The sequence below is a fragment of the Mastigoproctus giganteus genome, chromosome 8, assembly GCF_048544385.1.
Source record: "Mastigoproctus giganteus isolate SK-2022 chromosome 8, ASM4854438v1, whole genome shotgun sequence".
Classification (NCBI taxonomy): Eukaryota; Metazoa; Arthropoda; class Arachnida; order Uropygi; family Thelyphonidae; genus Mastigoproctus; species Mastigoproctus giganteus.
The window spans coordinates 11,128,315-11,190,544 of NC_143582.1; the positions used below are offsets into that span (position 1 = coordinate 11,128,315).

The 62,230-nt window shown below is 37.7% G+C and overlaps 1 protein-coding gene across 3 annotated transcripts; it reads left to right on the top strand.

The window, feature by feature from the left end:
- Positions 1 to 33,167: 33,167 nt before the first annotated feature.
- On the top strand, positions 33,168 to 60,052 carry LOC150081247 (uncharacterized). Of its 3 annotated transcripts, none has more exons than XM_090379528.1 (45): positions 33,168 to 33,289; positions 34,477 to 34,608; positions 35,608 to 35,738; positions 35,913 to 36,039; positions 36,125 to 36,253; positions 37,558 to 37,653; positions 37,990 to 38,126; positions 38,230 to 38,434; positions 38,535 to 38,646; positions 38,904 to 39,058; positions 39,306 to 39,428; positions 39,725 to 39,897; positions 40,021 to 40,171; positions 40,402 to 40,536; positions 40,651 to 40,811; positions 40,952 to 41,044; positions 41,139 to 41,310; positions 41,399 to 41,500; positions 41,599 to 41,784; positions 41,865 to 42,036; positions 42,188 to 42,348; positions 43,319 to 43,435; positions 43,827 to 43,928; positions 44,050 to 44,148; positions 44,253 to 44,433; positions 44,637 to 44,770; positions 45,535 to 45,609; positions 45,737 to 45,946; positions 46,022 to 46,146; positions 46,301 to 46,439; positions 46,562 to 46,747; positions 47,243 to 47,358; positions 47,606 to 47,783; positions 47,907 to 48,073; positions 48,166 to 48,288; positions 52,952 to 53,042; positions 54,389 to 54,475; positions 54,709 to 54,894; positions 56,953 to 57,042; positions 57,128 to 57,287; positions 57,365 to 57,534; positions 58,663 to 58,830; positions 58,991 to 59,113; positions 59,429 to 59,576; positions 59,769 to 60,052. In XM_090379528.1, exons 2-45 carry the CDS (start codon positions 34,489 to 34,491, stop codon positions 59,918 to 59,920), a joined length of 6,168 nt encoding a protein of 2,055 aa, XP_090235654.1. In that variant the 5' UTR covers positions 33,168 to 33,289; positions 34,477 to 34,488; the 3' UTR covers positions 59,921 to 60,052. The 3 variants fall into 3 exon arrangements, with proteins under 3 accessions (XP_090235654.1, XP_090235655.1, XP_090235656.1); XM_090379529.1 differs by lacking the exon at positions 33,168 to 33,289 and adding an exon at positions 34,019 to 34,136; XM_090379530.1 differs by lacking the exon at positions 33,168 to 33,289 and adding an exon at positions 34,019 to 34,136 and having other exon boundaries at positions 34,480 to 34,608.
- The last annotated feature ends 2,178 nt before the right edge of the window (positions 60,053 to 62,230 follow it).

A 62,230-nucleotide genomic window follows, 5' to 3' on the forward strand; every position in this document is an offset into this window, starting at 1 on the left:
TAATTATAGGTGATATCGCCCCCTCATGGAAGACTGCTTTATAAACGAGATGTTAAAGTTAGTGGTAAGATCCTACACTGGATAGCAGCTCTCTAAAAGATAGGAGACAGGAAGTTGTCATAAATGGTCAGTCTTCAGGATTGATCAGTTTAAAAATTATGGTTCCTCAGGAGTCGGTTTTGGGTCCTATTGCTTTAAAAAGACTTTGATCGGTTTCATATATGGTTCGAAAAATGGTAAATAAACTTTAATGGTTCTGAAAGTATTTGGGGCACAGAAATCCTGGACTAATGTATAAGCTTGGGGGAGTGGAGCTAATGCTGGTTCAAGAAGGAGAAAGACGCGTTAAGATTCAACTTGCCTTGAAATTTCCTATGCAATGCAATGCAAACAGGCGGCTGGAAGGATACGTCGTGTCCTGCCGATGATCTATGATGGTGAGATCATTTGGAATATTATATTGGGTGCACGTTTAGCAGGAGCCAAGATTCAAGACTGGTTGCTGAAAATCATCCATTCTAAAGATTTTTAATGACTGGAAAGTAAGCGGTTCTTCCACATTTCAAAGTCATAAATGTGGAAAACAATACTTCAAGAGGGAAACAGTCATACTCTAAGAAGAACTGCACGGAAAAATAGGACATGCAATGCGCACCAAATAACATCTGAATTCAGTCAAGCCCAGAACTGCCATATTACAACTCGTACCATGAGCAGGGAGTTGAAGAAATTGAGTATTGGCAGTCGCCTGCCTATTCGGAAGCCAATTGTTTCAGAGAAAAACAGAAAAATCCAATTCCAGTGGTGCCAAAAACATCGTGATTGGACAGTAGAACAATGGAAGAAAGTCATGTGGTCAGACGAATCATAATACGCTTTGTTTTGCACTGCTGATAGTGTCGCAAGATCCTCAGGAAGCGAGAGACCCTGCTTGCCTTAAGGCAACCCAAGCATCTGGAGGTGGTATCGTGATATGACCAATGTTTTGTTTGCACGGACTGGATCCGCTGGAAAATCGAATGTCATCCAGGGAGTACTAGAATATTGTACCAGATCTACTCCATCCAGCAATGTTAAACTTTTATCCAGAAGGTGATGGCCACTTTATGACAATGCAACAGCGCATCCTGCCAGAATCGTGCAAGAGTGGTTTGGAGAACACGACACGGATTTCCACTATCTTCTCTGATCATCATATTCACCTGATCTCAATTCTATTGAGAATGTGTGGTTCATGCTGGAGAGAGAGCTATTCAGCAACAAAGTCCTCTTCCTTCAGCTGTGTCACAGCTGCTCGGTATTTTGCTGGTTACAATTAAACCAAAATGCACCAAAACACCTCATAGAATCCATGGCGCATTGCATATTTGAAACAAAGGGACTCGATTCGATACTGAATAAAGGTTCCTATTTTTGTGGCCAGTGTGTGTAGTTACCGGTCCCTTGAAACTCGTATTAATGCGAGGTCCGAATCATTAAATATTAATAGTTTTTGCGCAGATATGTTGCAATGATGGAAATGCATTTATTAATCATGTCAATAAAAATTTACTTGCTAAATCTGTCTATCCATCAATATTTCTCCATCTTTCTCTTTTGTGGGTGACATGGTTTTTTAACAACTGTACCGCGTCCATTCGCTTTCTTGTTTCCACTGCTGGGAACACACAAATATGCTGTCTTAAGAAATTCAACAGAGCAATAAACTAGCAACGGAGAAACCCATTAAAAAAGAGCAGACGCCTGTTACAGGCATCCAAACGATAAGATCGTAAAACTTGGGGAACACATCGGTTGGTACATCCACGGACGGCTGCCACCAGATCAATAAATCCAATGAAGGAACACGAATCTTAGAAAAAACTGCTTTGAATAAAATTTTAAAAAAATGATAAAAGGATGTTTCAATGAAAATAAAGTACCACCATCCTGGAATATTTCTCCAACTCGTATTCATCAAATTTATTGAGTTCAACTATTAAAATTGTCACTTCAGGCTAAATCCAGTTAGTTCTCTCTGGAGGAAATATTATTGTTAAGCGATTAGGAAAATTGATGTCTTTCTGATCTCAAGTGGATGGTCTCAAACGCCATTGAGAACAGACTGCTCTGCTCTCAATGGCGTTTTAAGGAGTGTGAATGATGTGACCAACTATGAGAGGATTCAAAAAAGATTTGTATTAGTTGTGATAGAAAGTTGAAACAAACACCATGGATTACACTTTTTCAACAGACTCACCAGACAAAATCTTACATTTCTACCACCGCTCAATACTCTGACTGTCCTTCAGACCACGACTTGACAGCAGAAATCATCTCATCATCAACAGCAAAGTATTTTCCACGAAGAAAGGACACCAGGACAGGAAAGAGGAAGAAATTCGACGAAGAAAGGACAGGAAAGAAGAAGAAATGCGAAGGTGGAAGGTCTGGGGAATAACCAGGATGCAGAAATATTTCAAACCCACATTCTTGGGCACACCTCACTGCAGCACACGAAGAATGCACAGGAGCATTCACCATGCTGGTCCCAAAAAACAGAGGGCAACATCTTGCCAGCACTTGTTTGCACTTTTCCTTTTTCCAAGTTTCTTCCATGGAGACTAACCGTGAAAGAACCGCTCTTGAACTTCCTCCTAGAACATCGAAGGTTAGAAGTCTGGAAATCCATCTGGTTGACTCTTCACTTATATGCAACTGTTGATGGATGACGTTCTCCATGTACGCTAGCCCTCGTGGGTAGCACAGTTGGTAAAATTGCAGTCCTTTCCACACCGGGTGGAAGACACTTGAGGTCGAGTCCCGTCGATGACGTGAGGAATTTTTATGGGCCTTTTTCACAACGTGGCTGAGTTAGTCGGTCTCAGGCGAGAGGAGCATAGTTTATCTTCCGGAAACTTGGGTTTTTCATCCATAAACAGAAAATCGACCACAGAACACGCAATTTACAAACAGTATATACAAAACAATATGGCCGTAGTTGCTAATACTCCTGAAACCCTATAACAACAAGAAGAAGAACCATGGACTGCAAATTAGATCTTTCAGGATTAATACCTGAATTTTTGCAACACCCTTTCGTCACAGCAGTTGCTGGATGTCCTGGTATTTCTTCATCATCCACTGAGGTCTTTCCACATTTGAATTGTTGATACCAGTGTACAACAATGTGGACAGTCTTCTAAACAGCGACCATTTCTTCGTGGATTGTTTTTTGGTGTTTTTCCTTGCAGAATGAGGGACCAAATCACTGATTTGTATTCACTTTATCCATTGTGAGATTTCAATCAGCGCTGAACAGAAAAAGAAAATGAATTGTCAGATGGAAACCAAAATTTGTGTGGTTACCATAGAAATTTGAATTTATGAAACAAAAAAAAAATTCATCTTTCTATCTTCTGGATGAATACAAATCTTTTTGAGCTCTCCTCGTATAAAGGAGAGGCGTCCGGATATTGATGATAGGGTAGTGTATCTTAAAATCTGCAGGCTACAACAGGACTGCAACCTTCTCATACTCCATGAGATCACGTCCCTTGCCCATGTCGATCACATGAACCGCATGCCACTAACGAGTAGTATTACATTTAACAGCTCTCGCTGAACACGTATGCCATAAAAATAAATTGTCTTAAATGACCTCATTGGACAAGATCATGAATACAAAATCATGCGGTCCATATGAACTAGATCAACATGGGCAAGGGACGTGATCTGACGGATTTCGAGAGGATTAGAAGCACTACGAAAACTTCAAATCTTGTGGGTTGTTCGCGGTGGGCTTTAGTTAAGGTGTTCTTCAATCAGGGGATGGAGATCTACAGGACGTAATCCTGGCCTTATAATTATTTTGTCTTAAATTTATAAACGGTGCCTATTTGGAAATTTATTTATTAGCTTACTGAGATTTTTTAAGAAAAATAATAAAAAATTGCGTAAAAGAGAACCTTGGGATGCTTTAATACAATTGAGCTTAATGAAACATGAGAGAAAGATGGAGAAAAAGCATTTTACTTTCTATCTCTGAAGGAAAACAAAATGCCAGCGGACAGAAGGCATTATCTTACATTGTTTACACACCATCTTCTGATCTCTGCATCTCCACCTGCCTCTTAGAGCACTCCTTAAAAAGATTAAAAGCTTTCTCTTTTGGATGCTCTACCTCTCCGTCCTCTAATTCGTCGCTCGTGCGCTGTCACTCCCCGACTTTTATCCGCCGCTAATTACTCGAAACATTTCTGTCCGGACTTAATTACGAGGCCGCACATTTTGCGACCTCCCCGTGACTTGACCTTGTCCATAACGAGACTCGATTTTCTTCTTTCCAACTTCTCGTACTTAGGGATGCTAATGCGGCATTATGTCGTTTGGTAATCGTAAGTTTTCTTTATTGATTCCGTCTCTGGAGAAATCATTGTGGGGGGGGGGGGTGCATTAAGTAGATAAGGCGCGTTTGTTCCTTTTACGATCATCGGAGAGGGCAAATTTTAATTCTTTGGCTATTCGGTGGAAATTGCGCTTTTGTTCGTGCACGCTACCCCCAGCGTTAAGGTGAGCGACGTCGTGATGGAGAGAAGACTCTTACGGAACTTATCTGTTTGATATTCCGACTCGGTTTCCTACCGGGCGTTTTAAATACGCCGATCTTTTTTCTTACTGTAAGCAGTGGTAACCATAGCAACAGAAGAGGGATGAGGCTGCTGCTCGGAGGAGGATGCGATTGTTCCGTTTGCGGACTGTTCTTGCGTGGGGGGGGGTGTTGAATGGCAAAACAGGTATTTACGTGTCTGTTGTTAGGGCAACATCCCCCACGTGATGCTTTTCGTTGATTGCAACCATGGCAACTGCGTTGTCTCGTGCTTAACCCGTCTGCTGGTTTTAGTTAATGTGTTTCGTTGGAAATCCGCTGGCAGTAGTTATAAAGTTCGGAAGCGGAGTTTGTATGTGGGGGGGGGGGGTTATAAGTAGACGGCGTTTGGTGTGTGAGCGTCGGATGTGACAGTTGGCCCGTGTTGCTCGGGGCTGCTGCACGCTCCTTAAGCGAGCGTTCTTGTTTCAGTGGCAGCCGATCGATGGTGTGCTGCACACGTCTGCATTCATTCGGGCACGTGGAAATGAAAAAAGAACTACATTCAATGAAACTCATGAATTATGATTTCTCTCTCTCTTTCTCTTCACTTTTGTTTCTTTTTATGCCTGTCTTACTCCTTTCTTTCTTCTTCCTCTTCTCTCTCTCTCTCTCTCTCTCTCTCTCTCTCTCTCTCTCTCTGTGTGCTCATTCCTTCCTTCTTTCATTCTTTTCCCTCTCTATATATATTTCTCATTTTCCTTCTCTCTTTCATTTACTTTTTGTTTCTTCCACTTTTTCCTTTTCTTTCTCTATCTTTCTGTGTTTGTACTCTCTTCCCCATTCTTTCTGTTCCCTTCTCTCTTTCCCTTTATTTTCGTTTCTTTTTCTTTTGATTTCCCTCCTCCCCCCCCTCTCTCTCTCTCTCTGTCTTCCTCTCTCTTTTCTTTTCTTTCTGTTTTTCTTTCATTTTCTTCCACATTTTCCTTTTATTTCTGTTTTCTCTTTTCCCTTTGATTTCTGCTTCTTTCCCTTTCTTTCTATTACTCTCTCTCTTTTTTCTTTATATGCGTCCTTCTCTATTTCCCTTTTTTTACTGCTTCCTTCTCTCTTTCCTTTCATTTCCTTTCTATTTCCCTCTCACTAGTCTCTTCTTTTTGTTTCCAACTCTCTTTCTTTTCGCTTCTAGGTTTCTTCTAGTCTTTTCTTGTGTCCTTCTCTCTCTCTCTCTCTCTCCTTTAATTTCCACTTCTCTCACTTTCCTTATCGTTTTATTTCCCTTTCTCTTTTCATTTTTTTTCTCTTTCTGTATGTTTCTTTTCCATTTTATTTGTTTCCTTCACTCTTTCCTTTTATTTACTTTTCTTTCTCTTTTCTCTCTATTTCCCTCCCGCTTGTCCCTGCTTTCTGTTTGTTTGTCTTTTCTTTTTCCTGCTAGATTTATTCCAGTCTGTCCCTATTTCCTTCTCTCTTTCCTTTAATTTCCATTTCTCTTTTTCCTTTTCGTTTTATTTCCCTCTCTCTTTCCTTTCCTTTCCCTTTCTGTCTGTTTCCGTCTCTCAATTTTCTTTGTTTCTTTCAGTATTTCCTTTTATTTCCGCCCCATCCTCTCTTTCTCTTTCTTTCTATGTTTCTTCTACTTCTTCCTTTTTTTTCGTTTCTCCTCTCTATCCTTTTATTTCTATTTCTTCCACCTTTTCCTTCTACGCTTCCTTTTCGTTTTATGATCAGTTTTCTTTCTCTTCCTTTGATTTCTTTTTCTGCTGATCATAATGCTTTTCGCGATTCTTCGTTTCTTAGTTTCTCTCCTTTTTTTTTTTCTGTGTCCTGTTTTTCATCTTATTCCGTTTTCACTCACTTTCTCTCTTCCTTCCCTTTTCTTTCTACATATTTCTCTCATTCTGTTTATTTTTCTTTCTTAGATTTTCTTTGCGTATCCCATACTCCTTTCTCAGTTTCTTCATCTCTCTCTCTCTTTACTTTTGTTTCACTGATTTCTTTTTATGCCTGTCTTACTCCTCTTTTTTCATCGATTTTCTCTCTGTGTGCTCATTCCTTCTTTCATTCTTTTCCCGCTCTATATATATTTCTTATTCGCTCTCTCTCTCTTTCTCTCTCTTGTTTCACTGGTTTCTTTTTATGCCTGTCTTACTCCTCCCTTTCTTTCTTTCTTCTTCTTCTTCCTCTTCTGTCTGTCTCTTTCTGTGCTCATTCCTTCCTTCTTTCATTATTTTCCCTCTCTATATATATTTCTCATTTTCCTTTTATATTTATTTCCTTCTCTCTTTCGCTTACTTTCTGTTTCTTCTACTCTTTCCTTTTCTTTGCTCTATCTTTCTGTGTTTTTACTCTCTTCACCTTTCTTTCTGTTTCCTTCTCTTTATCCTTTTTTTCCATTTCTTCCCCTTTTTCCTTTTCTTTCTACGTTTCCTTTTCACTATATGATCAGTTTTTTTTCTCATCCTTTCGTTTCTTTTTCTGCTGATCATAATGCTTTTCGCGATTCTCCGTTTCTTAGTTCCTCTCCTTTTTCTTTCTGTGTCCCGTTTTTCTTCTTATTCCTTTTTCACTCGTTTCTCTCTTCCCTTTTCTTTCTACATATTTCTCTCATTCCGTTTACTTTACTTTTCTCTCTTTGATTTCTTTTTGCCTATGTTTTACTCCTTTCTCAGTTTCTTCACATCTCTCTCTCTCTCTCTCTCTCTAATTCCTGTTGTTTTTTTTTTTAGTTTCTTTTACCATTTCTCTGGTTTATTTCTATGACTATAATTCTGTTTTCCATATTTCTATCGTTTTATTCTCTCTCTCTCTCATATCCAATTTCTTTCTTTCTCTAATGTTTCTTTTCTTTCTCTTTCACTCTTTCCACCATGACCGAAGATCATCATTCTTTCAAGGTTCATCGATTTTCTCTTCTATTTTATCGCACCACTCTCCTCCCTTCATTCACTCCCCTTATGGGACTTTTTATTGGCGCAACACCTTTCAGACGTCTGCTAAGCACGTCATCTGGTAAAAATGACTCCTCCGGTAACCGTTAAAAAAAAGACAGTAAGAGAAAAAGTTCATGTAAAACTCCCTCTCCAACAGAACCTTTCACGCGCGTCGAGATGAGTTCCGTGACAATGGGATTGTCGCTTATAAGGCGACCCAAGCAACCAATTCTTTTACGTCTTATTACTCAAGACGCTCTGTAGCAGACGAGGGGCACGCTTCTCTTCAATAACCCTCGCACTGCCTGAATGGGCTTAAAAGAATGTGAGGGGATGACAAAAGTAAGGAAGTTCACTTTCCTCACAGTAAAAAGAATCATTTATTTGTTTCTCTTATAATAGTCGACATAGTATTTCATTCTGCACCGCTGTACACGCACTGGCCAAAAAATTAGAAACCTTTTGCACCTGGCATCAAGAGATAATTAAACTCTTTGGTGTCAGATAAATTATACGCTCTGGGGCTTCAGGAAACCTTTTCGATTCTCAGAAAGGTGTTATTGTTGAAGGTCCAATGGACACCAGATGACTGAAGAATTCAATTTAAGCAAAGAGACCCATTTCCAACCGAACTATGAGGTGGTAGTTGAAGAATCTGAGATTTCGTAGTCGTGTGCCATTCAAAAGTCACTTCTTTCTCTAAAAAATCGAAAGATTCAATTGAAGTGGTGCAGGCAACTCTAAGACTCGGTTGTGGAACAGTGAAAAAAAGTATGTGGTCTGACCAGTCTCGATTTACACATTTTTTTCACCAATGGATGAAAGTGCTGCGTGAACCTCATGAAGCCATGCATCCAGACTGTCTAGTGTCCACCACTCGAGTGGCTGGAGGTGGTATATGGTATTGTGTATGTTCTGCTGGTACGCAGGACTGGATCCGCACCATTTGAAGGTCGCGTGTAAATGGAGACTGATTGAGGTATTGCCGTTTACTGTTAATTGCTGTACTGTTGAGACTGTTCAGGTTTTATAAAAAGTTGACTTTCTCATTGTGACCACAATTCCTGGTTTAGACGTCTACTTCTTGGATTGGACTTCTACTCATTTTGAATCTTCATGGTGGACAAAACAAGTGTCAAATGGATCCTTGGAGATTATCACAACCTTATGTTGGGACTTTAAAGTGTCAGATACCTTCATGGTACTTCAATGTTATATGGACATTACACTGAAACGAATTGACCCTCCACGAGGGAACCTGAGATAACTGTACATCAACATTGTTTAGTGGTAGGTTGAGTGGTTGCCGAAAATTCTTTCTGTTGTATCAGACCAACCTCATCCTGTAATGCTTCATATTTACTGGGATTATGATGGATTCTGTGAAGACGAAAACTGTATCGAGCATTCCCAAGACTTCCAGCATCTACCCTAGCCATCTAACTCTCCAGATCAGAATCCAATTGAGAATGTTGGATATGCTGGAAAAGGCAGTTTGGTTTTGCAGTTCTCTACCGACAATGATAAATCTGCAGACAAAAATCCTGATGGAAAATTATCATTTCTGGAGTTACAGTCCCTCAGACACTTTTTAAAATTCATACCATGACATGCACGCGCTCTAATTCGGACAAAAGCTGGTCGTGCTAGATATTCAATACAAGTTTTTAATTTTTTTTTTGGCAGGATATTCTCAATTGAATGCTTTTAGTTACCTCTCATGGATCCAATTAAGCATTCCATGGTCCTGGTACCAACTATGTCTGCCTAGCTTTCTTCAGTGTTATTTTATGCGCTTTAACAAATGTAATCACGTTGCGACCATTGCAGCTTAACGGCGTCCATATCACATCAACCTTCAGATGTTGAGGGAGATTACGAACCAATTAACAGAAATTGGAGTCTCACTATCAATGATCTGGTGGAATTCCCCATATGAAACTCCATTGCTATCTAGGAGAAAAACTGTAGCTGAGAGTGATCGTGGCAGGTTTTAACCGCCCTTGTTTTGCAAACAACTGTCAGGATGGCTAAAGCAACCTCAAACAATCGCCAAGCCTTTATCCCAAGTCTTCTTGATCTAACGCCAATACACCTCTGGATCGCCCTCGTGAGTGGCACAGTTGGTAGAATCGCCGTCCTCTCCACACTAGGTGGAAAAGACCTGAGTTTGAGTCCCGTCGATGATGTAAATAATTTTATGGGGTTTTTTTTCACAACATGGCTGAGTTAGTCGGTCTCAGACTAGGACAGTTTGGTTTTTTCTCCTGGAAACTCGGGTTTTTCGTCCAACGAACAGAAAATCGACTTCAGAACACAAGCATTTTACAATAATATACATGAAGCAACATGGCCTTAGTCGCCGATGCTCCTAAAACCCAACAACAATCAACCAACCATCCTCTGGATCAAACGGATCATACAAAACATCAAGATGACTGATATAACAGCCTACTCAGTATAATACATCTTGCTTAGCAAGCACATGCCCAATCCTCAAGGGCACTCTGCTTGCTGAGTACGATTCTCCTAGGGGCTAGGATTAACTACCAATCCTCTGGGGTAGGATAATTTGCAAATCCCTTGAGGTAGGATTAAACTGCAAACTCCTGGAGTATGATCCTCCAGAGTTCCCCCCTGAATACTAATACGGACAGCGCAATGGCACCCTTGCTGCCTTCCAAATGGCACTTCACTTCAGCCCTTCGTCCTGCATTGTTTGTTTTTTCCTGGATTGGATAGGCTCTCCATCCCAGGGGTTCCTCAATTACTTCACCTCTTCATCTTCTCCCTTTACTGGAGGATGCTTCTTTCTTCATCCTTACTCTTAACACAAAACAACACACTACACCCACTTCTGGCATTTACAAAGTTCTGTTTACTTCACAACAGAAATGATGGTTCAATTGTAGGAAACCACCGGTGGCGCCCCAACTCAAAACACTATGTCACTATGATATGGCAGCAGCCTGACTGAATTTCAAAACCGGTGGAAGAACGAGCGTGTTTAGTTCCTCTCTCCATCAAATCGAACACAGCCCTAGACAACACGAATGGATGGCTAGACACAGTCGGATTTCTAAAGAATTAAGCATGAAAGAAAAGCAAAAGTTGTCACGCGACTACCAAAATAAAAATAAATAAACAAAATGAGAGTCCATTATAACGGGGTTATTATGATCCTCCTAAAACTCCGCTTTAAATCAGGGCTTTGTCCATATTGTGCAACCTTGTTCACTGTTGCCATGGCAACAATGAGACAGACCATCTCTTCCGACTGAACAACAAGAAACAACTTCTATTCAAATATCCACTCATCGTTCTTAATTCAGGGATTCTTTTAAAAGAGATTTCTTTATTTTTGCTCCACAGCTGCTTATCTCCAGGCTGCAATCCTTGTTAGCGTCCCAAACCTTAATGGGATAATAAAATGTTTCTGATTCGGTTTAAAATAGTGCGTTCCTATTCTAATGCATCTGTCTCTTGACGCATTAAGGTGATTTAGTGCATTTAGAGAAACATCATTTGTTACGATGTCAAAAAAGGGTTAAATCTTAAGTGAGTATTACACGAGAGAAGACACAAAAGAAAAGTTGAATTCCAAGCGTTGTTAACATGAACAAACTAAAATGTTTTCACTTTTTTACTCCTTTGTGTTGTGTATCTTTCTGTCAAATTTGCATTTCTTGTGAACACAATAAGTACACTGCTCGACAAAATTAACAGAACACGTGGTGTAACTCGTGCAACTTGCGATGAAGTGAGACAAAATTTGGGATGGTTGGTGTACCATAGAAATCAAATGAGGAGACAGCAAGAACTTCGGACATTTCTAGGAGTTGTCTAAGAATTACCAAAAAGGTCATATTAGAAGTCCATACAAGATGCTCGAAAATATGGTCACATGACATCAGTATGGCATATGGTCCCCTCCAAGGGGCTAACAGCGATGAACCATGCTCGATATAATGGTGTCTGTAAGATTTTGTGGCAACAAATTCCATTCTTCCACCAGCGCAGACCTTAGCTGAACGAGGAGTTGGCTGTTGGCGTGCAATACGACACCCATGGGCGTCCAACAAATGTTTGGTGGGATTAATTCTGTTATCGTGCTGGCCATGGCAGTCGTTGGATACCTTCAGTTTCAAGGTATTCCTCCACCACTTGAACTCTATGTGCTGTGGCGTTGTTGAGCATGAAAATAAAATCTAGGCCAGCAGTACCCCTAAAGAGTTGCACATAGATTTCGAGGATTTGGTACCCGCTATCAATAACATGAAGAGAGGTGTACCCAATCATTATCCCCACGACACGAGAACACCGCCTCCAGCGTAAGTGTCCCTTTCCCAGATACTGGAGAAATGGTACCGCATTCTTTCGTAGCCGAGTGGTTAAGAGCGAGAGTGAGTAGCACACGCTCTTTGAATAGACCGGGATTCGAACCCATGATTGCTAAATACGGTTGAGTGTTAACCCGCACTGGACCAGCCTTGCAGGTTATGGTCCATTTCCCTCAACATGAATCGTTCAAGAGGCTTCCATCCTGCAGTGGATTTGTGATGGCTGCAATTTGCCTTTACCGCATTCCTCGTTGTCTCCAGATGAAATAAAGTATAGAACCTGTAGGCTAAAACGGGACTCATCAGAGAACATAACTGTACCCCATTTTTCAGGGCTCCAGTCACGTGTTCATGGCACCAGTTTCGACGAGTCCTGCGATCGTTTGGGGTTAATAGAATATAAACTACTGAATCCTTGCGTAGAGTCTACTTAAATTGAGCCTTCTTAACACAGTAGGGTTGAAAATGTTTCCAACTATGGCCGCAGCAACTTCAAAAGATAGTATATAATGTACACTGAATAGACAGAAATCGTGGGATACCTACCCAGTACCGAGTAGTCTCACCTTTCGCTCGGATCAGGTGAGTCACACGGCAAGGCATTGAGTCCACTAATTCACGAAAGCGTTCCACAGGTACTTCCATCCTATAACATCAAATATTCGCCTTCAGTGGCACTGTTCACAATAAAATATTTATGAAAAACATTGTGCTCTGTTAATTTTGTCGAGCAGTGTATCTCGGGATACAAAGCTATAGATACCTGGTGAAGTTTTTAAGGAATTTATTCTGTGAGCACTATAACAAAAATCTGTTAATAGTCTTCCAATCTTAAATCTGTTAATAGTCTTCCTTTAAGCAACGCGTTAAACCACATTAAGATGACGCACTTCAGAAACTGAGATCCACTGTGTGGATCTCAGTTTCTGAAGTGCGTCATCTTAATGTGGTAATTCGGTTTCTCTTGGTGCGGCATCTTTCTAATTTTGTAATATTAAACTCCCACGAGCTCTCATACGAAGTCATCTCTTTTCGGTAATGCAGTTTTCTTATGAGAGAAAGAAAAAATAAGTAATTCAATCTGCCATCAAAATATGACCTCTATTGGGAGTACTTGTAGCATCTTCTGCTTTGGAGAGGATGCGCTTTTTGCTATTTAATGTCCCAGAGTGGGTCGAGTTACACGATGAAGGTAGCTCTGACAGGAAAGATGTACAGGCGCGGATAGATAAAACAGACGATCCTCGTGTCCGTTATGCTTTAACTCAGTAACATTATCCACCTCAATTAAGAGCAGACTCTCATCAACAATGTTTTCTATTGCATGAACAAATGCGCATGCTCAGTAGTCTTCAATTTACAGTAAAAAAAACAGGCGAAGAGAAATTCGTGATCTTGTCGTCTGCTTTTTTATTTATCATCTAACGCTACCGTTATTAAAAATGAAATGCGCCATTGCGGCTTTTGCGTAGTCTTAATCTTACTAGGGTGAAGGTAGCGCCATCTGGTTATACATGGAAGAGTAGCAAAAGTTATTAATGAAATCAAAATAAATGGTTGTGGAGTTGCCATATTTGAAAGTTGAAAGTTCCGACCCTTGATTTGCACAAGCAAACCTCCGAGATTGATAGTAATCTGATCTGATACGCATGCGCAATTGAGTCCTGGCATAGTACACAATATTTGCGAAAGGCTGTATGGATACTTCTGGTCATGAAAACGATATAATACGAGTCGTGATTTTAAAAAGACTTATGGCTCCCTGGATATGAGCCCTCGTGGGTGGCAGTTGGTAGGATCACTGTCCTTCCCACACTGGGTGTAAAAGGCCTCAGTTCGAGTCCAGTTGATGACGTGAGGAATTTTTATGGGCCACTTTCACAACGTAGCTGAGTTAATCGGTCTCAGGCGAAGGTAGCATGGTTTTTTTCCCGAAAACTCGGATTTTTCATCCAGCAAACAAAAACTCAACCACAGAATACACTCAATTTACAGACAGTATAAATGGAGCAATATGGCCTTAGTCACCAATGCTCCTAAAAAAACCCACTACTACTACTACTGCTACTACTACAATCCCCTGGATACGAATCCCTTCAAGGAGGGAAGAATTTAGATGGGCTTTTCTCAGATCTTAGTGGAGTTAGTCGAAACCAAGGAAGATTCACAAGGCTTCTCAGTAAATTTAGGTTCTTCATCCAACAAAATAGGCAAACTGATCATAGTAAAAACGCAGTTTACAATGTTCCGACACCTCATGGCCTCACATTGGTGCCCTTATTGGATCCCTGCTAGAACACTTCATTGGATCCTTCCTAGAACACTTCATTGGATCCTTCCCAGAACACTTCATTGGATCCTTCCTGAAATACTTTATTGGGTCCTTACTGGAACACTTTATTGGATCCTTCCTGGAACACTTATGGAACTGGCACATTTTGGCCTCAGCTGCTTGTGCCCTTAAATACCAATACTTATGGAACACTTTATTGGATCCTTCCTGGAACACTTATTGGATCCTAGAAAACACTAACACACTGTGCGGAACAGGATCAGACCACTCTATTCAAAATTACCCATGTTTCCACATCAGAAGGATGTACGCATGCGCACAAACACTTTCCAGAGTAATAATCAGGAAATTGACTTACTTAAAAGGCGTTTAAAACCGGATATAACACTTTCGCATCTCCTAATCCTCCTATTTAGAAACTCTGCTGTTTATTTTCCTCCTAATACTCCTTACCACTGATGATGGCATTTTTTTATTTCCTCGAACCATTTTTTAAACACAAAAGGAAAAAAAAAGGCAGTCTCGCTTTTCTCGCTTTTCAAAACTGCTGCTAATAGTTCTGAAGCTGCCGGTAGGAGGAGCTACAGTTTAATTGTTTGCTCCTGGATAATGGGAGATGTTTAAGTTGCTCTCGACACACCATCTACACAAACATGATGTTGTTAGCGTCTTTATTCAGGATGCTGTACAAATCTTCAATTACTCCCTAAGGAAAAATGCGAAAATTTGTTTTAAAACAGAGAATGGAAACTCCTAAGCGTTTTAGTAAAAATAAAAATCCCGACTTAAGAGACCCTCTCATGATACGCTTATAGTCTTCTGTTAATTAAGAAGGGGAGGTTTTTTTTTTTTTCATTCGTTCACTTCAAGAACTACTTTTTCTTGTTTTCATTGAAGAAAAATCCACTAATTACTCAAATACTTTTAATAAAAAGGCCTGCAGAATTTTTTAACATTTCAGGTAATAACTTTAAAGGAGAAAAAGAAAAATCTATATTTTTTAATAAGGATCCAGTAATGGAAAAAAAGAAAAAATAACTCAAGTTTATTCTTCCAGTTCTAACTAGTAACCGCTCTGTATCACATAATACACGAGTAATAGTTTTACACCAGACAAACCGATCTTTAGACCACGCATTTCGCAAACACCTCATTGCTTCAGTTGCCTTTGCGTTAATACTCAAAAGTAATATAATCAAAACCATCTTTAATGATATCGGGATTTATAGAAATTTTTATAAGTCGCTAGGTGGCAATATATTCAGGAGGAATAATAAAACCTTTTAAATCCACCTACTTAAAGTTTGTTTTCCCGTGGCTCATGAAGACATTGAAAATGATGGATTGATAGTCTAATAATTGATCATTCCTGGAACACTTATAGAACACTTATTGAATCCTTCCTGGAACACTTATAGAACACTTACTGAATCCTTCCTGGAACACAATACATTGGATCATTCCTGGAACAAAACACGTATTGGATCCTTCCTGGAACGCTTAATTAACATTTATTGGATCCTTCCTGGAACACTTATTGGATCCTTCCTGGAACGCATAAATAACATTTATTGCATCCTTCTTGGAACACTTATTGGATCCTTCCTGGAGCATTTATTGGATCCTTCCTGGAACACTTACTGGATCCTTGGCGCCTCCGTAGCCAGGTGGGAAGGAGCAACAGTGCGTAGCACACGCTTCTTGATTAGACCGGGGTTCGAGCCCGTCACCACCAAATACGGAGGATGCGAAAAGGTCATGGAATGACCACCGCATATTCCCGGAGCAATATGGCCTTAGTTGCTAATACTCCTAAAAACCAAATAACAAGTACAAGTATTGGATCCTTCTAATAAGTGAATTTTACAAATCAATTTTTAGAGATCGCTAGGTGGCAATATATTCAGGTGGAATAGTAAAACCTTTTAAATCAACCAGAGGTTACTCAAAGTTCGTTTTTGCAAGGATCATGAAGACGTTCAAAATGACGGATTGATATTTTAATATTGGATCATTCCTGGAACACTTATGGAACTCTTATTGGATCCTTCCTGGAACACTTGTGGAGTTCTTACTGGATCCTTCCTGGAACACTTATAGAACTATTATTGGATACTTCCTGGAACACTTATGGAACTCTTATTGGATCCATGCCGACCGGGCTAGCCGGGTAGGTAAAGTGCCTGTCTAGCAACCCAAAGGTCGCGGGTTTGATTCCCGCCTCGGGCTGGATATCATGATGGCGCCGAACCAACCGGTTGGTTGGATATCCCGGCCACGATACACGAAGGAAGCAAGAAAAAACTGGTTCCTTCGTGTATTGATCACATCATACGAAATAAATAAATAAAATAAATTGGATCCATGATGGAACACTTATTGGATCCTTCCTGGAATGCTTAATTAAGTTATTGGATCCGTCCTAGAATACATTTGATCCTTTCAATAAGTGAATTTTCCAAATGAACGTTTAGAGGTCGCGAGGTGACAACATTTAATTTAAAACCATTTCAATCAACCAGAGGTTAGTCAAAATTCGTTTTTGCAACGATCATGAAGACATTCAAAATGACGGATTGATATTTTAATATTGGATCATTCCTGGAACACTTATGGAACTCTTATTGGATCCTTCCTGGAACACTTGTGGAGTTCTTACTGGATCCTTCCTGGAACACTTATAGAACTATTATTGGATACTTCCTGGAACATTTATGGAACTGTTATTGGATCCATGCCGACCGGGCTAGCCGGGTAGGTAAAGTGCCTGCCTGGCAACCCAAAGGTCGCGGGTTCGATTCCCGCCTCGGGCTGGATATCATGATGGCGCCGAACCAACCGGTTGGTTGGATATCCCGGCCACGGTACACGAAGGAAGCAAGAAAAAACTGGTTCCTTCGTGTATTGATCACATCATACGAAATAAATAAATAAAATAAATTGGATCCATGATGGAACACTTATTGGATCCTTCCTGGAATGCTTAATTAAGTTATTCGATCCGTCCTAGAATACATTTGATCCTTTCAATAAGGGAATTTTCCAAATGAACGTTTAGAGGTCGCGAGGTGACAACATTTAATTTAAAACCATTTAAATCAACCAGAGGTTAGTCAAAATTCGTTTTTGCAACGACCATGAAGACATTCAAAATGACGGATTGATATTTTAATATTGGATCATTCCTGGAACACTTATGGAACTCTTATTGGATCCTTCCTGGAACACTTGTGGAGTTCTTACTGGATCCTTCCTGGAACACTTATAGAACTATTATTGGATACTTCCTGGAACATTTATGGAACTGCTATTGGATCCATGCCGACCGGGCTAGCCGGGTAGGTAAAGTGCCTGCCTGGCAACCCAAAGGTCGCGGGTTCGATTCCCGCCTCGGGCTGGATATCATGATGGCGCCGAACCAACCGGTTGGTTGGATATCCCGGCCACGGTACACGAAGGAAGCAAGAAAAAACTGGTTCCTTCGTGTATTGATCACATCATACGAAATAAATAAATAAAATAAATTGGATCCATGATGGAACACTTATTGGATCCTTCCTGGAATGCTTAATTAAGTTATTGGATCCGTCCTAGAATACATTTGATCCTTTCAATAAGGGAATTTTCCAAATGAACGTTTAGAGGTCGCGAGGTGACAACATTTAATTTAAAACCATTTAAATCAACCAGAGGTTAGTCAAAATTCGTTTTTGCAACGATCATGAAGACATTCAAAATGACGGATTGATATTTTAATATTGGATCATTCCTGGAACACTTATGGAACTCTTATTGGATCCTTCCTAGAACACTTGTGGAGTTCTTACTGGATCCTTCCTGGAACACTTATAGAACTATTATTGGATACTTCCTGGAACATTTATGGAACTGCTATTGGATCCATGCCGACCGGGCTAGCCGGGTAGGTAAAGTGCCTGCCTGGCAACCCAAAGGTCGCGGGTTCGATTCCCGCCTCGGGCTGGATATCATGATGGCGCCGAACCAACCGGTTGGTTGGATATCCCGGCCACGGTACACGAAGGAAGCAAGAAAAAACTGGTTCCTTCGTGTATTGATCAACTCATACGAAATAAATAAATAAAATAAATTGGATCCATGATGGAACACTTATTGGATCCTTCCTGGAATGCTTAATTAAGTTATTGGATCCGTCCTAGAACACATTTGATCCTTTCAATAAGTGAATTTTCCAAATGAACGTTTAGAGGTCGCGAGGTGACAACATATTCAGGTGGAATAGTAAAACCATTTAAATCAACCAGAGGTTAGTCAAAGTTTGTGTTTGCGAGGCTCAAGAAGACATTGAAAATGATGAATTGATAGCTGGATCATTCCTGTAACACTTATTGGTTCCTTCCTGGAACACTTATTGGATCCTTACTGGACACTTAATGAACACTTATTTTTATTGTAACGAATGGGCCTGGTGTACTGGGGTCCATGGTTATGAAAAATATATACAGTGATAACCCAGTTTAATATAATACAATAAAATATACAATAGCAGAAGTTTTCAAGACTAACGAGTCTCTTTTTTTCAACTGATAATTTGAATCATAATTTCTGATAAATCAGATATACTTATTTTTATTTTTCGAGTCACCAGGTGGCGCGCCATTTGCCATGGGATAATGTTGAATATTATGAAAACTATCTCAGGAAATGTTTTTAAATTGTTCATTAATGAGGTTAGATATCATTTTCCATATATGAAGAAGAAATTATAATACAGTACTAGTTTTGGTCACTAGGTGGCACTATTTTGATAATACAGTACTGGTTTATGTTGCTTAGTGGCACTATTTTAAGTGTGATGAGGTTAGGGAACTTTTAAAAATACAATTCTTATTTTAAAGAAATTTTCAAGATGGAATTCCACGAATACTTATATTACGGTATTAACTTTTACTGCTCTTAGCTGTTTCACCAGATGGCGCTACGTTTATCTATAATAAAATTAATATCACATTATTTCTTCTTAACAGCTAGGTAGCGCCACATTCGTCTAGTGACCAATTCTGTATAAATTACTTTTTCTATTATTTTAAACGGTCACTAGGTAGCGCCATGTTCCTTTTTTGTTAATTTCCCATAATACAGCATCTGTTTTAACATTATTTTCTACAGCCACCAGATAGCGCCACGTGGATTAATGTGAGTTTCAAAAGTAATTGATTTCACATTTATTTTCTTTAGCTTTCTTAGATCAGGTGGCGCTGCAGTGATCTTAATGACTTTTTAGGGATAATTTTACAGACACAGTAAATAAAATTCGTTTATTAAGTACCGAATACCGTTGGTACTTTTGCTCTTATTGGTGCAATTATTACCATCAGTACCACGTGGTATTATATCTAGACAAAATTCAAGATTTTTAAAAGATGATAAATGAAACGACTGTCTTCCACAAGAGCTGTTTCTTTTTACCTGTTTTTCACTGGAGCTGTTTCTTTTCACCTGTTTCGTTGCTTTTATCGATACGTCTTCATTAGCGACAGCTGAAGATTCGTGTCGTTTATATGCACGTGCCGCCGCGTCTCCGGCCACCCACGACAAACAAAGAGCGGATCGCGCAAATATGATATGGAATGCGGCCGTAAAATGAAAAAAAGGAAGTGGATGAAGTCCGGAATGTGACGCAGAGGAGCGAAGAAATCGAAGGAGAGCGAAATTTATTTCGTTTCTTCCGAGAATGCTATGGGAAATCGAAAGAGAAAGACGGAAGGGGACACAACAGTTGCGTCTCACGTCGGGCGATAATAGCGATGTCATGTCTGGCTTCGGAAGTCACCGGTCTATGATTAAACGAACCAGACATGAGTAGTCAATACACTTTCTCCTCGTGTTTATTTGCTTCGCGTCGCTACGTGCCAATTACAAACTTCGAGCGAGTGGAAGGGGGTGGTTGTGTCCCGGGGAGGTGCGCGGGGTCCCACAGGGCCTCGTCATAAATTGCGGAATTTGGTTGAACACGCGAAAGAGACGTCGCTTTGATTCCACTCGAAAGGAACGCTTCGTTTTCTTTCTGTCTTTCTTCTGGGGCACACGAACTTCGAATTCCAAATTTTTTTTCGAGTGATAAAATCGATAATGTTTTCAGAGTACTTTACAACCTGTTACCACAATAATTCACTCTCTCTCTCTCTCTCTCTCTCTCTCTCTCTCTCTCTCTCTCTCTCTCTCGCTCTCTCTCTCTCTCTTTTCTCCATGTCGGTTTTTCTGTATTTCTTTCTCCTTCTCTCTTTTTTTATCACTCTATGAATCTAGCATCTGTACTTCTCTCTCTCTCTCTCTCTCGACTCTCTTTGCTTCACTTTCTTGTTTCCCTTTATTTATTTATTTCTCTCCCTTGTCTCTTTGTGTTTCTCTCTCTGTCTTTCTTTTTTCGCGGTGTCTGTTTTTCTGTCTTTCTCAATCTCGCTTTTTCATTCCTTTCTTTCTAGCATTCATTCTTTCTCTCTCTCTCTCTCTCTCTCTCTCTCTCTCTCTCTCTCTCTCTTAATTATTCTTATTCTTTCACTCTCTCATTTTCTCCTTTGTTTCCCTTTTTTTCCAATCTTTTATTGGCCATTGTCTTTCTCCCTCTTTCCTTCCCTTCTTCTTTTCCCCTTTCTTTCCGTTCTCTATCTTTCTCTTTCCTTTTCTTTTTTTTTCTCACGCTTTCCTTCCGTTCTCTATCTCTCTTTCTTCAGCACTGCTCTTTCTTGTTTCTCTTTCTTTCTTTTGCTCATTTCTCTGCCCATTTTCTTCTCTCTATTTCTTTCTTTTATAGTTACTTTCCTTGCACATTTCTATTTCTAGCTCTCTTTTATGTGTCATTCTTTTTGTCGTTTCTTTATTTTTTTCCCTGGCTCTTTTTTTCTGTCTTTCTCCATCTCCCTTTTCCATCTCTCTTTCTTTCGCATTCTTTCTCTCTCTCTCTCTCTCTCTCTCTCTTGTTTTTCTGTCTGTATTTCTCTTTATCTTTCTCATTTTCTTTCCTACGTTTTTAATTTTATTGCTGTCTCTCTCTCTGTCTTTCCTTCTTTTCTTTTTCTCTATTCTTTTCGTTCTCTTTCCTTCTGTCTTGTTTCTCTCCTTCTGTTCCTGCCTTTTGTAACGTCATATTCATCTTCCTTTCTCTTTATTTTCTTCCAAGTCATTTTCTCATTTCTACACTTCATCTATCCCTTTTCTAGTTCTTCTTTCCTTTTCCTTCTCACTTTCTTATCCTCTTTTTCCCTTATTCTTTCTCTCCTTCCCACTTTACTTTCTACTTTATTTTTATTACTCTCTCTCTCTCTCTCTCTCTCTCTCTCTCTCTCTCTCTCTCTCTCTCTCTCTCTCCTCCTCCTCCTCCTCCTCTTCTTATTTTCTGTTTCTCTCGTTCTGTTACTGCCTTTCTTCAACGCCCTGTTCATCTTTCTTTCTCTTTATGTTCTTCCACGTCATTTTATCATTTCTACACTTCATCTATCTCTTTTCCAGGTCTGCTTCTTCTTTTCTCTCTCTCTCTCTCTACCTTTCCCCATCTGTTTTTCTGTCTATATTTCTTTCTTCGCTTCTCGTTTTCTGCCTCTTGTCATTTCTCACTTTCTTACCCTCTTTCTCTATTCTTTCTTTCTTTTTTATTACTGTCTCTCTCTTTTTTCTTCCGTTCTCCTTTTCACTCTTTCTCTCTCTCTCTCTTGCTCTTGCGCCTTATCTCATTGTCCATCTTTTGCTTTCTTTCTTGTTCTATCTTTTCCTTCTCCTTTTATTCTTTTTGACATCTATCCCATTATTCCACTATCTTTCTCTGTCCACCTGCCTCCCTCCCCTCTCTCTCTCTCTCTCTCTCTCTCTCTCTCTCTCTCTCTCTCTCTCTCTACCTTTCATCTCTTTTTCTGTCTATATTTCTTTCTCCACTTCTGCTTCGTTTTCTGCCTGTCATTTCTCACTTTCTTACCCTATTTCTCTATTCTTTCTTTCTTTCTTTCTTTCTTTTTTATTACTGTCTCTCTCTTTTTTCTTCCATTCTCTTTTTACCTCTTTCTCTCTCTCTCTCTCTCTTGCTCCTTATCTCATTGTCCATCTTTCGCTTTCTTTCTTGTTCTATCTTTTCCTTCTCCTTTTATTCTTTTTGACATCTATTCCATTACTCCCCTATCTTTCTCTGTCCACCTGCCTCCCCCCCCCTCTCTCTCTCTCTCTCTCTCTCTCTCTCTTTTTTTCTTATATTTCTTTCTCCACTTCTCGTTTTCTGCCTCTTGTTATTTCTCACTTTCTTACCCTCTTTCTCTATTGTTTCTTTCTTTCTTTCTCACTTTCTTTCTCTTTTATTACTGTCTCTCTCTTTTTTCTTCCGTTCTCTTTTTCTCTCTCTCTCTCTGTCTTGCTCTTGCTCCTTATCTCATTGTCCACCTTTCGCTTTCTTTCTTGTTCTATCTTTTCCTTCTCCTTTTATTCTTTTTGACATCTACCCCATTACTCCCCTTTCTCTTCCCCCTCCCTCTCTCTCTCCACATTTCCACCTTTTGTTGCTCCTTGCTGACACCTCTGCGTGAGCACATGCAGTTGTATTTACGTCTTCGCTAAGAGCTTCGACGAACAATAAGAAAAATGAAAGGGCACACGTCTGAACAGGAAAAGAAACAGAGGAAAAGTCATCTTTATCAAGTAGGCAATTGCCAGGGTTCCCCATTGTCTCATCTACTTCGATCGTTCCTGCTCAATGTTCGTCATTACTCTTCTTTATCATTAAATCGTGCGAGCTTATTTTCTGTCTTTGCTGCAGAAGCATCTCACTGTCTCCATAAGTTTATCGGCAATAAATCTAAGAGAGCAGCAAACGCACACGCAGGAAAGGCTTGATTAGACATGGGTGAAGACTTATTCAGAGAGGTATTTATCTCCGAAGAAAAGCGCAAAGAATTCTCATCGTTTCTAAATACTACCGACATGACATATTCCTCCTGGTCTCCTACAAAACTCAATATTCGCTTCGGTCTCTAAATTTCATCCACCTTATTTATGTGATGGATAAAATTCAAAGATTTCAAAAGAAAACTTATGTTTAACTCTATTTTGAATACAAAAAACAAAATCAGTTCAAAATTTTTCTACGTCAGCCATACGAGTTGATGGATTCCTTTTTCGCAACCCATCTTGTTCGATATGGGATGGAGAATTATCGTGCTGGAACTTGGAGGGCCCACAGTGTGGGTAGCACATATTTCTCCAAGATGTCACTATGTGACCTGATGGCACCATAACCAGGAGACCATACACTGCGGTAAATGACATACCACAAGCATTTGCTACACCTGTATTCTACAGTCTGATCTGAAGACTTGTTCCTCCATAGGTTTTGTTTCCGCTGTTCCATAAGCCAAGAACGAAGGGCTTGGCATCATATACTAGATTGGATATTCTTCTTTCAGTCACATAGGAGCCACCAACAAATTCCTCCAATGCATCGAACATATGGTCTATGAACGGCATTGCAAAATATCATGCCCAGAAGTTAACTGATGCCATCCTTCCACCTAGTCGCAGGTCTTCCTCTGCACCTCTTCCCCTCAATTTTTCCTTCCATTATATTTTTCAACAGAAAGTTTTCCCTCCTTACTATGTGACCAAAAAGTTGAGTTTTCTTCTGTTGATGCTATGAATAAGAATTTTATGCTTGTCAGTTTTATTCAATACCCATTCATTTATTCTTCGATCAAGGTAAGAAATAAGAGATAAAGACGTTAGAGGAAAATTTTAACATACAGAGTTGTGCGCGTAGTGATGCGTGCATGGTCACGAGATTAAACATTCAACTACTAGTTTGCTGCTCATTGTTGTTGTACGGACGTGTGTGGATTTGCTGCCAGCGTTTATCCAGTTTCAATATAGTTGCCTCCAAGATAGGGTGTAGTCTCGTGCCCTTGCAGCGATTCATAGTTCTTGAATTGCACGAGATGTTAAGCGACTCTAGCCAGAGGCAGTGGCGAAAGTGTCGGGATTGGTCAATCTCTTCGTAATCGCGCTTGAGGTTAATGTCATGATGAGTCAACCAGAAGTGTTCCGCGATTGCGGATTGGTCAGTCTCATCAAGGCGAATTGACCTGTCGTGTTCTGCAAGGCGGTATTCCCGAGGGATTTTCGAGATCTGGCCCGATATGCCCGGATAGTAGGGAATGTAGGCGGTAGGCATATTATCATGGGTTGATGACGGTCTCGGGTGGATCGTGAGCTTTTGCGCTTGCAATAAGCACTTGTCTAATATGTGGGTTGGATAGCCACAATTGACCAGGTTCGTTCTCACTCTGGAAATTTCGGTGCGCCTAGCTTCATCTGAGCTGGAATGGCTCCAATCACGGGAGAATATTGTTGGTCATTGGTACAGTCCACGTCTGGTTTGAAATCCACACACTTAAAATTGTGTTCTGAGCTAATCGAGGGATTTATTGATCCCAGATTGGCATTCTTCTGGAACTCCATAAACGGGGAAAAAAATTCACAATAAAATGATATTTTTGGAACTTGGTGCATGGGTAGTTTTAAGACCCTGTCTTTTCTAACCGTTAAGTTAGAGCAAATTTTAATATTATGAGAAAAATAGCCCTTGTAATCCTATTTGGAGAGACTTGTCTTTTTCCAAATTAGGGTGCGACTAACTCGCCTCCCCCCTCTGCCCACACCATTGGTAATTGGTACAAATACGAGCCGACAGGCGCGATGTCATTAAGACGAAAATATAATTATCTTTCATCTTCCTGGACAAGAATGTACATCTCATTATATAGCACTCATGGCGTTAGAAGGGTGCATTATGGTCACTGTTTCAGGTTCACAGACAGTCTAATGAAGTGTACGTGGAGCACGTTTCATCGAAATCTTGAGGGAATTACATCCGAGCAGACACCGGTGACGCGATCCTGTTCATATTCAAACAGCTCTCGGATTCATCTGTTTACTTGGGCGTAAATTAAACCTCTGCTAAGTGCAACCAATCCCATGCTTCATTCGTAATATAATTAAGTAGCAAAGCCGTGTGGGAAACCTACTCACTGGCCTATTGAGTTACATGAAGGGTTTTAAGAGGTTATGCGTTAATGGAAATCTTTCTCTCGTAATTAAATATTATCTGGGCTATGGCGTGCATTTACCTATGCAGAATACTTAACTTTATTCGTAAAACTAACAGCCACGGGTTTTCTTTGCGGCTTAAATTACCCGCTAGAGGAGCAATTGTAATTAATTCTGTTAATTTTAATGAGAAAATTTCCTGGAGTATCTGGACCGTGTAGCTAATTGGAATAAAAGTTGGTAGTTAGATGGTAATAAAGGAAAATGTTTGAAATGAGATTTTAAATTCCAACCAGCTTTTATGACAGTATTTTTCTTTGATAATTTGATTTTATTTAATTTTTTAAATATAATTTCATTAATTTATTTCATTAGTTTAAAATTTGAGAAATTTTATGCTGCTGCCATCTATTACCCGTTTATTTTATAAACAATTACATAATTACGCCATCTATTAGCCATTTATTTTATAAACAATTACATAATTATGTAAACTTTATATGAGAAACTGCATTTTAAATTCATATCAAATTTATTCATGACATTATTTTTGTTTTTAAGTTTATCGACTTTTTTTAATTTCTAATTTTAATATTTTAATTTGATTTAATTTTAATTTGGTTTAAACATAATTTTTTCGTTTTCATGCCGATTATTTTTGGTAATTAAAAAAATTAGAAATTTTAACGCTGCTGCCATCTATTAGCCATTTGTTTTATAAACAATGACATAATTACGCCATCTATTAGTGATTAATTTTATAAACATTTACATAATTACGCCATCTATTAGCCATTTATTTTATAAACAATTACTTAAGGTCCCATCTATTAGCTATTTATTTTATAAACAATTATATAATTATGTAAACGTAATGTTAAATATGGCCTTTTAAATTAATATCAAATTTATTCATTACATGCTTTTTGATTTTAAAATTTTCAACATTTTTAAAATTTATTTTTTTTATTTGTTTTAATTTTAATTTGGTTTAAGTATAATTTTTTCGTTTTCATGCCGATTATTTTTGGAGAATTAAAAATATGAGAAATTTTAAAGCTATTGCCATCTATTAGCCATATTTTATTGTTCATATTTTATGAACAATTACATAATTACACCATCTATTAGCTATTTATTTTATAAACAATTACATAATTACCTAAAAACGTTATGTTAGAAACAGCATTTTAAACTAAAGTAAAATTTATTCCTGACATTCTTTTTGTTTTTAAATTTTTCGAGTTTTAATTTTATTTTTTTAATTTTATTTAATTTAAGTTTTAAATATAATTTTTTTCCTGTTCATGGCGATTATTTTTTGGCGAATTAAAAATGACAGATAATGTATCCTGGCGCCATCTAGTAGCCACTCTTATATAAAATTACATAAATACGTATAATATTATTCTGAAAATGTTAAAAATGAGATTTTAAATTCTTAGCAAATTTATTCTTATTAAGTTTTAATCACATTCTTTTTTCTTTTATATTTTTACATAATTTATTCAATATGACTTTTAAATATAATTTCGTCCTGTTCTCACCGATTCATTAAAAATATGAACAATATGTAAGCTGGCGCCATCTATTATTATTTTTTTTTATAAACAATTACTGTTCAGCTCAGTTGCCATAACAACTGAGCTGAACAGTAACATATGGAATGCTGGCTTTTTTATATTTTTACATATTTCTTTTACATTTATTATTATTATCAAATATTGTATTAATATTTCTTTCATTTAAATTTAATATTACTTTTAAATATAATTTCATTCCTGTTCATATTTTTGTTCATTAAAAATATGAAAGAAATGTAAGGTAGCGCCATCTATTAGCTGTTTTTTTTTAAACAATTACTGTTCAGCACGTTGCCATAACAACCGCATCTCATACGGGATGCTGAATTTTTTATATTTTTACATAATATTTCTTTTATATTTAATAATATTTATATTTCTTTGATATTTTTGCATAATTTTAATTCAATATAACTTTTTAATAATTTAATACCTCTTCATACCGATTTTGGTTCATTAAAAATATGAAATAAATGTAAGCTGGCGCCATCTATTATCTGTTTTTTCTAATCAGTTACTATTCAGCTCGGTTGCCATGACAACCGCATCTCATATAGGATGCTGACACACATAATTATAATCAATGGATAAAAATAACAGGTTAGGAAAAAATTGAGTGTATTTACTAATACTTCAAGTAAATTCTTGCCTGTCAGATCTTGTGGCACAATTCATTCCTCAGTGTCATCCTTGTGTGACATTTATTCCGTACCTTTTAAACTCTTCCGTTGTTGAAGCTGGCTGAACACAGAAAAGAAAGAAGAATTAATGTTAGGGTATCCGGAAGTTCTCTGAAGCAGACTATCAATTGAGATGACAAGAATACAAAAAGTGAAGGTATAAAAATTGTCTTTATTCTGAAGAAATTCAAAAAATAAAATATTATCTCGTAGCAAAAACCTGGCAGTTTGAAATAATGCAGAAGAACTGTAGCCAAAAGATGATACATTAACATTTAAAAACATTCAATAATCAGATATCCCTCCATTGGAACCAACTATAAAACATGCTCGAAGGCCTTCGAGTAAACAGTAATACGACTGTGAATGAAACATTGCCCGATCGATGGAGTTAACAGACTTCCAGCGAGGAATGATAATAGGGAGCCACATAAGCAATAGATCTATACGTAGCATTTCAACGATGCTGAAGATCGGTAGGTGTATGATTAGTGATGTGATTTACACTTGGAAGCGGACTGGTGGTGAAACCGTCACCAAAGGACCAGGAAAATCTCCGAAGTTGACGAAGAGTTCTGCAGAAAATCGGCTACTCGGAACGATTGCCGACGTTGTCGCAGCACATCGGGAAAGGTCTATATTTGTATTAGCAGGATAACACCCCATATCATACTGCTAGCGTTGTGAAGGACTGCTTTGAGGATATGAGCATAAAGGCTAGAAGTTTCTCTACATTATTACTTTTGTAAATAAAGGTTATTTTTAGATATGAAGGCATCCCGATATTAATGGTAGAGCAGTGTATATGTACAATATCTACATATATGTTAATAAAGGTAGATTATGTAGAGGTAGAAAATGCACTGAAGAAAACGAAGAATCAAAAAGCCCCAGATGGAAATGAAGTTACTGTACAGTTTTTAAAATTAGGAGGAAGAGCCAGGGCACAGAAACTGGCAAGACTCCTCACAAAATACATTAGAAAAGGCATGACCCCTAAGGAGTGGAATAGTGCAATTATAATTTTGCTGAACAAGGAAGGAGATAAATGAGAAATTGGAAATTATAGACCAATTAGTTTGTTGTCTCACACCTACAAGTTGTTCACAAGGGTCATTACTAACAGATTAGGAAGAATACTTGATGAGAATCAACCGAAAGAGCAAGCTGGCTTTAGGACAGGATTCTCAACTATGGATCACCTTCACGTAATGTCACAGCTAATGGAGAAAACAAATGAATATAAAACACCATTATGCCTGGCATTTGTGGATTAAGAAAAGGCATTTGACTCCATACAGCCTAAGCCAATGTTTCGGGCACTGCAAAGACAAGGCATAGATACCCCATATATTATGATTTTGAAGAAAATATATGAGAAGGCTACCTCCTTTATTAGACTAGACAAAGACTGTAGCAAATTTAAAATTGAGAAAGAAGTTCGACAAGGAGACACAATATCTCCGAAATTACTTATACTTATCTCCGAAGTTACTTATACTTATCTCTGAAGTTGTTTACTGCTGCCCTTGAGGAAGCTTTCAGAAGATTAGACTGGTCGCAGAAAGGAGTCAATGTGAATGAAGAATATCTAAACCATTTACGATTTGCAGATGACATTTGTGATCATAAACCACGATCCCGAAGAATTAGAGGAAAATCTTAATCAGTTATGCAGAGTTAGTAAGGATTTCGGACTAAAGATGAGTATGGCTAAAACAAAAGTAATGATGAACAAGTATGCCAAAGAAAGGGATATAATCATTGAAGGAGCAGTAATTGAAAAGGTGGATTCATATACTTATCCGGGACAAGTCATTAGCTCTAATAATGATAAATGGCTGGAAGACAAGAGCAGTGGAATAGCATTCAGGTAATATAGTCACATGCTGAGGGGCAATGTCACAATTTGCCAGAAACGTAAAATAATGAACCAATGTATACTCCCCACCATGATTTATAGAAGTAAAATTGGGCATTCACCCAAAGAATGGAAGAGAAGCTGAAAACTACACAGCGAAGAATGGATCGAATTATATTAGGAAGCAGACTGTTGGATAAGAAGAGAAACACATGGATTAGGCAGCAAACTGAAGTAAGAACATTCTTTATCAAAACTAAAGAACTATAGACAAATAACAGAATGGTATCCCCAAGAGGGCAACAACGGAGATGGACAGATTAAATTGACAGATGATGGTAAATAAATGGATGGCCATTGCACAAAATAGAAGGAAATGGAAAGTTGCTGGAGTGGCCTTCATCCTACAGTGGAGTGGCCTTCATCCTACAGATCTCATGGGTAGAACAGTTGGTAGGATCGCTGTCCCTCCCACACCGGGAGGTAGATACCTGAGTCGAGTCCCGTCGATGACGGGACTCGACTCAGGAGAATTTTTATGGGCCTTTCCACAATGTGGCTGAGTTAATCGGTCTCAGGTGAGGATATTATGGTTTTTTTTCTCACGGAAACTGGGGTTTTAATCCTACTACAACAACTGCGAAAATTTATTTCTGGTTTCATTGAACTCTTCTTATTAAAGAGAAAGAAGTCGCAGTGAGGAAAATTTGGAGAAGAAAGTTCATCAAAATGAGCGATCCAGCTTTTCCACATCATATGGAAATGGGTCGAATCCTGACTCCACAGATGTAACTTTTATGTGTTTTTTCAGACCGTGCTCGAATTAGTTTACCGTGGGTGATGTCTGTATTCTTTACATTCCAAAATATTAAAATTTTCATCCCGGAAAACTGACAAACCGACTATTGTCTCACTAGAGGACCCCTCGTCACATATATTAATATTTATAGAAAATAATAAAGTATGGTCGCAATCTTTGGAAATCAAAATTTTAAAATGTTTATAGAGAAGCAGCTTGCAAAAGATAGCCGGAAATACTCGCAATTTGATGACTTCTCCATTCCATCAACAGATGATGAAAAGCACAATTTCTGTTGCCATAGGAATCTCTGGAGACACTAAACCCATCTACTCAACAAAATGGAAAACCTTTCAGACAATACTCTCCCATCCTAGAGACAAAAATCGGCAGTGAAAGATAAATTCTCCATTTCTCAATCTCTCTGGTATTTCGAAAGCCTTTTAAGAGTTTGAAAGTTTTACTACAATATAGAGAAAGTATGCGCTTTCGCATCATACGCCACCAGCTCAATCTTTGAGAGAAGCATGTAAGAATAGAACGAATAGCGAGAAAGATTTTTATTTAAAAAGCTGCGATCACTCCAAAGAAGAGACATCAAATAAATACAATAGCAGAAATGTGACAGAACTCTTCCAACCGCGTGCATCTTTCATTTAATAGAAGCATGCGCATTGTTGACGCAACAGTAGGATTGTCTACGTCACAATACAAGTACAACAATGGAAATTCAAATATTAGCAGACGATAAGCAATAGGATCGCACAGATATAAAAATATAGCTGGTTCTTCTAACAGTCGATTTCTCAGCGTGGAATAATACATTGCCATGCCAAAATATTAGGAGACCTACCAAATAAAAATTATTCGTCTTTTAGACATAAATTCAACTAGATGTGCATACGATGTACTGGTAATTTTACTAGTACAGTAGGATACTTTTACTCGTGAACTTTATCCAAAATAATTAATAGTCTTTTGGCGCATCTTTGACTTTAATGGTTGCTTCCACCTTGACCCAACACGCCGTAGGTTCTTTCATTTGCCTACAACGAGAGACGCGTGGATAGAAAAAAAATGTATTATCTAACAAACTGATCGGATAGTGCATTAGAGAGAGAGAGAGAATGGAAGGGACGGTACAATGGGTTAGATCGCTGGGAGCGCCTTCGCCAAGGAGAAGCTGTTTTTCACGAGGGTAATAATTGATGGTCGCTAGATTCTCGAGATAGCAGACGTCGAAGACTTCTCAAAGGCTCTCTGCGTCTTCTAAGTAACTAAAAAATTCCACTACAGCAACTGGAACATTTTTGGGAATCATTACATGTATCAACAACTCAATTGTGACCAACTTTAAAAACATATGTCCATTATAGCGTCGTTTACTCCAATATTTTTTTGTAAACTGAAAGAAATAAGTATTTGTTGCTCCAAAGCAACAAATGCACCCGGAAATCAATGGAACTTTCATCCCACTTATAACCAATAACAGAGATCTTAGGGTTTCTTTTGACTCAAAAACAGCTTGAAACACCATGTAGCAGATATCAACAAAAAGGCCAGCAGAATCATGTGACTTGACATTCAACATCTTTTAAAAAGTGTAAAATTCCTTCTATTGGATCCATATGTACCTCATGGTGTGTGGGAAGCGGATATACAACTTCTGGTCTTAATGACTACTCTATCTTCATAAATAGACTACTTTTTGATAGGAATACAGTCAATTCCTTCTTCAACAACAGTCAATTCAGTTACTGATTGAGGAGGAGTTTATGTGGTCCGAAGCCAAAGTTCCAGTTCATTCCAAAAGGTGTTCAATGGGGTCAAGATCGGCCCTCTGGACAGGCCAGCGAAGCTTTTGTACTCCCATGTTTTCAACTGTGGACTTTTCAAAATAAGTCACTACAGACGCTTCGAGAAAAGCCTTCCCCATATTGCTTCCATAGCATAGGAAGAAGGGCAGTTTCCCAATGTGAATGTACTAACTTTCATTGTTTCAGCAACGATCAATGTTCAAAGCTCAAACCATACGAAACAACCTTAGATGGTGATAGCACCTCTGCCCTTTTGGGCAGCTCAGCTGGTAGAGGCGTCTACACACCGGGTGGAAGAGACCTCAGTTCGAGCTCTTCGATGACGTGAGGAATCTTTATGGGTCCTTTTCATAACATGGTTGAGTTAGTTGGTCTCAGGTGAGGGAAGCATGAATTTTTCTCCCGGAAACCCATGATTGAAGAAAATTAACTTCCAAGTTCACAGGATTTCCAAATACGATAATGATTGTATTCTTTTCAAAATGATTACTTATAAACTCCTCCAATTTTGATTCATTTGCATATTTTAGGTGCCCCTTTTTGTGTATGCACGCGCCCGGAAATACAAAATCTAACACTTGGTAATTCAGAATTAGAAATAGACATCGTCACTTTCACAATACACCAAAAGATTTACAAAATCTGCTGATAATGCACACGCGTTTCCCGGAATACCAACATTGTTGCATAGCAGCGCTATCTAGTATGTAAACTGAAAACTAAGCGCTGCTTAATAATGCATTTATATTCCCAATATCAATTGTTGTATAGCAGCGCTATCTGGTATAAGAACTGTAAACTAACTTATGTACCGGGGTGGGAAAAAAAAGATCATGAAAGAGATCATTGTAGACAAGCGCTTGGGGATACGTTCAGATTGCAAAAGATACGTTATCTTCTGGGCAAAATTCGTGCCGTCGACCTGCTTCTATCTCAACCCTTCCTGCGTTCTGTATTCCGGTTCTTATGTACCAAAAAATAAAAGTAGTACGGCATGCACGCATGACGTCATGCTGTTAAGTGCTATCAGAACATGTAAATTTCATAACGTGAAATGTACAGGCACTAGGCAATGCAGGAACTGTGGAAAAATAATCCGTTCGTCACAACCCATAATAGTCGGTTTGGTATTTTAAGGAAAGTAACACGAACGCGACATTATTTATCTTAAAAAATTTTAAATGCGTTCACCAGGCGTCGTCATCCGTGTCCTTGAGTTGGAAATCGCTCATTACAGTCGACACTGATACTTGACCCTGAGTTAGGGCACAATCTATGACCAAACGATGTGTTTTGCAGTCTGAACTTTACATCGACGCATTTTGGGGTCAATTTACGGAATAAAGTGGATTTGTGAGGTAAGATACGAACGTTGTGAAATCTAAATTATTTGCATTAACTGTCGGAAGCACGGAGAAAGTTCCCCGCTACGTCTGATAACTACGTTTTCGATAAAAAAAAAAAAAAAATTGAATATTTTTCATATTAGAAAAATTAAAAGCAGTTAGAATGTTTTTAACAATTACGCATGACGTAATATTCAATTTCTCGTTTATGTTGTGCATTTCAAAACTTTTTCTGGGACCAAACGAAGAGCGACCCAACAATTGCACGTGACGTAACAATTAAACTGGCTTTTACGTTATAATGTAATTTAAACACTTTTCTTTAAATCAGACGATAAATGGAGCAGTTGGACGTGACGTAACAATCGCTACGTAATATTCAACATCTCGTTTATGTTGTACATTTCAAAAATTTGCTCAGACCAAACGACGAGCGACCCAACACGTGACGTAACAATTAATCGCTTTTAGATTACAATGCAATTTAAACAATTTTCTTTCGAATCATACGATAAATGGAGCAGTTGCACGTGACGTAACAATCGAGTTCACGTGCGCGGAATTTGCATTATTATGTAACAATTTTTGATGTTAATTTCCTGGAAATTTTTTTTTTTTTTTTTTTTTTGTTTGTATTGAAATAATTTCCAATTATTTGACGGAAACGGTATCAGAGCAGCGTTCATATCAAAGTCTGAAGCAGAAGAAAGTATGCCGTAATCGGGGTGTTGTTGACAAATCGCTCTCGCTATCAGTTTCGCCTTTTCGTGAACAGCTGTTCGCAGTGGCCGAGCATTGATACAAGTTGCTACTGACACGAAATAGGACGAACATCCGGGGTATTGACCCTGAGTGACCTGTAAGAATCAGGGTTGTTTATTTCCTCTGATGAATTCAAGTAGGAACTGCATACAGTATTTAAATGTTATTTTGGATTTAAATCCAAATTTAAATATTAAATATTACTAAAATTAAAGGCTAAACTTCAGAACAGGGTGCATACTCCAGTATAAAGAAAAAAAAATAGGTTACGACACTAATTCGGGAATGATTCAAGTAATTAATGATAGTCTGGACTGTGCACCCTATTCTGTAGTTTTACCAAATTAAATTATTAAATATTTATTATAATATTATTTCATATTTTATTAATTAATTAAAGCTCTTGTGGTATTTATTTAAAGTAGTATTTATTTCAGAAGGTTCAAGCTATGTCATATTTTCATGGACCGGGATTACCCCCTGCCAGGGGTCTTTATAATCCAGAGTTTGAGCGAGAAGCATGCGGAGTGGGATTCATAGTTAATATAGATGGAATTCCTTCACATAAGGTAATCATTTGAAAATGATTATGTAAATTAAGCTGAATTTTGCCAATGCATTATATCTAAAAGAAAAGCAGATTAGAAATTTATATACACCGTCCCACCACAAGTTATGGGATACCTGTAGTTATGAACATAAACTTACTAATTCAAAGAAATTAATAGTATGTTGGCCCACAACTGGCCGTAATGTCTTGCACCGATTCTGCACTCTATTTAATGTGCAGTATCAGGGCATTACAGTTCAGTTATTTTGGCATCGGATTTAACAACAGAACAATACATCAACTACATCCCCCCCCCCAAGCTGGAGAGGTGTCTAATGACTTTTGGTCGGGCCTATATATATACACGCGCGAGCGCACACTACTTTGCCTATTATAGCATATACAAGGTGTGATCAAAAAGTTCGGGGACTGCACTGACATTTGGGAATTACTAAAGCTTACTGGCTATTCGGATGGATGATCTTCGAAGTGGAATCCTTTGAACATCCCTAAGAGCATTCCTGATAAGATTCTTTTGGAATTGCTAAGAGAATTCCTATGTTGTTCTGAATAATTTAGAGATTCTTGAATGTAAAGTCCCGAATGAGCAGGGGTGTTGTCATGATGCATGAGCCAATTCTCCGAAGTCTACTTTTCCAGCCGTTTTATCCCAACAACAACATCGCGAAGTTGCTATAGAATTGTTTTATAGTAGCCTTGGGAGGATTGGGCCTTTATATCCGGGTCAAAACTACACACCAACCATTTATCACCAATAATGATTGAAGAAACAGTGTGGATGAGCAGAAAGCACTGACGTTCGGCGAGGATTCGAATGCCTGCGATTGATTTATAGTTTTTTTGAAGTTGAAAGGCAGCCACAGCGAGGATCATCTTTGACAGACAAGCAGCCATCTTTAAAACCACTGAAGTCTACAAAGTCAGTCGCCGAACTTTCTGATCACACCTAGCGTGTATATCCATAGCACAATAAGGTTTTTTATTTAATTTTTCCCAGCTGATACGGGATGCAGAGACCATTTCCAAACGGATGGAGCATCGAGGGGCTTGTGCTTGTGATAACAATACGGGGGATGGTGCGGGGCTCTTGACAGCAATACCACATTCCTTCTACAGGAAAAGATTAAGGTAAGATATGCATAATTCTTTCTCATAAAAACATAATTGAACTCTGTGTTGAATCCAAGAGGATATTAGTTCTGAGATATTCCTCAAAGTCCCCCCCCCCCTGCAAATTCAACACTGATTTACTACTTAAGTACTGCGCATCGGCTATCTTTTATTCTTTCATTGTTTTAATAGAGAAGAACTGCAACTGGACCTGCCTCCCCCTGGAGAGTATGCAACTGGTATTGTGTTTGTGGAGAAGGACACCGCCCACATTGTAAAGCAGATCTTCCAGAAATTAGCCCAAACACTAAATCTAAAAGTAGGTCTGCACCTCTCTCTCTCTCTCTCTCTCATACTTTTTGTTATGTTTACTTAAAAATTCTGATCCTGGTTGGTGTATGCAGGTGTATTGCTGGAGAGATCTTAAGATAGATGATAGTACCCTTGGTCCTGTTGCCAAATCGACTGAGCCCTTTATGAGTCAGGTGTTCGTTGTTGGACAAGACTTGGACAAAGAGGGATTTCGTAGGCAGGTGAGATATAAGTAAAACGTTTAGTATAAGTAACAAGTTTACATAATGCGCTTTGTCTTCATCATTCGTCCGTCCGTCCACATGTAACAACTCGACTTCCAGGGGAGGAATTTTCGTGAAATTTTATATTTCGACCATTTAAAGAGGTTTGCTTAGCACTTCCAAATTTCATTAAAATCTGACGGTTAGAAATCCGGAAATGATGATTATTTATTTGTCTGTCTGTCCGTCCGTCCGCATGTAATAACTCGATTTTCTGTGTCGATGGATTTTGATGAAATTATATATTTGTTTGTTGCCATGTGCTAGTTAGAGGAATGAATGAGAAATGTGGGAAAGCGCACAAACAACAGAGGTAGGCTTTTGAGGAGTCGAATCGAAATTCAATATTTCTGTAATCGGCGATGAAAGCCTTGGGATTAATTGGCAACCCGTTATGGAAAAATTAGCCAATACCATAATGCATAGATAAGGTGTAACTGTAAGAGCGAATGATCATTATTCTTGGTTGGTGCATACGAATTGGCTGCTTTTTGATGGAATCGTGTTTTGTTATCAGTTTACTAAATATATAAATCATGATTCCTTGCCATTTACTAATTATGTTAAAAAATAAAGTGTTGGTTTATACTCCGGGACTACCACCTGTCAGAGAAGTTCATAAAATAGTAAGAATACAAGAATATTACCGTATTTAGTCACGAGGACTTGAACTATGGTCAATAAAAGTGCGTGTACTTCTGTACCTTCGCACTTGGCCAATTAACTAATCAGCAGAAACTTGAAATATGTTATCTTCAATTGTTATTAAAATCAACGAAGAAATAAGTAAAATACATTACAAAAATGTTGTCTGCATACTACAATCTAAATGAGTCAGGATTTATAAAATTCTGACTCCAGAACTTTTCAAACAGCAGTCCAGTTAATATGAACAGATAGACCAAATTCTAAGTAAATGAAAACTAAAATATGAAATATCTTATGTAGTGTGGGTATTAGGAGGAAAAAATAGGTTGCACATTCGAAATCAGCGTTAAAAATACACCATTTATCGAAAAAAAAATTTAATTGGGATAATGCAAGGACATCGTATTTAGCAGTCACATGAGTCCGAACCACGGAGAACTCAAACGTGGGTAATACTATACACTCACGTTTGACCACTCGGCTGTGGAGCGTAAAAATTTTCATTCTTGTTTAATGTAATTGGGGGATACACAACGACGTCCAGATCAGAGAGAGTTTTGATTTTAAATGTTTGTATTTTGATTTCTTCTAAAGTTCTTTTTCCTTATTATTAGGTGTTTGTTTTGAGAAAATACTCCACCCACCAGATCCCCAGGTATGGAGTGAGATACTACATCTGTAGCCTGTCTTCAGAAACCATCGTGTACAAGGTGAGTGTTGTATTTAAGAACAAAAATCATTGAAAAACTTAATTCTTAAAAATGTGGTAAAATCATTCTTTTTTTACCGCCTACGACAAAAGACATGCTTCGCAGTTTATTGGGAAATGGCATTTCGATAAATGTTTCAAACGAAAGCCTATTTGTTTATAAACGAATAGAAATAGAAGGAAATGAAAATTGGACATAGATGGATGCACAATCTTTGAATATATCTTGTAGACCCTGCAGGCCATTGATATGAGCCACACATGCATGGGTTAATGTTTCAGGAGCATCCGAAAGAGTTCACTTCTTTTTGATTCACCTGATGATTTTTCATTCTAGGGTCAACTAACCTCAACTCAAGTGTGGTCGTATTTCAAAGACCTTCAAGATCCAGAATACGAAACCTATCTTGCCCTGGTCCATGCGAGATTTTCAACTAATACGTTTCCTACATGGGAACGTGCCCATCCCCTTAGGTAAGATATAAATTTCAATTTAATTTAAATTGAATACCCTAAAACATCAAAAAAACTTTAAAATATAAAGAAGATGGATCCCAAATTGTACTTGCGTTGTTAGGACCTTGGCCCACAATGGAGAAATCAACACCCTACGTGGAAATGTGAATCTTATGAGGGCACGTGAAGGGGTAATGCGGAGTTCCCTATTTGGAGAGGACCTTAAGAAACTGTACCCTGTGGTAGAACCAAACATGTCGGACTCTGGAAGTTTGGACAACGTTCTGGAGTTCCTCGTCATGGCTGGTCAGCGCTCCCTACCGGAGGTAAGCAAGAATGCTTAAGTATTGTAAATTCCAAATTACTAGATTCAACTATAAGTAACCCATTGACTTTTTTCGAATTAAATTTAAAATTTTCGTACAGGCTGTTATGACAATGGTCCCGGAAGCGTGGCATAATGATAAACTCATGCATCGAGAGAAGAAACTTTTCTACCAATGGAGTGGCTGTGCGATGGAACCATGGGATGGTCCAGGTATACTTTTTATAGCTTTAATTTTCAATTTTAATGTAATTCAATTACGTTTCAGAGATGCTGGAAGCGTTGTGATTACCAGAAACATTCACAGGAGACGCGAATGCATCAGCTCTGGATATTCCCAGCAATTGCAACATCTTGTTAATTAAATGTATTAATTTCATATAAAATAAATAATATAAGATTAATTTTAATCTATTAATAAGTCATGCATTGATAAGCAAGTACATCTTTTTGTCTTTCTGTACCTCTAGCTCTTCTGACATTTACCGATGGAAGATATATCGGCGCCATATTGGATAGAAATGGTCTAAGACCTTCTAGGTTCTACCTAACCAGGGACAATTATATGATTATGGCTAGTGAAGTTGGAGTGTTGGATATAGAAAAGGAAAGAGTCTTATTAAAGGTAAAGAATATTCAATGGCATGACGTGTCGGGTGGTATTGCATAACCTTCTTCAATGTAGAGCTCTACATGTGATATCATAACTGAAATATACAAAATACTGAAAAATATATCTTCATTGATTGTTAATGTGAATTTTTTTTAATGCTGAAATAACTAACGCCCCCCACTTTTTTTTTTTAACCTCCAAAAGTTTCAATTATCAAAATTAATTCGTGTTTGTTTTTATTCTCACTTACACTTTTTAGGGCCGTCTTCGGCCGGGGAGAATGTTATTAGTGGATACTAAAGAAAAAATGTTTGCCAGAGATGAAGAAGTGAAAGTTCAAATTGCTCTACAGCGCCCTCTGGCTCAGTGGCTAAAAGAAATGGTAAATTCATATTCTAAAAAATAATTGAATTTGCAAGGACCAAAAGAGTTTTCTAGATGTACAGTAAATGAATATTTTTACTTCTAGATAAAATGTACTAAAATAAACTATTTTAATAATTTTAAAGTAAATATTTCTAAATATCTATAAAGATATTTAGAAATATTTACTTTAAAATTCATTTTTAAAAATTATTAAATTTAAAAAAATTAAATTAAAATATAAAGTACTAAATTATTAAAAGAATATTAAATTATTTTAAAATATTTATTTTTTATTTTATTTTAAAATTCTAGATAACCTTGGAACATCTCTACGATAATCATATTCAACTCAATGCCATTAACAACAATTCATCTCCTGAGGAACCCAAGCCTATCCAACCCACGATGGAAGATCGTAGACTTGGCTTGTTTGGATACACGACAGAGATTATAAATTTGTTGGTGCTGCCCATGGCCAATACAAAGTAAGCATCCATCCATTCTTTTCAAACGATAGATTAATGAAGATTAATTACTTCAGTAAATTGTGTCCATGGTAGGATTACGAAGATCATCTAATGGAACTGTAATATTTTTTTTTCTTACAGAAAGGAGGCGTTAGGGTCCATGGGCAATGATGCTCCCCTGGCATGTTTATCTCTCTACCAACCTTTAATTTATGATTACTTCAAGCAGCTCTTTGCCCAAGTCACCAATCCACCAATCGATCCTTTCAGAGAAAAGATTGTCATGTCCTTGGTAAGCGATTACTTCTCAAGGTGCTGAAATATTTTAAATTAGTCCTTCCATTTATTTATTTTTAAAATCAAAACATGCGATTATAGCTGACCTGCTGTATGCATACCACTCTCTGCTGTATACACTAATGGAGTAAATTATTAGGCACACCACCCAAGTATTATCTAAGTTTAATGATAATTACAATCAAATCATGTTATTTTTGTAACAGAAAACTCAATCCATTTCAGGCTTGTCCTATTGGTCCGGAAGCAAATATCCTTGAACCCAGTCCTCGCCAGTGTAGACGCCTGTGGTTACAACAGCCAATTCTTTCTCTATCTGACATTGAGGTCATAAAGTACACAACATACAAAGGATGGAAGGTAAATGCATTTATTGTGACCCCATCTGCTGCGAGATTTTCTCTTTCTTTTTGATGCCTCATTAGTGAACTGCAGAACAAGCTAGCTCAGTGGCAAACTTTGTTTCTGTTCCAGACGAAGGTGATCGATATGGTATACCCAATTAGTGCTGGCCCCAAAGGGTTAGTTATGGCTCTTGATCGAATTTGTGCCCAAGCATGCGAGGCAGCCAAAGCCGGCTATACTCTTGTGGTTTTATCGGATAGGAAAGCTGGATATGAAGTTGTCCCTGTCAGGTAAGATTTATTCCAGAAGATAGACCAATCCCAAGTTTAATTTCATAATAAGAATATCCAGTGGTAAAATATGGCTGTTTGAATTTCAAAATAGATGAAATTTAATTATGAATCGGTTATTTATTTGGATTTTCATTTAGTGCTTTGCTAGCCCTTGGAGCTGTCCATTACTATTTGCTCAATGAACGTCAGAGGATGAAAGTTGGACTCATTGTGGAGACAGGTGAGGCTAGGTAAGTTGAATAAGTTTTTATAGAGGACCTTTTATGTATCTTCTACATTGGTTCAATCTTGTGGTAACTTCCAATTAATTTTTCATTTTCACAGAGAGGTCCACCACATGTGCCTCCTCTTGGGATACGGTGCTGACGCCATCTGTCCTTATTTGATATTTGAAATAGTACAGAATCTTAGAGCAGAAGGCCTTCTCATTCCACCCCTCACTGATGAACAGATTTTTGAAAATTACGTAGAAGCCATGGGTACTGGAATATCCAAGGTAATTTTATTAAAAATTATTTAAAACTTGTAGGAGATTGAAGAGAATCTTTAGTGGACACACATTTACATTTTTTTCTTTTTTTCAGGTTATGGCAAAAATGGGAATTTCTACCCTTCATAGCTATAAAGGGGCCCAGATATTTGAAGCAGTGGGACTGAATCAAGAAGTCATTGACAAATCCTTTAAGGTAAGAAACTAGAAGAAATAATGGTTATATAAACAATATCAATTCTTCTTAATGGATTAATAACTGGTTGGCATAGCAATAGAATTCATCTATTTCAGAACACTCCTTCCCGACTTGGTGGTGCCACATTCCGGGTACTAGCCGAAGAGGCTTTGGAACGTTATCACCTTGCATATAGTGATCGAGAGTGCGATAATCTCGTTCTAAGAAATCCAGGATTGTACCACTGGAGATGTGGTGGAGAAAAGCACATCAATGATCCTCTTAGTGTTGCCAATTTGCAGGTAATATTTCAGTTTGAGGTTCTAGATGGAATAATTTTCATCTGTGGGAATTTAACAAAATACTGGATTTCTTTTCTTAGGAGGCTGCAAAACTCAACAGCCAGGAGGCATACAATCGATTTGTTGAAAGTTCCATGGAGAGTGTAAGGGCCTGTACTTTGAGAGGACAGCTAGAGTTGATCTATTCGGATAATCCGCTTGATCTGTCAGAAGTGGAAGAAGCTAAAGAGATTGTCAAGAGGTTTGTCACCGGTAAGGACCTTTTTAAGAATTACTTAATTTATTATTCAATAGTAATCAAGACAATGGTTGGTGTAATGATAGGTTAGTGTACATGGATTGGTGTAATGATTCAAAAAAATTAATTTCTAATATGATTTAATTTTATTCAATTTTTCTCCAGGTGCCATGAGTTTTGGAAGCATATCTATCGAAACCCACAAATCTCTGGCGATTGCTATGAACCAAGTAGGAGGAAAGTCGAATACTGGTGAAGGTGGAGAAGATGACGACAGATGGCTCAATCAGGATCCAAACAACAACACACGGTCAGCTATTAAACAGGTATTGTGCTTTCTCTTATATATTACATGAACATTTGAAAATACCATTCATGCGCAACAGTGTCAAAAGCTTTCCTGAAATCCAAATATATGATATCAAAATTATTTTTTGCCTCAGTTCCTTTGTAACCACATCATAATATCCTATCAAATTTGTTAGACAGGACTTTCCCTTAATTACTGGAAGTTTGTTCCAGTAATTAACCACCCGCTGGCTAAAGGCAAATTTTCTCTTTATACTCTGGGAATATTACTGTATTTTCATATATATACGAACATTACTGTATTTAGCAGTCACATGAATTCGAACTAAAGTAAAATCATCGTGTACTACTATACTATTGCGTTGACCACATTAGGGCTGTATTTCACCCGTATGTCTTCGCATGGAGTCCAGAAGGTGTTGCAGAATGTCCTGTGGTAGTACTACCGCACATTGTCAGATGGATGGTTACAGATTCGAATGCCTTTTTCAAGTAAGCCCCAAACATGCTCAACTGGGTTGAGGTCGACTAATTGGGGGAAGAGTTCATTGTCATGTTCCTGAATCTAGTAAGTAAAATCAACTTGCTGGGCCTTGTGGCATGGTGCGTTGTCTTGATACACTGTCATCATGATGGAGTGTACATGGTTAGCGACAACAGAAAGGTAGGCGTCCTCGTTTAGCCATTGGCGATCAGAAGACCCAGGGCATGCCACAAAAAATCCCCAAACCAAAGCAACATCGCCTCCAGCATGTCGAATAGCAACAGTGCATCCAGATGCCATGACCTCACGTTGCTTTTACCAAATGGGGATACGCCCATCACCATGATTGAGTTGGAAACGAAATTCATCAGGCCAAGTGACACATTTCCACATGTAGGTGAAAAAAAAGAAAAAAAACTTAATAAGCATCTTAAAATCTCAAATAATTTTAAAAAACTGAACTAAATGCATCTGAGAATTGACTGGGGAAAATATATTTCTAGGTGGCGTCTGGTCGCTTCGGTGTTACAATTAGCTATCTGGCCAACGCTGATGAACTTCAAATAAAGATGGCCCAAGGTGCAAAACCAGGAGAAGGAGGTGAATTACCAGGATATAAGGTATGCATTTTTATTCTGTACACAACAACTTTTTTGGGTAAGATTATTATATACGTATGGTGTCTGTCCGTCCGCATGTAAGAACTCTTCTCCAGTGGAAGAATTTTCATGGAATTTTATATTTGATTCTTTTAGGATTTGTCGAGACAATCCCAATTTTATTAAAAGCAGAGAAATAAAAATTCGGCAATTATTATTTTTTCTTCATACATGCTTGCTTTCTTTCTTTCTTCATACATGCTTTTTTGTTTGTTATCAGTTTACTAAATATATAAATCGCAGCAGAAACATGAAATACGCATTTATCTTTCAACTGTTGTTAGAACCAGTAGGCAAGAAGTAAAGTACATTACAAAAATGTTGACTGCATACTACGATCTATGATTTGTAGGTGACCAAAGACATCGCAAAAACGAGGCATTCTATACCTGGCGTTGGCTTGATCAGTCCACCTCCCCATCATGATATCTACTCTATAGAAGACCTGGCCGAGGTTAGTGAGGTTTCAAAGTCTTTAAGTAAACAAACAGATCGGTTATATTTGCAATTGAATTAAAAATTTATTTAAGAATCTGAACCATGCTTATTAATGCTCTTCCATTTATTTTTTGCAGTTAATATATGACTTGAAATGTGCCAACCCTAATGCCCGTATATCTGTGAAGCTGGTATCCGAAGTGGGTGTTGGAATCGTGGCGTCTGGAGTGGCCAAGGTAAGTCGATTAAGAAATTAATTCTCGTCAGTGGATGATTGCATGGCGAAGCGCCATCTAGTGATGAAGACAGTTGCTAACATTATTAAACTGATTTCTTTCAGGGGAAAGCAGAACACATCACCATCTCTGGACATGATGGAGGTACTGGAGCAAGTAGCTGGACTGGAATCAAAGGTGCAGGACTTCCATGGGAATTAGGAATTGCTGAAACCCATCAAACCCTTGTACAAAATGACCTGAGATCTAGAGTGGTACTTCAAGCAGACGGGCAGATCAGAACCGGTTAGTTACATAAAGATCATCTTCCCCCCCCCCCATCTTTTAAACCTTAATTTAGTGAACCTTAGAGACTCCTTCATTTATTAATTTAAAATACACATTAAAATAAATTTAATTAGTGGTCCACTACTTAGTGAACAGCCTTTTCATTTAATTATATATATATATATATATTTTTTTTTTTTTTTTTTTTTTTTTTCCATCAGGTTTCGATGTTACAGTGGCAGCTCTACTTGGTGCTGATGAATTTGGTTTCTCTACAGCTCCCCTGATCGTTCTTGGTTGCACCATGATGAGAAAATGTCACTTAAATACCTGTCCGGTTGGAATTGCTACTCAGGTACATAAGGCCCCTAAGAATCTCATCACTGTTACAAATAGACATGGCTCCTAAGTATCAGCGAACCGCATTGTTGGAGACAACATTAATTAAATTAGCACCAGGACATTAATTTCTCTACTCACCTGACAGGAGCAGAGGAATGAATGTCCCGACTTAAATTTCAAGAATAGTTTCTGCTACTTAGGTACATAAGGCCCCTAAGAATCTCATCACTGTTACAAATAGACATGGCTCCTAAGTATCAGCGAACCGCATTGTTGGAGACAACATTAATTAAATTAGCACCAGGACATTAATTTCTCTACTCACCTGACAGGAGCAGAGGAATGAATGTCCCGACTTAAATTTCAAGAATAGTTTCTGCTACTTTCCCCTTAGCTTAAGTATCCATTCCTCAGAGAACTATTTAGACTTCTTACCACTTCATTTACCATTAACAACCTGTACCTTGACTTAGAATATTCAACCAGCAGCAAGGCAAGTTTACTTTTGAGTCCTGCATCTCCGAAATTAGTGCACATGCCACTATGTGAAGGTATATTATGACGTCAGTAGACTCACGCGTCGACTTCATATTCCTAAGAAAATTGGCAACAGACAATAATCAGCAATCTAGCTATTGTCCCACTACTTAATGAACAGCCCTTTTTATAATAATTATTGATTATAGTAATTAAAATCAGCTTATTATTAATGCAGCTTTATTTATTTATCTATCGTACATGTATCACAATAATTCAAAGCTTTATTTTCGTACTTAGGATCCAGAACTCAGGAAGAAATTCGAAGGCAAGCCAGAGTATGTGGTGAACTACTTATTTTTATTGGCTGAAGAAGTACGTATAGGTTTTTATGTAAAGAGAGCTAATTATTTGCCAATATTCGAGGAAGAAATAAAATCCATTTAAACTTTTATATTTGTCTCTCTCTCTCTCTCTCTCTCTCTTTTTCTCTCTCTCCTAGGTTCGAATCCACATGGCTATGATGAGAATCGGGAAGTTTCAGGATCTGATAGGAAGAACCGACTTACTTCGGGTCTACAAAGAAGGAAGCAACATAAAAGCAGATCTTCTTGATTTCTCAAACATGTTAGTGAACGCTACGAGATTGAGGCCGAGTGCAAACATCTTAGGAGGAAGTGTTTCTCCTGATTTCGAACTCGAAAAAAGACTTGTAAGTAAAATAAATCTCTTGTTGGTACCATAATCTTCCAAATACCTCAACTAAATGCTATTTATTTCTTAACAGGACAATATCCTTTTGAAGGAAGCTGACGAGGTCTTAAAAAGTGGAAAAGGAGATATCACAATGAATATGACAATATCCAATCTGGATAGAGCATTTGGATCCACTCTAAGCTACCACATTGCTTTGTAAGTGTTGTTAAATATTTTGCTTGACTTAAACCGCTGAAAAACCTAAAAAATGTACCATTCTGTAGATGTCCCAACATATATTGTTGGGACATCTACCATTCAATACGGTATGGTGTCTCCATCGATTGAACGATTTTTGATTTTCTTTCAGGAAGTATGGTGATAACGGGTTGGAACCTGGTACTATTAAGATCAAACTGGAGGGGTCTGCTGGACAGAGTTTCTGTGCTTTTCTGGTTAAGGGGATAACAGTGGAACTACAGGGAGATGCCAATGACTATGTTGGAAAGGTAATCAATCAAAATGGTACCAATGTTTGCAAAGACCATCATCATTACATCTTTTACCCCAGTTAGAGGGAAGGCCACAGGACAATTTACGTATTAACATATTGTCCTGCTTTTTGTTACAGGGTCTTTCTGGAGGTGAAGTGATTGTCTGCCCGCCTCGTGACATGCCCAAAGATTTCCGGTCAGAACTGAATGTCATAGTAGGAAATGTATGCTTGTATGGGGCCACATCTGGAAAAGCCTTCTTCAGAGGTATAGCAGCGGAAAGATTCTGCGTAAGGAACTCAGGAGCAATTGCGATAACAGAAGTAAGAGACAGATTTTCGATTTATACTCTTATAAGACTACATAGGGTGGACGAGTTTACAAGCGGGAGAATACAAAAACATTACCATATTTAGTCAACTCAAACGCATAAACTTTAGGTTTGACCACTCAGCCATGTTAGGCTGGCTTTTTTTAGGCCTTGCTAATAAACTCATTAATAAACTTATCTATGGGGTAACTGTACCTGAATACTTCAAGTTAACCGCCAGGCATGATTTAGTTACAGCGATTGTCGGTGGAGGCGCTGCAACAGTGAAAATTAAAATGGCGACCTTTACAGGTGTAGAAAGAGCTCAGTGTGTTTATTGTTTGTAGAAACAAAGTATGAGAATTTTGGTAATTTTTTTTTAAATATTTAATGTAAATTAAATATTTAATAATTAAAATATTAAAGATATTTTGGTTAAAATTTAAAAAGTAATTGAAAAAATACAAATTGGTTTTTACTATAGTGATTGAAACTTTCTCTTCTTTAGGGAGTTGGCGACCATGGCTGTGAATACATGACTGGGGGTCGCGTTGTGATTCTGGGACTCACTGGTCGTAATTTTGCTGCTGGAATGTCCGGTGGAATCGCTTATGTGATGGACAGGTAGGTTGCTTTTTTCTTGGTATGTTAAAACAGGGCGTTTTCTTTGGCCAACCCATCAATTTACGAAATCTCTAAAGAGTATGTCAGTAGTAAAACAAACATTCGTGAGAATTAGCACTTCGTTTGTTGATATCCCTTGGAAATGTTCTCACTTTATTGAGTTACATAGCAAAGAAAACATCCTGTATTTGGACTGTGACTCCCATTTCCTGTTGATCAGAATAACTCAACTCATTTCGACTTCCAGAGATGGGACTTTTCACTCAAAATGTAATCCTGCTACGGTTGACTTACTACCAATGATACATCCAGAAGATTTGCTATTTGTGGAGAACTTAATGAGGGAATTCCATGAAAAAACGGGGTCCGCTGTAGCTCAGGAAATGTTGAGTAAGTGGCCAGAATCGTCTTCAATATTTATCAAGGTAAGCTCTTTTTCGGTTTCAAACAACAAAACAAGAAAAAAGTTGTCTGATGGTTTCTCAGCGACTCCAATTTAATAAGAATTCCTTGGAATGGATATCAGTGTCTTAATTTCTTTTTTCCAGGTATTTCCAAAAGAATATCAAAGGGCTCTTAAGCAAACAATGAAAGAAACAAAAGAAGTTACAGTTACGATAGAGAAGTCCAACATAACCAAAGCAAATGATATCCAAGACATTGAAGAGATTGTCCAAAAAAATCCTGAGAAGCATCAAATATTGGACAAGACAAGGTAAGATTTGTCTTTAAAAACAAGATCATGTTATGTGTCGAATGATCATAACGTTGTGATCTAAATATGTTCCATTCTCTGTTTTCTTCCAGGGGATTCATGAAGTACAAAAGAGAAAAGTCTCATTACCGATCAATAAGCCAGAGGATCACAGACTGGAATGAAATCTACAACCACCGGGGGCTCCGCAAATCGCTGCGAGTTCAAACAGCCAGGTAAGACAAAAGACTGTATTAGCGATACCACAACGAAGTTAACTTTCGAAGAAACTGTAAAAGAGGAAGACATTTATTGTAGCAAACATGGCTATAAAATGGTGGCTATCTCTGGTGCTTTTCTTTCTGAAGCACTAAAAGTAGACACACGAAACGTAATGGGGGCAATAAACTAGTCATAAAGCGAGATGTGATAGGAGTGTTTGCAGAAGTGGTTACTATAACAACCACGATCGCTCTCGCACTTTAATCTGGACGGAAATTAAGAAACCCTCGCTGTGCTGGTACCATAAAAGTTAAAGGTTCTTAATTTAAATTCTCTCTCTCTCTCTCTCTCTCTCTCTCTCTCTCTCTCTCTCTCTCTCTCTTGTATGCGTTATAGTTTATCCACAACGATGGAAATTTTCACATACCAGCGTATGCAGAAAAATGATCGTGGAAGGGAGAACGTAACATTCTCCTTAATGAACGTAAAATAAAACAATGTTCTCCTTAAATGAAAACCACTTCGTAGTTATAATTTTACGTTTCCTAATTGCTACGTTAAAAGCTAATCACTAATTAACTTATTTTAGGTAACCTAACCTTATTGGTATTTGGTTCTAAATTGAACTTGGTGGAAATGTAATGGTGCATGCATATCGCTACAATGCAAAGTGAACACCACGAAATTATGACCTGTTAAATACCCAACTTGATTGAGGTAACCTAGCCTTATTAGATAAGGTTAGGTTACCTAAAATAAGATAATTAGTGGTTAGCTTTTAATTAAGCATTTAGGAAGCGCAATGGGTTAAAGAAAAAATGCTTCAAGTTTGTCATGTAAAGTTTGGTTTGCGTTGGCTGTCAGTAAAGACGATTTAATGGACAACAGTGGTCATTCACGATCAGCATAAACCAATGAGAGACGAACATCACCCAGTGAAACTTTTCAAACTATCGACTTATCCTGTGGAAGTTACGGGAAAGTTCTCCTAATATTAAAAAAAAAAAGTCGTTAAGCTAAACTCTATCCCCTAAATCTCCATCCATAGCTTTAATTCCTATACTTTTAAAACTTATTCAATTCCTTTATGAATTTCAAAATCAGAAATGCAGCGGCTGTCCAGAATAAGCTTCCCAACTTTGTTGTTTAGATGGTTGTATCTTGTTTCCATCTGCGCAGTATTGGCAAGATTGCGGAGATTCGCGGCTTTTAATCACTGTCCTCGCTTCTTTTGAGAAAAAGGAGTGTGGGTTGGAATTTCATCAAGAGGAAATTTTATGGACTTTTTTCATACCGTGGCCGAGTTAGTCGGTCTCCTGCGAGGATAACTTTTTTTTTTCTCCCGGAAATTTGTAATTTATGGATACATATATGGGTGTGTGAGTGACTGACTTCAGTAACCCCAAATGAAAATGATGGTTTCAAAATATCTTCGTTACTGAGTCCTCCCCAGCACCTTAGTCAGCACAACTACACTGCAATCTATAACTTCTTTGGAGAAGTATTGGTTCTATTCCCGCAGCCGACTGCAGAAATTCCTAAAGTCCTCTTCAAACGGAGATATAGACGACCTTAGGCAAAAGCAGTAAGGTTCCCCGAGTTATTCCGGATTTTTCATCCCACACATGTAAATCGACCCGTGAACATGCACTTATACAGTACATGTTCACCAATACCATACCACACTCAACTATTCCTCGATTCCCTCCAAGAAAATAAATTAAAATATTGTGACTATATTATAATAACTATATTATAATAGATACTGTTCAAAAAAATAAGAACCTTTATTCAGTATCGAATTGGGTGCCACTGTTTCGAATAATAGCAAATGTCGCGACATGGATTCTCTAATTTAGTGCTTTTTTGTCTAATTATAACCATTCTTCCAGCAAAATAACGCGCAGCTGCTACACATCTGAAGGAAGTGGACTTTGTTGCCGAATAGCTCTCTCCAGCATGTCCCACAAATTTCAATAGGATTGAGATCAGATGAATGTGGGGGACAGGTAAGATGGACGAAATCCGTGTCATGTTCTCCGAACCATTCTTGCACGATGTGCTATTGCATTGTCATCTATAAAGTGACCGTCACCTCCAGGGTAAAAGTGTAACATTGCAGAAGATCTGATACAAAATTCAGGTACTCCCTGGATGACATTCGACCTTCCACCAGTATCAACAGACCCAGTTCGTGCCAACAAAATATTCCCCATACCATGATGCCACCTTCAGATGCTTGGGTTGTCTTAAGAAGGCAAGCAGGGTCCATGGCTTCGTGAGATTCTCGCTGCACTCCCTGCCTACCATCAGTGCAAAAAAAAAAAAAAAAAATGTGTATCGGATTCGTCTGACCACATGACTTTCTTACATTGTTCAACCACGACATTCTTGGCACCATAGCAAGCAGGTTTTCCTCTGAAACATGTTGGCTTCCGAATAGGCAGACGACTGCCGATACCCAATTTCTTCAATTCCTGTGCATGGAATTGAAGAAATTGGGCAGTTCTTGGCATGGTTGAATTCAGATTTTATTTGGTGCCCACTGGATATCCTATTTTTTCGTACAGTCCTCCTTAGAATACGACGTCTTCTCTCTTAAAGTACTGTTTTTCTGCCACATTTACGTCTTTGGGATGTGGAAGATTCACTTGCTTTCCAGTCATTAAAAACCTTTGAGATGGATGCCTTCGAGAAACCAGTTATCTTTCATTTCTTGAATTGTGACTCATGCTAAACGTGCACCCACGATGAGACCTTTTTCAAAGTCTGATGGATCACGCATTTTCCTCATTCTGGCTTCAGATTATTGCAGTCTTTGTTCTCAAAGCACGCAAAGGTTCATATTTTTTGCACAGCGTGTCTATTATATATATATAGAATATTATATTATAAAAATATCGGATTTTTTTTTGTAAATAAACTTAAATTATAACCTTTGATTTTTGTACAATAAAATGCAAATGGTAACCATGGTAACATGACTTTGATCGTGGCATCAGAAATATTAATAATTTTAATTACCATTTTTATATCCATGTCTTATTTTTTTCTAATTTCAGTTACTACTCTTATGTTTCAAAATAATACTTATAATAAATGAATAAATATATATTACTTTAATTACTTAATTTACTAAAGTTTACATTGATCAAAATAATGCAGATTTTTTTTTACTGCTAAATGATTAAGGTTTAATTATTCCCCAGAATACTGTTCATACCCCCTTTATAAAATGGGACCGTTCCTGAGACATTACTGAAATATCTAATTCAGATTTCTAACTCGTCATAACTTTAAAGAAATCCAGTGAGAACAAAATAAAATTAATTACTTAAATGGCCCTATAATTATTTAAATAATATTAAAATTTATTTATTTAAATATATTTTTCTTCATAACGTTATCATAGGCTGGGTAATATAAAGGTAATATAAAATAAGGGAAATATAAGGGTATTACATTAAGGGTAATATAAAATAAATAAATATATGAAATAAAATAGAAAAGAAACCGAGTTTTCTTGTTTTTAATTTTGTTCATAATTTTATGTGATATTAGGAAACGATTAGTAAATTTAAAAAAAATATGCTTGTTTTGACTCAGATCAACATCATTCGTTTACATACTTCAACAGAAGACCACAAATTACCTCCATGAATTTATAAACTTTTAAAAATAATAAATAACAATAAATAATGCGTACTTACGGTAAAATAAATTATAATTTTTACAAATTATACGCGTATATCGAATAATTGTTAACACTACAATTTTCGCCATCAGCAAGTTATCCCAATTGATAAAAAATTATTCCGCTAGGGGCGCATCATTTTTTATCTTTTAGTCAACAATTCAAATATATGAATATTATATTATATTATTAGTAAATAATAATAAATAAATGAATACTAAAATGTGTGTGTGTGTGTATGTATATATATATATATATCCGTGGGTACATTAATTTAATTTAGAAATCAGATTACATATTAGGCAGACGACATTTTTATTTCGACATATTTATTTTACCCCCATGAATTTATAAACTTTTATAAATAATAATAAATAATGCGTACTTATGGTAAAATAAATTATAATTTTTAAAAATTATACCAATATATCGAATAATTACTAACACTACAATTTGACAATCAGTGAGTGGACAATAATTGATAACAATATTATGCCGCTTGGGGGCGCATCATTTTTATCTTTTGTCAACAATTCAAATATACAAAAATAAATGAATATTATATTATGTTATAGTATATTATCAATAAATAAATAAATGATACCTAAAATCTGTATTTATATATATCCGTGGTTATTCAGTTTAACTTAGAAATAAGACTACATTGGATCGATATCCAGGCGAAGATTGAAGAACAAAATATTAATTATTATTAAGTATTATAACATTATTAAATTATAATTATTAAATGAACAAAATTAATATAAAAATAACTGAAAATGATATTATTAATAAATAATAATGAAGACATAAATGATACCTAAAATCTATATTTATATATATCCGTGGTTATTCAATTTAACTTAGAAATTTGCTACGCCAAGCTTTTTTTTTTTTTTTATGTGACGTTTGATATTCCAAACGGTGTTCATTGAACAGATAAACTGAACCATTGTGTTAAATTTTTTTTCTTCTTCTCGTAGGTGCATGGATTGTGGAGTTCCATTCTGCCAGTCTTCCCATGGCTGTCCCCTAGGAAACATTATCCCTAAATGGAACGATTTAGTTTTTCAGGTAGGTGGTGTGCAGAATATTATTTTGTCTTGCCTATAAAAGTAAAAAATAAATTCATCGGCTCAACAGTCATGTCCAAGAAACAGTTTTTTGATGCAATCATTTCACATAGGGCTTCCTTTCAGTGGTAACAACAATACTGGAGGGAGTGGTTTCCTGTCCACCAGAGTCCCTATCTTTTTCAACATTAGACAATAAAACATCTAGTAGTGAACCGACCCTTTCTGACTGTGACATCGAACAGTTCATTGGAAGCTTGGTTGAATAAAAAAACATCCTTCGAATTTTAAGACAGAGGAATGACTTCACTCATGGAGGGGTCAACAACTTTCTGAATGAGACGGATGACTGCGTCAAAAAAGGAGTATACTAACGCCTTCATTTATGCCGTTTCATGATTAACAACGTTTAAAAAATTTGTTTCCTTGCTTTTCAACAGCCCTAGTTAAAATATATACATTAACAAATTTTTACATCCAGCTATGTTCAATCAGCTGTTTTCGTAAACTTTAATTTTATGGTTTTCAGCTATCGCCACGAACGTTTTGCCTTATTCGCTCAGAATATTGGATATTGAAGTTTGTTGATGTAAAAGCTGATTTCGATTTTTCGATATCTATTTAAAACAAGGTTAAAATTGAATTAATGCGAAGGATAATATAAAAAAACAGATGCTACAAAATTACTGGACGTTACCCCTCACAATGAACCGATACTTTCTTCTTTCAGTAAATGAATTAAGGAAATTTCATATTTTCTAACAACTCTCACTGCCCAGGTTAGTAAATTAGAAATAAAATTCGATATCTTATTACAGAGTCTTCTGAAAAAGGGCCATACTAAGATGGAAGCATGGAGATGATCGCATCCAGGCACCAGCTCTCAGGAATGAAAAAAATAAATATGCGCAATACGACCTTTTAATACAATCGGGTTGTTACGAAATTAATATAGCATTACTGAATCTTTTCATGGATTGGAGAAGAATAGCATTCGCTTGTTGCATCGATGATTGAGTCTTGAAATGGCCATAAATACTGTCTATTGACTTGACAGTATCTTAGTGGATAAAATACTCACTGATCTAGCACAGCCATCGCAACCCTAGACATCCATGCCACTTGGTTGCATTGCACCAATGCTTATTTGAATTGCTTATTTCTATGTTCACACACCCTTAAAAGTGGCACCCGTCTAGATTTTTATTATTGTGATGAACAGAAATGGCACTCACAAGGAAAAAGGTTTCCGATCTCTGGTATATTGGATATTTAAATGTTTTAGTTGTAGTGCTCTGAAAAACTAAAAAATAATTCATTATTATTTGATTACATTTGCTTCTGTAGGATAATTGGAGGGAGGCTTTGGGTCAACTGCTACAAACCAATAATTTTCCAGAATTCACTGGAAGAGTATGTCCCGCTCCGTGTGAGGTAAGTCCCAAACTGTAAATTACTAATAATTTTTTTATTTTTTAAAGATAAAAATTTAAATATTTCTTATACTAAGGCTGTTTTGAACATTTTAATTTTGTGCTGCTCTGGAATCTGTGGTAATTGGTAAGTCAATTCCGATTGTATCAATTCATCTGTATGCAATGATTATTCTATATAAATGTAAACTTCAACCTCTTAAGGTTCAATGACCGAATGATTTCTTTGTGCAGGCAGCCTGTGTTCTAGGAATTAACGAACCTCCTGTAACGATTAAGAACATTGAGTGCGCCATCATTGACCATGCATTTGAGATGGGATGGATGACACCACAGCCACCGAAGAGTCGAACAGGAAAACTGATTGCTATTGTTGGCAGTGGACCAGCTGGATTGGCTGCTGCTGCTCAACTAAATAAGGTAAATATGTAACTTGAATTTGTTTCCATTTTCTAATAGGAGGTTTGATTAGATAATTCGGAGGCTGACTTTTTATCTTGAAATTGCAGTGTTCTGGCGAGATGCGACCTTTTGCAATATGTCTGGAGACTCCTATAGATGTAAAACATGAAATAGCCGTATACTGCAGTCACTCTGGATTATATTGCGTTCAACAGAAGGGGTTTTATGTATTTCATTGCATTTTTCAGAGATTCATAAAGTTTAAAGGGGCCGCTTATCCGTCAAAGATGATTCTAGCTCTGATTATCCAACTTCAGAAACCAATGATTCAGTCATTTGAATTCGTGATCTGATCGGTAGTAATCGACGTTTTTTCTACTGGATTTTACGTAAATGGTGCTTACCTATTTCAGGTATTAAACAGACCAATCCGGCTGATGCAAGCAAAACGTATAAAATTTCGGACCAATGTAGATATTGGAAAGGACAAGTAAGTGTCATTAGAATCGGGAAGTAGTTGGTGAAAATGATAGTTCTTCTGGAACATGTCAATCAATTTTTAAATCAAGATTTGGAAATGCGATACGTTTCAGCCAATTTGTCTTACGTGTTCATTAATGATCACAGAGAGTGGTGAGTTATAGTATATAACCACCTTCGTCTAAATACTTCTGCTGACCCACGATTTGTTTCGTCAATGATTACTGGGGACGAATCGCGGCCATATGGCCACGACTCGGAAACAAAGGCCGAACCCTCTCACTGGAAGACCCCGCCTTCTCCAAGTTCCAAAAAAAAACAACGTAATCTCGCTCAAATATGTGACGATCATGCTTATCATATTTTTTTGACTCACCAGACATTGTTTCATTATGAAATTGGCCTGCATAGACGATCAGTGAACCAGGAATACCACAAACCAGTTCTAAGGCGATTGAATGAAGCTGTTCGGAGAAAACAAAGTCAAAAAGGCACTCCCATTCAAGAATTTCTTACGAAACACTCTACCACTGTGGTCCATGTGTTCGGCCATCCGCAGTACTCACCGGATTTAGTTCTCGTTTTTTTTTTTTTTTTTTTTTTTTTCTTTTGCTTAAAGCCTTTCCCCTTCACGTCAAAGGTAACATATTTGCAATGAATGAGCAAGTTATTAAGAATGCGACACAGGAACTCTTAGAAATTGCTATCAGGAATGCTTTCCAGAGTTTCAGAAAGCATTGAGACCTTGTATACAATATCAAGGAGACTACTTCAAAGAACATCCATCCGAACAGCCGATTAGTTTCATCACTGCCCAAACAGTTCAGTCTCCAAACTTTTGAATCATCCCTAGTATACACTGGTGTCAGAAAACTAACTTACAACCATGTTCTATTAACATATTTTTATATTATAGTGTGTGATAAATCCGAATATAGGATTCGGATTTATTGAAAATAAAATATAAAATTGTAATTATGCCCAACTACCATTCAGTTCTAATCTACTGTGGTACAAGACGAATCCAATCACAGAGGCTTAACTGGGAGAGGGGCTTCGGCCGTAATCCTTGGTGTGTACATGTCCGATCCCATATTCTCCTTCTGCACTGCACGATGCAATATTAGATGTTCAAAAGACTCGAAGGCTGTCTGGCTGCACAGATTAGAGAAGACCGGATAGTTGACTTCTTGTAAATGTACTGGATGAGATGCTTTTCGAAGATGCCATGTCTCGAATTCATGGATAATAATGTTCTTTGATTCAGGGCTCAGCTGATCGATGAATTTCTTCAAAGTGAGGATATTTTGTATCAGCCAGAACTTCGGACCTAAATCGACATGAGTTATTCAGGGAGACAACTTGTAGATGGAGTGAGATTTATCACCAAAGACATTATTATCAACTTTGTAAACAGCATTAGTTTGTTGACATGTTTACTTGCTAGGAATGATCATACTCTCTATTTAGAATAAAGACTGGCAGTCAGTTTCACTTAAACGTGATCTTATGATTATGATTTGAAAATTAGAAGTATATTATCTTTTCGAACTCAATATAATTAACTTTCGGCTTTTTTTTTTTTATTCATTTTAGGCTGGTCATTTGGTGACTGTGTATGAGAGAAACGACAGAATTGGAGGATTGCTTCAGTATGGTATACCCAGTATGAAATTAAGTCCAGAAGTAAGTTTCCATATTTTATATCCACACGATCTGAATCCCGTCATATTCTATTGGATCTTCCCTAAATGATGCATTTCTATTTCAGGTACTAAATAGACGAATCCGGCTGATGGAAGCAGAAGGCGTAATATTTCGGACCAATGTGGATATTGGAAAGGATATATGTGTACGCGACCTACGTAATGATAATGATGCTGTTCTGTTGGCTGTTGGGTCTACTTGGCCAAGGGACTTGCCTATACCAGGTACTAGTACTTACCATTTAAAACTCTTTACATTATCGTTGAGAAGTTTAAACTTGAAAATATTTTCTCTTTCGCAGGAAGACATCTGAAAGGAGTTTATTTCGCTATGAGTTATCTGGAATCCTGCCAAAAGAAGCAATTGGGTAATGACGTCGATATTTCGGCTTTGGATGCGAGGAACAAAGATGTCATTGTTATTGGGGGAGGAGACACAGGAGTTGATTGCATCAGCACTGCCTTAAGACAAGTAAGTGTCATTAGAATCAAATTCATTTGTTTTGTTTTCTTGAAATTGTGTACTACGATTGTCTTATTCAGACAATCAATAAAAAACAATAACGTATCCTAATTTATATCTGGTTTCCATAGTAACGCTTTTTTGGTTAGCATAGTGGTTAGAATAACTACCTTCCATATCTTGCGGAAAAGGACTTGTGGTACGAGTCCCATTATGACGGAAGGTATTTTTATTGGTTGATCCTTGCCTTCCCCCCAAGCCCAATTTGGGTGTTTTTATCAAGTAAAGAGGGTAAACCAACAACAAAATACGTGCAATCTACAGCCACTGCATACAGAACCTCATGGCCTTACTTGTTTGAAGAAAAAATAAGCATCCTTTTAACTATCTTCCTCCATACTAACCAAGTATCTTCTGGCTTACCAACACTTAAACAGGGGCATAGAGAGTCGCCTCTGTCCGTGGAGAAAACGCTTCACTGGCCCAAATCGCCTTTCTCTGTAGGCGCTCCTGGACTTCAATTCCTGCCTTCTCCACAATGCCCAGTGGGGAACACCAGCCTGCCAACTTTTGACACTGCTGCTCTTAATCCAACCACAGTACTGTTTATCTTAATTTACAGCAATCAGAGAGTCTGTCCCGCGTTCAAGCCGCTTTGAGTTAGAACAAGATCTTGTAACAACTCCAAATTCTTCCCCATGCGCTTCTAATTTCAATTGTATTCCATTTCATTTGTGTAGACTTATATATTATGGGCAATAAAGTTAGATCTCAATTAAAATCATCATCAAATAGAGAGAACACAAGAACAGCACTGTGTTTAGCAGTCACGTTCTCTTGAAGAAAACCAAACGCGTGTATTAATGCACCTTCGCATTTGATTACTCCGTTAGAGACCAAACCCTTTCCAGTGCAAAATAAATTCTGCCTATAACTCCCGAAAACAAATTTTTAGAACAGAAGCATGGAGGGGGATGCTTCCATCCTCTTCTGTGCTAACCAAGTATCTTCTGACTTACCAGTCAAGAGTTGCCCCTGTTTAAGGGTTGGCAAGCCAGAAGATACTTGGTTAGCATTCAAAGTATAAATATGTATTCAATAATTTTATTGTCTCTTCTTTTTTACGTGTTATTACAGGGAGCACGAAAAATTGTAACATTTGAACTTCTACCAGAACCAAGTGAGTCTCGGTCACCTGCCAACCCATGGCCACAATGGCCAAGGACATTTAGGGTCGAATATGGGCACGAAGAAGTACGGCTTAAGTTTGCCAAAGATCCTCGACAGTTTTCCATACTGAGCAAGGTATTTAATTAAGCATCTTAGTTAATGATTAAAATTTTCTCTGCTTACAAGTGTCCAGTTTCTTACCCGCAGTATGTTCACATTTGGTTTTGGTTACTAACCTCGAACCAGGTTTAAATAACTGATATTTTTTCAATGGTTCTGAACAATTTTCTTTTAGGAATTCTTGGATGATGGACAGGGTCATGTATCTGGAATCCGAACATCAAGAATTAAATGGTTCAGAGATCCAACAGGACGGTGGAACATGAATGAAATTCCTGATACCACGCGCGACTTTAAGGTAAAAATTTTAGGTTTAGATTAATTTTTTTCTGATTTTTTTCCTTTCGCCTCTGAGACTTGTTTCATGCGTTATTCCTAAGCTATTCATATCTAATGTTGCTGAACATCAGGAGTGAATTCAGAACTGGAAAATTCAGTCCATAATGGAACATGGCATCATCAAAAAGGTCAATCTGCCACGCAAAGTAGTACAATATCAAGGAACTTTGTGGCTGTTTTATAATATTTATATTACTTACAAAAAAAAAGTACTCATTTCATATCAAAGGATATTTGCATATTCATTTAGTGACATTCTATGCTTGATTTCTAGGCTGACTTAGTGTTACTGGCCATGGGCTTCTTAGGACCTGAGCGATATCTACTGGAGGAACTTGATGTAGAACAAGATCCACGCTGCAACGTTTACACTGATCCTGGTAAATACAGAACCTCAGTCCCTCGGGTTTATGCAGCTGGAGGTGAGTTCTTCAGTTTTCACTGATGGCATCAGTTTATACCAATGACCTTCATTAATAGAATTAGATATACTGGTGGTTCTTTTCTAAGTTGCTATGGAGTTCAGAATAATAAAAACTGGATGATATCTGAATTTTTAATGTAAGTCACTGATTCTTAATTTGCATATTAATATTAACCGCTTTATTTTTCAGATTGCAGAAGGGGACAGTCTCTCGTAGTACATGCGATTGCTGAAGGTCGATTAGCTGCACGGGAAATCGATTCTGATCTTATGTCCTATTCGTCTTTAGCAGGACCCGGAGGAGTTATCCCATACACCCACGAACTAGCCAAGGGCAGCTGAAAATATAATGATTAATTATTCCAGAAATTGTAAAATATGTCAATGCTACGTTCAAAGATCAATGTACAAAGTTCACATCATGCGCTTGTAGTGTTATATTTTCTGATTTTACAATAAAAATAACACACGAAATGTTTCGAACTTTAAAAGATCACACAAGATATTTTAGATGGATGAAAATAGGTGGCAAAACACGGGAGGAATTTTTATGGGCCTTTTTCACGTGGCTGAGTTAGTCGGTCTTAGACGAAGGTAGCATGGTTTTTTTTCCCCCTGGAAATTCGGGTTTTTCGTCCAGCAAAAAAAATCGACCTCAGAACCCGAGCAATTTTACTACTACAAAGAAACCAACTGTTTTCCAGTTGGTTTCTTTGTAGTAGTTCCTTGCTGAAAATGTTTCTTCACCTACTGGATGAACAAAAAAAAAAAACACTACTGCAGTTACGAACATCAAGTTTACTTTTTGTGACATCAATACTGGTTGACAAGCAAGAAAATATTATAAAGATAAATATACAAAGACAGCTATGGTAAATGTATTAATGGAATGCAGTGTTTTTTTTTTTTAATATTTTTTATTTAAGAAAATATCTAATAGTTACAATAATTGCATTTTCACTAAATTATAGTTAAACTGGTCAATAGGGCAAAAATCAGAAATACTTACACTGCTCGACAAAATTAACAGAACAAAATGTTTTTCAAAAATATTTAATTGTGAAGTGTCTTCGGCGACTTGTGTTCACAATAAAATAGGAGTCCCTTTTAGTCTAAAAACAGATTCTAGACGTTTTATCATCTTGAGACGAGGAATCCGGTACCATCCCTCTGGAGGATATGCACAGACACAGCTCCTGGCTGGCGAACCTGTGGACTAGCACGTCGATTGCAAGGAAAACAGACAAATGTGATCAGGAAGAAATGCCAGCTCAAGGCACGAACTGAGCAAGGGACTGGACAGTAACTAGAACCAGCAAATTCCACCAGAACTGGCGAAAGATCAGCAGCCCCGACAACCCTCTGTGACAAAGGCGCAAAGAATACGGAAAATACAGTGGGTTTTTTTCCCTCACTCCTGAAAGAACCGGAGGGGAGCTTGATAGATATCAAGCTCCCCTCCTTGCCTGGTGGGGGCATGGGCCTGCCCCACTGATTATCTGGGGTCGCCTTCTCTATCGTCCCCATATTTCTCTTTTCCCTCCAGCCTTCTGGCTCCTCCTCCACTCTACCTAATACACTAGCATATACCCCACATAACTTGAAAAATTTAACGACTAAATTTAATTGTGTTCACACTAAACTCAGTTGGCATTTCTGCTCAATTTTCTTAACCCCCCACCAAGCAAGAATTTTATTTATTCATTTATTTTTTTTTTAGGTCCTAGCCATTGAAATCTCAGGAAATTAGGTGGATCTGCCAGAATAAATATCTAAATACTAGTGTAACTGGTCTGCCTCCATGAGGCATAGTGTGGACAACGTTGGGCCCCAGCAGGGAGGGGTCTAGTGGCTAAATGGCCAGAAGAATGATACACAACACAAGAGTGCTGACCGGGCTAGCCGGGTGGGTAAAGTGCCTGCCTGGCAACCCAAAGGTCGCGGGTTCGAATCCCGCCTCGGACTTGGATCAAAGTACTGCAAAAACCTTGAGAGGTGCATTATGGCCACAGAAGCCGATGCGCCAATAACTACCAAAAAAAAAAAAAAAAAAAAAAAAAACACTACAGTTACAAAATCCATACACTTTTAAATCTCTGCCCTTTACAGTGAACTGTCACACCCACAATGAAAGCAACCCGGAGCTGGGGGGAACCCCTGGTGTCGTTAGACACGAACACACTATATCATCCCTTCATTTAACGGGCTTTTTTCACTCCGTGACTGAGTTAGTCGGTCTCGGGCATAGATATCAAGGTCTTTTTCCCCAGAAACTAGGGTGGCACACCCAGGGCCCTGAGCTGGATATCATCATTCTTCTCTTTCTTGGTGATTCCCTTCTATTTCTGATTCTCTCTCTCTCAGGGTAACTCGGGAATTTTTTTTGGCTGGTACAGCATAAGCCTCAGGCTTCCTTGCACCACATGGCTAATAATAATAATAATAATAATTTTTTTCATCCAACAAAGCAAACAATCGACCATAGAAAACAATTAACAGACACAGCATGGCTGATGAATTTAATTATTCGGGTGGCCTAAAAATAAAGTTGTTTGGTACTGTCCCTCCATTAGAGAAAGGGACTTTTACAGTGGAGGTGTTTTTTTTTTTTTTTTTGTTAATTGTTGGCATATCGGTTGCTGTGGCAATACT

Excerpts from the sequence above, each read along its gene's own strand:
- LOC150081247 (XM_090379528.1), top strand. The coding sequence starts at position 34,489 with ATGTCATATTTTCATGGACCGGGATTACCCCCTGCCAGGGGTCTTTAT. Across the intron at positions 41,045-41,138 it reads GTGGAGACAGGTGAGGCTAG|AGAGGTCCACCACATGTGCC; the intron begins GTAAGTTGAATA and ends TCATTTTCACAG. Across the intron at positions 42,349-43,318 it reads CACGGTCAGCTATTAAACAG|GTGGCGTCTGGTCGCTTCGG; the intron begins GTATTGTGCTTT and ends ATATATTTCTAG.